The sequence below is a fragment of the Chenopodium album genome, chromosome 18 (assembly GCF_948465745.1).
Source record: "Chenopodium album chromosome 18, dcCheAlbu1.1, whole genome shotgun sequence".
Lineage (NCBI taxonomy): Eukaryota > Viridiplantae > Streptophyta > Magnoliopsida > Caryophyllales > Amaranthaceae > Chenopodium > Chenopodium album.
In genome coordinates this window covers 48210437-48282298 of record NC_137851.1, presented here as the reverse complement: position 1 = coordinate 48282298, position 71862 = coordinate 48210437, and the positions used below count along the sequence as shown (strand labels likewise).

The 71862-nt window shown below is 35.6% G+C and overlaps 5 protein-coding genes across 12 annotated transcripts in view; 4 read left to right on the top strand and 1 right to left on the bottom strand.

The window, feature by feature from the left end:
* Nucleotides 1–6706, top strand: part of LOC145592475 (uncharacterized) — an 11343-nt gene extending 4637 nt beyond the window's left edge. For 2 of the 8 annotated variants that reach the window (XM_081648937.1, XM_081648930.1), the window contains exons 3-11: nucleotides 1–2628; nucleotides 2746–2794; nucleotides 2871–2953; nucleotides 3044–3109; nucleotides 3372–3461; nucleotides 3930–4106; nucleotides 4715–4930; nucleotides 5211–5312; nucleotides 6487–6706. The exon at nucleotides 1–2628 is cut by the window's left edge. In XM_081648937.1, the coding sequence (XP_081505063.1) occupies nucleotides 1–2628; nucleotides 2746–2794; nucleotides 2871–2953; nucleotides 3044–3109; nucleotides 3372–3461; nucleotides 3930–4106; nucleotides 4715–4750 (3129 nt within the window). In that variant the 3' untranslated portion in view covers nucleotides 4751–4930; nucleotides 5211–5312; nucleotides 6487–6706. Of the gene's footprint in view, nucleotides 2629–2745; nucleotides 2795–2870; nucleotides 2954–3043; nucleotides 3110–3371; nucleotides 3462–3929; nucleotides 4107–4714; nucleotides 5121–5210; nucleotides 5313–6032; nucleotides 6303–6486 lie in introns of all 8 variants that reach the window. The other 6 variants (XM_081648934.1, XM_081648936.1, XM_081648933.1 and 3 more) reach the window with 6 other exon arrangements.
* A 9708-nt stretch (nucleotides 6707–16414) lies between these two features.
* On the bottom strand, nucleotides 16415–17703 carry LOC145592265 (protein FAR1-RELATED SEQUENCE 5-like). Its single transcript, XM_081648712.1, has 2 exons — nucleotides 17650–17703; nucleotides 16415–17257 (listed from the first exon to the last, which is right to left on the bottom strand). The coding sequence occupies exons 1-2, from the start codon at nucleotides 17701–17703 to the stop codon at nucleotides 16415–16417; spliced, it is 897 nt and encodes a 298-aa protein (XP_081504838.1).
* A 2934-nt stretch (nucleotides 17704–20637) lies between these two features.
* On the top strand, nucleotides 20638–43970 carry LOC145592474 (DNA-directed RNA polymerase III subunit 2-like). Its single transcript, XM_081648928.1, has 31 exons — nucleotides 20638–20717; nucleotides 21014–21089; nucleotides 21279–21400; nucleotides 21580–21672; nucleotides 22664–22736; nucleotides 22824–22914; nucleotides 22999–23051; nucleotides 24226–24290; nucleotides 25836–25941; nucleotides 26036–26146; nucleotides 27832–27891; nucleotides 28689–28727; nucleotides 28810–28860; nucleotides 28991–29089; nucleotides 29235–29294; nucleotides 29388–29480; nucleotides 29962–30093; nucleotides 30203–30247; nucleotides 31438–31515; nucleotides 31761–31900; nucleotides 32001–32091; nucleotides 34870–34991; nucleotides 35306–35441; nucleotides 35518–35648; nucleotides 38773–38898; nucleotides 38974–39029; nucleotides 39488–39558; nucleotides 40821–40905; nucleotides 40986–41089; nucleotides 42107–42235; nucleotides 43400–43970. The coding sequence occupies exons 2-31, from the start codon at nucleotides 21015–21017 to the stop codon at nucleotides 43448–43450; spliced, it is 2688 nt and encodes an 895-aa protein (XP_081505054.1). The 5' UTR covers nucleotides 20638–20717; nucleotide 21014; the 3' UTR covers nucleotides 43451–43970.
* Nucleotides 43971–54978: 11008 nt separating this feature from the next.
* Nucleotides 54979–61180, top strand: LOC145590990 (peroxisomal OPC-8:0-CoA ligase 1-like). Its single transcript, XM_081647378.1, has 6 exons — nucleotides 54979–55956; nucleotides 57323–57772; nucleotides 58504–58649; nucleotides 60110–60177; nucleotides 60290–60392; nucleotides 60664–61180. Exons 1-6 carry the CDS (start codon nucleotides 55176–55178, stop codon nucleotides 60781–60783), a joined length of 1668 nt encoding a protein of 555 aa, XP_081503504.1. The 5' UTR covers nucleotides 54979–55175; the 3' UTR covers nucleotides 60784–61180.
* Nucleotides 61181–65865: 4685 nt separating this feature from the next.
* LOC145590989 (lysine histidine transporter-like 8) lies at nucleotides 65866–70185 on the top strand. Its single transcript, XM_081647377.1, has 5 exons — nucleotides 65866–66287; nucleotides 67391–67524; nucleotides 68284–68714; nucleotides 68955–69086; nucleotides 69512–70185. The coding sequence occupies exons 1-5, from the start codon at nucleotides 65941–65943 to the stop codon at nucleotides 70001–70003; spliced, it is 1536 nt and encodes a 511-aa protein (XP_081503503.1). The 5' UTR covers nucleotides 65866–65940; the 3' UTR covers nucleotides 70004–70185.
* Nucleotides 70186–71862: the final 1677 nt, after the last annotated feature.

The window sequence follows — 71862 nt, the reverse complement described above, 5'->3', positions numbered from 1 at the left end:
CAGTTCTTTGCTTATAGGAATCAGATCTTATGCGATCCTCCTGATCCAAAAATAGAAGAGACGGGACCACTAGAAATTAGAGAGCGTGAGATGGAGAATGGACAGGAGCAAGTGATAAAGGAGGTGAAAATTGAACACAGAGCATGGCACGATGAAGAGCAACAGGATTCCGGTGATAAATTTGTGGCTCATGATACTAAGAGGCAAGATGATGTATATAAAATGAATGGCTTAGATTCTAGTGATGATGAAAATGACAAGACAGTGGACGAGCCTTGTTCTCTGATTGAGGATAATGAAATGGAAATCTCTCATGAAGAGGGAAGGGAAGGTTTGATGAATAGAAACAGCAATACTTGCTCCGTCAATGAAGAAAAAGTTGAGATGGTGGAAGAGCATTGTTCCATGGATGCACACGACGAAAAGGTACCCGCTCGTGAAGATGACTGGCAAGATGATACGATTAGTAAGGACTATGCAGGGTCTTGTGATGATGAATTTCATGAAATAGTGGAGGAACCTTGTACCATTGCTGAGCATGATGGCAAAGGACTCACTCATGACGTTGATGGGCAGGGTGATTTGTGTGAGATTCATTTAGGTGATATTAATGAAGAAAGTAATGACAGTGCGAAGGAACTTTGTACACAGGCTGGGCATGAAAGAAATAATGTAATTCGTGAAAAGGGCAATGATATTAGTCTGAATGAGGAATTCAGGGAGGTATCGACAGACAATTCTCATTGGTGTGAAAATATTTTTGAGAAAACTGACAATGATGGTGATTGTGAAGTGCTAAAGGAAAATAAAAAACAGCATGAGAATGTAGAGATTGTGGAAGAGTTTAATCTGGTAGGAGAAACCTGGAAGAATGATAGTGATCAACGAGAAAGCAATCACATTGAAGAAGTTTCTAGACAAAAATATGGTTGGGAAGATATTAAAGTTAAACAGAGTGGAACTGATCATATTGAGCCAATAGAGGAAACTGCAGAAGGAGTGACTCTGCAATCAAGTTTCGTTGTTTCAGCTGAAGGGGAACACAAGCAGAAAGAAAATGAATATTTAAGCAAAGGGGAAGCCTGTAGTTTTGTTATGGACAGTTCCAAGATTAGAGAAGCAGTATATGCTGATGAAGAAATTGAGAGGATGATGGAAATGTCTAATTCTTCTTCCGAACCTGAAATGGATTTAGAAAATCCAGTACCGGCTCAAACGGAAAGTGGGTTGATTGGAGAATGGCCTCCAGTATCAGCTCAAACAGCTAGGGAGTTGATTGTTGAAGAGCCTGTGCTTACATCTGTGTCAACTGAAATTAACATGGAACATGATAAATATGTGATTCAGAAGGATCTAAATGGTAACATCAGAATACTTCCGCATGAAATTCTTGTTTCATTTGACAGTGAATCTGACATGTCTCTTGAGCAAAAGGATGTTAATGTGAAAGTCGTGGAACCTGAATCACAGGATAATTTGGAAAATCAAAATGACTTGCTGCATGAACCTGGGGACAACCTGCATGTAGGGGAGTTTGATACAGGAAGTGATCAGGATGTGGAGAGGTCTGGTGCTGAAGCTGGCCACAGGAGAAGAAGATGGTTTGATAACAGCGGGATTATTGGGACAGCTGAGCGTCCTAGCATCCTGGAAGGTAACCGAACAGATCTGGAGATAGAGCAGGAGATATTGGATGAATCTGAGTTATCTGGAAGCGTAGAAATCCATGCTGATGAACTAGATTGCAGTGTTGCAGAGCTTAAAACTGGTAAAGATGCTGATATTCCTTGCAATCAGGATGGTGTCAAAAATACTGTTGAAACAACTCCTACCAGAAGAAAATGGTTCGTTAAAAGAGGGGAACAGGGAGCACCTGAGCCTCTGTCCCTTTTTGAAGGTATTAAAGTGAATTTGGAGGTGCCTCTTAACAATGTTAATGAGTCGGTAATGCATAACACCTCAGACGAATGCCTTGATATGAAAACCAAATGTGAAGAATCTATAAATGGAGTGAAGTCTGATGTAGCAATTAATGGGGAAAATAGCAAGCAGAATGGAGAAACAGCTCCGAGAAGGAGAAGATGGTTTGAGGGCGGAGAGAAAGTAGGAGCAGGTCAGCAATTAAGAATTAATGAAGATGTTGGGCTGACAGTAGAGATGGATCAAGAATCCAACGTGAAGGGTTGTGTAGAGAAGCATGGAAAACTTAATAGCATGTCTACTTCACAGGAGAAGGATGATGTACCCAACAAAGTAGAACCAGTAAAGGAACACCTCAGTGACCAGGATGATTTAAACAGGAAAGAAAAGGCGAGAGAAAAAGAAAAAATAGCAGTTGAAAGGGCAATTCGTGAAGCTAGGGAGCGAGCATTTGCTGAAGCCAGGGAAAGGGCGAGAAAAGATGCAGCAGAGAGACCAAATGTGGAGGCACGCCATAAAGTAGCAGCTGGAATTCAAGAGAAGCTGGGTAAGGTTTCTTCTGAGGCAACTTCCTCGATAGATAAGGCCTCAGTGGAAGCAAAACTAAAAGCAGAGCGTGCTGCTGTAGAAAGAGCTACATCAGAGGCTCGGGAGCGAGCACTGCAAAGGGCTTTATCAGAGAAAGCTTTTCACAGGTCAAGAGAACAGGTAGGAAGATATTCATCTGAGAAAAATTCATCATTGGTAAATGCTGTTTATGTGTTTTCATTCATATATGGTACTTGTCTCTATATAATGACTTGCTGACCTTTTAATCTGTCGCAGGAGCCAAAATATCAGAGCTCAAGAAGTTCAGATTCCTCAAATAACAGTGGTATGTGTTCTGAAACTGGTAATTCTTTCACGTACCTGAATTTAGCCATTCAACATCTGGAGTTGTTTATATGCAGAAAAAATTGATGGAGCTGATGTTGAATCAACTCAAAGGCGCAAAGCTAGATTGGAAAGGCAGAAACGAACAATGGAACGAGCAGTATGTTTTTGCCCATTTTTTATGATAAATTTCTGACACAGAGCTGTAAATATCCATTCATTTTAAGAATTTATAATCATTCATTGTCAGACTAATGCTCTTGAAGAGAAGAATAAGCGTGATATCCTAGCTCAGAAGGAGCAAGCTGCCAAAAATGTAAGGAATATTTTGGGTTAGAATGCTGGATGATTTAATGAGTTTTTTTTTTTTTTTTTTAATCATTTGTCGTTTGATTATATTGGTCTGAAAAATATCTCAGTAAACTGCCCTCTACTTTTTATTATTAGGTGGTAATCTCTTTAGAAGTACCATGGTATTGTTAGGTGGCGCTCTGTTTGGTTCTTTGGGAGTTTTTGATTAATTGCTTACTTTCTTATGAGCCTGCTATCAAAGTTTCATGGTCTACTTTTTATTGCAGATACTGGCAGATTCTCTGGATTCTGAGGTCAAACGGTGGTCCACTGGAAAGGAAGGAAACCTGCGTGCACTGCTTTCAACACTACAATATGTAAGATGAATAATTAACATTGCGCATGAATGTGTATCAAATCCGTATTGCTCTCTTTCTCTCTCTCATATCTCTGTTTACCTTGAATTAAATCCCTTGACCAGTTCTAAGTAAATACTCTGTTTTAATAAAACTTGTACCCATCTTTTGGTTTTTGTTAGATGAGTGAGTGGCGTTTGGTTAGGTATATATTTTTTTAGTTTACCAGAACATTTTTCCATTTTACAAAAGTGCACTACATGAAATTTGAATTCTAAAATGTTTGCTTTGTTTTAATTTTATCTTTTGAATTTCAATTCATTGGAGGCACATGTTGCACAATTATTTTCTTAGAGTTTTCCATTTCATAAAACAACTTTTTTTTTGGTTCAGGCCTTCTCTGAAATCTTGGCGTTTCTATTCTATTCTTATCTGCAACATCTTTTAGATATATTTGATGATAATTCAACTAAATATATTCATGTGCAGATATTGGGTCCTGATAGTGGATGGCAGCCTGTTTCCCTCACTGATTTGGTGGCTGCGACTGCTGTCAGAAAATCTTATAAGAAAGCTACACTTTGCGTTCATCCTGATAAATTGCAACAACGAGGTGCATCCATTCAGCAGAAGTACATATGCGAAAAAGTTTTTGATCTTTTGAAGGTGCGTCTTGATCTTATGATCTTCCTTGCTCTGTAATGCCTCACCATTCTTACTGTTTTAACTTGCTTAATATTTGTTAAAATTAGGAAGAGCATTTATTCCAAATTTTTTGCCTGATTTCACTATTAGTTTGATCATATGATCTTAATATTTGTTAAAATTAGGAAGAGCATTTATGTTTTATGAACTTATTTGAATTTTATTCTTGTTTCTCTTTTAAAACTCCCTTATTTTTTCTTAAATGCTCTTTCGTTTACTCACTTTAATCACCTTTTTTCTAACTCTTTTAATTGATGGTTTTGTTATGTCCGTTTCGTTATACCATATGATTCCTTACGACGATTCATGTTAGCTGACCCCAAATCATTTTGGGATTAAGGCTTTGTTGTTGTTTTTCCGTCCCAACTCTAGTGACTGTATATTAGGCAATGTAAATTGTACTGTGTGCAATCATGTTGGACTTGGAGGTCGCTCTTATGGACATGTTTTCAGTCATTTTACAGGACTCTTGAATGGCCTTTATCTTGCCTTTTTGATAGCCATATTTATCGAAAAGTTCAAAACAGTCAAAATCATCTGATATAATTTCTGTTTTTGGCTATGTGCAGGAAGCTTGGAGCAAGTTCAACCCTAATGAGCGTTAATGTAGATCTGCCAAGTGCCCGCTACACTTGTTGGCTTCACAATATCTTGGAGGGAATTAAGATTTGAGTTCCATCTCGGCATGTGACTGTTGGTAAACTGCAATGAGTACTGATCTTAATCTCTCTGGTTTCAAATGCTGCTTGCTGGGTGGTGGTGGATGCCAATTGAAGAAAATGCGGGTAGGGAATAAATGAATTTAAATAAAGATGCTATCCACTTTTTGCACTCAGCCCCTCCCCACTCCCCAAGTACAACAACAAAGCCTTAGTCCCAAAAAAAAAAAGCATTGCCACAATTCCACCCTTAAACTAAAGCCATAATCATCGAGCAGTCTTGCTTTGTCAAGGGTTGGATTTGCATGCTTGGAAAGTAAGCTTTATTTTTTCATGTTTTCTCTCAATGGTCTTCACTATTGTTGCATCTGGCTTGACTTTTTTTTTTTTCCCATCATTACTGCAGATTTGTCTGGTAAATGAATGATTCATCTGCTTTGACTTGGCCTGTATGCTACAACATTGATGTTTTTTCCTTGTCAAATCTTCTCGAGGCCTCAGTATTTTGGTATGTCTAGTATAATCCAATCTTGTATTTTTTTTTTTTTTTTTTTTTTGAGGGAGTAATCCAATCTTGTATGAAAAAAAATGAGATTCATAAATTATATATATGATTCTAAAAACTAGATATTTATCAACATAAGAATCCTTTATCTCTGTGTAATTGGTTTGTCCATGAAATCTATTGCTCAACACTTTCACTTTCAGTTCTTTTTTAATACTTCGTATGCATATTAATTTTATGGTTGCAATTTTGATTAGACATGTCATATCAGGGACTTCAGGGTTGGGTAACTTTAGGTTTGGGCCAGTTCGTGTTCAGAGTTGGAAAATGCATGTTTGTCAACTAAAAATTGAGTTTGGACCAGAATGTTCATTCAAACCAAGTACGCCTCCCTAGGCATGCTTTATACTCCCTCGATCCGTTACATAATGTTGTTCCCACTTTCCCTTTTAGGTCGTTTCTTAAATTTCTTCGTGATTTTGCTTTGTTTCAATTTTTTGTCAAAGAAATACTGTTATTTTACCTCAACCTGGTCCAGGTTATGGTAATAATTCATTTTTTTAAACTCACATAATGTAATCAAAAGCACTTGTATCTACTATGTTCAGATTCCTTTGTTTATGATAGGAAGTGGGAAGAGTTTTTTTTTGGAATGAAGGATATTGTTTATACTGGCATTTGTTCTCAGTCTGACATTCAGATCTTGCCATTGTCTTCTTGAAGGGTCCCTTGGTGTATCCAGGCTCACTCAGCTCTACAATGCTCCCTCTGGTTTGGAAACATGTAGATTTAAAATTGTAGTTGAATATTGAAAAGATGAAACATGAATATTTTGATGATAGCTAACCTTAATTTAAAATTTGATTATTAGGTTAAGGTTGGAACTTCGAAAAGTTAGGTAACTACTGCTAAACAACACTCGGACTTGAAAATGAGGATCCTAAACAACACTCCTTTCCGACCGGAGGGAAAACGTTGTTGAATGGCTTACATGTTAGTACATGTTTCTACAAGCTATAGTTAAAAATTTATGTTCTGTTGTAGCCAACCAACACTATTGTTGATAGGCGATTGCCAGAATTTCAATACTGCATAAAATCCTCATCTAAATGCGATTTTGTCACTTGTCTTTGTTGGTTGGACTTTTGGCTGGTCTTAACAGTGTCGTGTTTGGCAGGCTATGGCCTTTACTGGGAATGAAAACCAGTTCTCTGAAACACTTGGGATGTTATTAAAGCTGCTACCAGATGTTCACTGATTGCAATGCAGGTGCTCGTGCTTAATGGGATTATCCTCATCGATGCTGTATTGTAAAATTTTTTGTGTATACAACTATATGTGCATACAGCTTCACAATTTTATTGGAAATAAAATGGCTTCTACATGCATATATTTTACCTTCATGTCTACGGAAATTTAGTTTGGAGTATCATTTCTGAACAGCGAAAAAACAAAGCGTAGAACGCTACTAAGCTGCTTCCTCTTCAGCAGCCTTTCCTTTTACATCTCCATGATTGGAATTCGCATATATTTCCCCAAAGACATGGCTAAACAAATTCAGGGATTTATCTGTGTTTCGTAAAGAGAAGTAGAGAACCATCTCTCAATCATATATTTTTGCACTTTCCATTTATTTGCCAACTGGTAGGCTATTATGACAATTTTAGTTATAGTATTTATTTTGACAAATCTGTCTATTAAAAGGATCTTAACCAGCAGTATTTACTATTAATAGATTAGGAGAAAATTCATGTATCTCAAGTTCTCAAGAGGGGGTTAAAATTGTAAAATTGTCTGGAATATCATTGTATTCAAGCAAAATCAGAACACCATTGCATCAATGGAGGAACGAAAATCAGAACAGCATCAATGGAGGAACGAAGAGCTTCAACGGTGAAATGGAACTTGACAATTGGCTTCAATGGAGGAAATTAACACTCATATCTCCTTTGGGTTAACCATGCCCTTAATTTCTCTATTTTTCTTAGGGTCTTCGTTTAATTTGGCGGCGAAGCCACCGGAATTATGAGGGTGAACGTTGGTGGTTTACAAGATGAAGCAATATTATTGGGAAGGAGCAAGAAAGAGATGAAAATGGAGGGGAATGACATGGAGCAGATCTGCAACTATTTGTTGAAGAAGAAGACCAAACCCAAAAAAATATTTACATTAAAGGTTATAAAATATTCATAAAGTTCCTTATATTCACGAATTCACCTATTTGCCATTTTGAAATACAATTCTTGTATCTCATATTGAGATACTGGGGCTTCCTCATAGATTAGTCGGTTAAAGTAGTAATTAAATTCCTATTTATCATTTCGTCATTGTAAATATTTTTACATCCAATAATTTAACAAAGACTATTAGAATTCATCTTAAGAATATAAAATTTTCCAATCTGATGCAAACTAATCTAATTTGATATCTAACTAGGTTAATCCCGTGCGATGTACGGTTTTATAATAAGAATTGAATTATAACTTTTAACACATATTGAAAGAAAATAACTACTTCCTCCGTTTTCCTAATTAATTTTTGAATAAATATGAATATACAATTTCCAAAAGTGCATAATTTTCATATTTAATTAAGAAATTTCAATTAAATTATATTATTAACTATTGTTAACAAATCATAAATAACTAAATAACATAATATCTGTAGAAAACCCAAAATTTAAAAATTCAAATGGATTTTAATTTTCAAAACAATGTTAAATATGGTAGCTTGTAAAGGAAAAATATGACATCATCCATGCATTTTGGAGGGAAAAAATAAAATAAGAAAGTGTTTATATATATATATATATATAATCAAACATTGATTCTGAAAAAAAAAAGGGATCCAAAGCCCATTAAGGTGTAAATACGTATCAACGTATGTCTTATAGGTGTTTGGGTGTTTATGCAGCAGCTTCACTAATTGGTTTATGTAATAGAAGTGTATTCGAAATTTGTAGTAAACATTGGTAGCAATAAAGTGTCTAATCTCTAAATGGTTGTCAAAATCAAAACTATTGTTAGTAATAAAGTGTTTGTTTACTTGGTATTTGGTAAGGTGCTTATCTCAAGTCCTAGATGTCTAAATGGTTGTTTTCTTGGTTTTTAATGCTCAGTTAGTTCGGAAGGGATGGATTTTGAACTTGAGATCTTGGAATTGTCTAATTACTCACGTACCAACTAAACTATAGTATAAATAACTTGAAAAGTTGCAACAATTCATACAAAAATTATGGGAGTTGTTAAATAACGCCCACATTCTTATCAAAATCGCCCACAAATTAGGAATGAATTTACGTTCTTACCCATACTCAAAATCCTAAACTCTTTCTCTCTTTCACTCTCTAACATCACCTCTTTCTCTCTCTCACTTAAAACCTCTCAAGAAAACTTAAAATCACCACCACCACCAACCAACACCACCATTGCCGCCGCTACCGCCGCAAAACAACATTCACCACCTTAAATCACCACCACCACCGCACATTGCAACCACCACCACAAGGTCCACCACTTCAATATCACCACCACCACCGTCCACAACTGCCGAGAATGCCACGGTCGAGGAACGCAACACGCGCGAGGGAGGAGGACGCAGCCCAGGCGGAGCAGATATATTTTTTTTCGCCGGAAAAGTACTCAAACCGCCCTGTCTGTGCGATTCAACCGTGGTACAACCGCCCAAGTTAGACGATTTGACCATGGTCAAAACGCCCAGGATATACGATTTGACCATGGTTCAATCGTATAGTTTGGGCGGTTTGACCACGGTCAAACCGTATTTTCTGGGCGGTTTGTCTACGGTAAAACCGTATTGCCGGGCGGTTTGACCGTGGTTAAACCGTCTTACTTGGGCGGTTTACGTAAGTAAAAAAAAATAATTTAATTATATATTTATTTTTCATATTAATAAAATTATATATTTGTTTATTTTAAGTGCATATTAATTAGAAATATGTTTAGGAAATAAAATTATGTAATTGTTTATTTTAAGTGAATGTTAATTAGAAATATGTTTAAGAAATTAAGTAATATAATTGTTTATTTTAAGTGAATATTAATTAGATTTATGTGTAGGAAATAAAATTACGTAATTGTTTATTATTAGTGAATATTAATTAGATTTATGTTTAGGAAAATAAAATAATGCAATTGTTTATTGGTAGTGAATATTAATTAGATTTATGTTTAGGAAAATAAAATAATGTAATTGTTTATTTTAAGTGATTATAAATTAGATTTATGTTTAGGAAAATAAGATAATGTAATTGTTTATTTTAAGTGATTATAAATTAGATTTATGTTTAGGAAAATAAAATAATGTAATTTTTTTTATTAGTGAATATTAATTAGATTTATGCTTAGGAAAATAAAATTATGTAATTGTTTATTATTAGTGAATATTAATTAGATTAATGTTTAGGAAATCAAATAATGTAATTGTTTATTATTAGTGAATATTAATTATGTTTATGTTTAGGAAATCAAATAATGTAATTGTTTATTATTAGTGAATATTAATTAGATTTATGTTTAGGAAATCAAATAATGTAATTGTTTATTATTAGTGAATATTAATTATGTTTATGTTTAGGAAATCAAATAATGTAATTGTTTATTATTAGTGAATATTAATTTAGATTTATGTTTAGGAAATCAAATAATGTAATTGTTTATTATTAGTGAATATTAATTAGATTTATGTTTAGGAAAATAAAATAATGCAATTGTTTATTGGTAGTGAATATTAATTAGATTTATGTTTAGGAAAATAAAATAATGTAATTGTTTATTTTAAGTGATTATAAATTAGATTTATGTTTAGGAAAATAAAATAATGTAATTTTTTATTATTAGTGAATATTAATTAGATTTATAGAATTGAGTATTAATTATTTGTATTACATTTTTTATTAAATAATAGCCACAAACCGTTAGAAGGCTAAATATCGAGTTCACACGTGTCGAAGGATCGGGTCCTCGACATACTCGATCTCGTGGTGTTGATGCTTCTGTTAGGAGGGAGAGGGCAGCTTCTCGCACGGCGGATGATGTCCTGGGTTGGCCTTCGGATGCTCAGCACGAGCTAGATCAAGTCATGGATGATTATGATTCTGATCATCATGACACGGAGGATGCCACGACTTCCGAGAGTGGGCGAGGAGGATTCGAGCACGGGTAGTCGTCGTCTGGGATTTTCGTGAGGAAAGGTAGAGGAGGGAGGTTTGTGGGTTCTACGACTACGACTTCGAGCACCGGCCGTACTCGTAGGTCTCGTGGTTCTCGAGACTCAGATACGTCTTGGCTTGTTCACGAGGCGATGCCAGGTGGTCCAGCTGATGGCAGTCTTATCCCTAGCTATGCAGCTTACATTGCTTCTCGTGTTTGGGTCGGGGATGATCGTGATCCGTTGAGGTGCCACAGTAGGATTCAGTGGTGTAGGTCGTTGCAGGAATGGGAGACAGAGCTGAGTGCGGATTTACGTGCACGCCTTAGTGTCACTGGACTGCAGCACTTGCCGTCTATCATGCATTTCCACATTGATTGGCCTCTGATCTCTGCGTTCGTTGAACGGTGGCAGCCGAATACGAACACTTTTCATCTCCCCTTTGGTGAGATGACGATCATGCTACACGACGTCTCTTATATTCTGGGGATCCCCGTTGAGGGTGACTTGGTTGACATGGTTAGCGACAGTGCATCTCTCCAGGTTGACTTTCAGGAGTTGTTGGGGCTGAGTAGGGATGAGCTTTTGGTGAAGCCGAAAGCTATTTGGGAGAACGATGTTGTAGCGGTGACTAGCATCTATGAACGGTGCAAGTTGTTGGATCGGGTCCCAGACGTTGAGTTCATGGGTTTCTTTGTCACACTACTTGGTAGCACCTTGTTCGTTGACAAGAGTGGTCACCGCCTTCTTCCCTCCTGCATTTTAGAGGTGAAGAAGTCTTATGACGATCTTCACCGATATTCTTGGGGGTCAGCTACACTTGCTTTCCTGTATCGGCAGTTGGGTATCACCTCTCGTATTGAGTGTAAGGCTATCGGAGGTTGTCTCACGCTTCTGCAGGCGTGGATGTAACACCCCCGATTTACTAGCTAATAATAAACAATAAATAAAGGAAAATAAACAACCTTTAAATAAAATTGCGGAAGCATACACCTAAATCAGAGGTATTACCGCCACACTTGACAACCTGTCAAGTGTTAAGGCTTACAAAATCCCAATAATTACAACCCAATAATCTAGGTGAGCTATTTATACAGCTTTACAAACTTGTTATAACAGACTACTCGAAACACTTGAGCTCCTTTAGCTACGATCACTTGATTAACCTGCTTAGACAAACTTGAATTGACTGCTCACCATTAAGGACAAATTCCAAAATAGATCGTCGCAGGGCCACCATAAGAAAAAGACATGGCCGCAAACACAAGTAGCACAACAAACAAACACACACACGTCAGCAAAAAGCTGAGTAATCACCACCAATCAAAATACAAAGAGTAATAGAATAATTAATATAATCAACTCAATTAAACAATATAGTTCAAAACTACATTACACATATACACCTCAAGAGTGAAATAACTCCCTACTCTAAAAATAACCTTTATCAAACTCAACCTCGAATATTAATACGAACTTTTACTCAATTAATTCCTCTAACCAATAAGTGTGCCATGCTCGTTGTTCTATACCTAGCCTTGGACATGGGCAATTCGAATAACAAACCAACAAGTATAAAAACTTGAATACCCTCAATAACCAGAAAAACACCATAAACCAGACCACGTACGGGCCAATTCCCACTGTAGGGGACCATTAAAAAATAAATAAATAATAAAGATTGTACCTCATTCTTAACTCATGATTATCATCCTCTTACCAACATGCCAAGGACTAAGGTATATAACTCCGAGCCTCAAACCATGAACAAAATATAATTCTCAACCTTTGATCTCATACATCGATCAAATAATCATTCACAACTAATAGATAATATCTCAATAATGGCACATGTTCCCAAATTATATATGACGACATATTCGATTCATAAATATCTCAACTCTTAGGGAAATAATACTAATAACCCAAATATAATCAAATCTCAACCCAAAATAATACTTTGCACTAATAACCCTGAACCTCGATAAAGCAATACTCCCTATAGCAACAACATTAAAACCCTAGAAATTATCAATCATAAACAATTAAACTAATACGATACTCATATCCAATCAAATTATATAACACCAATAATCAATCACATCATATACAAATTTGATCACACGAATTACAATTATAAAATTTACCCATAAAAATAATACAGAGTACTAATAACAAATCATATCACACATAATAGTACGAAATATAATACAAACATCTCTAAAAGTTTCGTGTGATTACCTTTTGACAAATTACAATCGCATCCGACATTCAATTCAAAAGCAAGAGAAAGAAAGACTGAACTACGCTGCGGCCTTCCTTATAACAATATACTACGTATAAATTTGCAGCTTTCCTATAGATAAAGTACACAATATAACTATTAGATCATATAAATCAATAGACATATCACTAGATATTGGAGGATGAAACAAGATCTCACCAGAAGCAACAAATTTCACTTTCATTTACATGTATTACGCATGGGCAAAAAGGAAAACGACTGCTGCCCGTTTTTTTTAATAAAATAAGTATTTTAATATTTTTAGGGTTTAAAATAGTTTATATACGCTTTAAATTGTACAGTGCTATTTAAACAAAATAGGGTTTTAAAACTTTCCAAACTCTAAAATAAAAATATAAGATTAGGAAAGTGATATAATAAATAAAAATAACTATTTTTTTATAAAATATATAACATAAAACTATAAAATATTCGGGTATTACAATCTACCCTCCTTAAAATAAGTTTCGTCCCGAAACTTACAACAGAAAAATAACTTACTTGTAAATTTGAAAGGAAGTGAAAACTAAATCAAACTTTTCTTAATAAAATATATGGATAGAGTACTGAAATTTTAGAGGTATTACAGTGGATATACGAGTACTTCCCATGTTTTCGGCCTTGTCAGGGAGCTTTAGTGGTACAGCCAGGTGAGGCACGGGCCTCGATGTGGGATCCACGCTCAGAGTCGAGGGATCACCAGCGACTTATATCTTTCCATACCCGACTTGATCAGATGACTGATGCTGAGGTAGTATGTGAACTTAGCTTGCGTATATTATATTATTATTTAACGTCTTCACAACTAATGTAACATTCTTCTTATGATTGCGTGTGCAGGTTAACTGGCGGCCCTATACACTTACCCCCGCACAGGACGTCCCGAGAACCACATACATGGGATGTATACAGTTTTGGGACATCGTCGAGCCGTATAACCCAGACAGGGTTTTACGGCAACTTGGTCATGTGCAGGGGATACCGCGGCCCGGTTTTAGGCCTGACAGCGCGTACATACCTGCTAATGTCCGGTCGTATAGCGTTACTTTTCGAGGTCAGGGGTTATGGGATAAGTTTGGTCCTGGGAGCTGCTATTTCGGCCTGTCGTTCCATCCACCTCTATTGGATGGACAGCCCGCATGCACACCTGACTACTTGGCCTGGTTTTACACGTACTCCCATCCTCGGCTTATCAGTGATACCGCGGTACTTGCCCCCCCACCAATTCCAGGGAGGACGAACACTGATTACGTAAGTATTTGTTACTTGTTTTCCATAGATTACTGTGCAACTTAATATTGGTACTGATTATTTTTTGTATTTTTTACAGTGGATGGGTCGCTCCATGCATGTTATACGACGATTCATTGCTGATAGCGGCGGTGAGATTACCCAGACAGTGGTTGAGGCCTAGGAGCTTATTGCGGCGTGGGACGCAATGATGAGGATGTAGTTGATTTCATTTTCTTATTTAGAAACTAACTTCATTGTTTTAGGTTATGTTGTAAAATTTTTTAAATTTATTATTTGAATTTAAATTTGCATAATACATTGCTTAATTCTACAACTATGCAAAGTTCTACAACTAAACATTGCAAAGTTCTATTACTAATTTGTAGCTAAAGTATGCCATGTTGCTATCCGACCTACATATCATTGATCCCAGTCTTGCACACTAAAATCGCGCACGTCGTACCAAAAACCTGCTACAGGAGGGACTGGAAAATTAGATGACATGTCCAATCGAACATAGTGATAGTTTGCCACTGTGAGGAGTGCAAACTCCCTATATGGGCCCGTGACAATGGACGGGGCACTCCATGGTAGCACAGTGATGCATGGATACACACCTATTCCATCTACGCCAGCATCGAAAAGCATAATGGCAGTGTTGAATAGGTTAGCGATCGGAAACAAGTCCTGAAACACTACCATCCAATGTTCACTTGTGCATCTCCCACCAGTCCATCTGATACGACGAACCTCGTTCTCCAGTTGATTAGCATAAATTTGAGAGTAAAGGTTAGGATGCGCGGCAACCTCGTTTGCAACCATAGTCCTGGCCAACATCCACTGCTCCTGGTCACCCAAAAAGAAATCTGCAACACATCGAAATCCGCAATTTCCGTCACCTATCGGGTCAAGCCAACCTTCCAAAAACGACAACATGAATTTCGAAAAAATGATCGACGTATAAAAAATCATCGATGTTCATCTGACTACCTGTAATAATCACCAGGAAAGTATTTTAGCATTATAAAAACCCGACAACGTCCGCACTAATTAAATCCCAAAAGAATTAATTAAATGTAAAACATATTAACAACAACAACAACAACAACAACAACAACAATAATAATAGCAAGTAACAATAATAATAATAATAATAATAATAATAATAATAATAATAATAATAATAATAATAGCAAGTAACAACAACAACAACAATAATAATAATAATAAAGCATATACCAAAAGGCGTTTCTATGTTTACTGATGATTGTGATCGACCACGTCCGGAGCTAGATGTAGAAGTAGCATGACCCCTACTTCGGCCGCGACCTCGCCCACGACCACGACTACGACCGCCCGGAATATGCTTGAAGCCACTTGGATCACGCCTGGTAGATGAGGACCACTGTTGGCCTTGTGGTCGACCCCTGGTTGTCTCATGTATCTCGGGCTCTTCATAATCTACATCTTCAGGGTAAAGCTCCGCAAACAACACTCGGTTCACACTTTGCATAGAACTGGCATCACGAAGTAGTACCTCATCAACCAGGGATCTAAACTGCGTCGTGTCCTGTTCCAACTCATCCTCAAAGATAGGAATGTCAACACCGTCTCCAATGACTAGGGTTTTCCAAAAAGGATGGACCTGATCCAAATACAACCCCGTACCACCCTAAATCGAGGTGTGTATAGTACAAGCGCATGGGAGTCCGTGTGTCATCAACATCGCACAACCACAACGCTCGTACACATCATCAGATAACTCTCTCATCCTGTTCACCTCCTGCTTAAGAATTTTGAGAGCATGGAAGGAAACATAGCTACTGAGATTGTGCAAGGGCATTCTCCTGTACTCCACTCCAATTCGTCGTCTGGAGTCCTCCAAATGATGACGAATTTGAATAAGCAAACCCTCAGTGGCGCGGTGTACACGGTTGAAGATAGAATCCATTGACCCTTTGGAGCTTCCGAGCCACTGTTTAAGCACCGAATGTTGACTCTCCACCCTACACGTGTTCACGTTGCCAAAGTGCAGCACCTTATTTGTCCAAGCCGGAATAAACTTGTTCTTGTGCACAAGCCAAGTTTTTTTCACATAATCCACAATGGTATGCCTTGACCTTCCCCAAGTATCCTTCATTTATTGCAACTCAAATTCATATTCATCCTCAGTTGTCGCATTCATGATTTTTGACCACCTCCCATTCCTAAATTTCTCGGCAGTCACCATGTCTTTCTTACACAAATGTTATACCTTGGCCAACACATCTTTGTTGATGTGCCACCTACATAGCAAGTGAGCTGTGTTTGGGAATATCTTTTTCACCGCCTTCATAAGTCCCAACTCTTGATCAGTTAGTATCACCTTAGGAGTCACTTCAAAACCTATATACAACTTCAATTTCTCCAAGACCCACTTTTAACTCTCATAGGACTCTGTCTTCATTAAAGCATACGCGATCAAAAAGTTTTGATTTGTCGGTGTGATCCCAACAATCTCGAAAAATGACATGTTGTATCTGTTTTTCTTGTAAGTGGAATCCATCCCTATGACATGTGGATATGTTCGTAACATATTCGCCATCTCTGGATGTGCCATAAAGGCGTGGGTGACAACACGTGTGTCGGGGTCAGCAGCTACCCAACTAACGTATTTGCGCTCATTGGCCAAGTGAAGGAACTGGTTGACGACATCTCTCCCTTCACTAGCATCAACCCTAACACGACTTCTGAAATTGTAGATGTGTCTCATGTTAGAGTTCTCAGTGGGAAACGCATCTTTCACTGCCGCCATTATGTGACTAGGTTTAGCACATGCTGAACTCATTTGACTAACCAATTGCTTCGCAGCCGGACTTAGACCACTCACTTGCCGATGACCCTCTCGATATACCATCATTGGGTGGTTATGCAAGCCATGCATACCTGATGAAGGAATGATTTTCCACCCTTGATCGTCCACCATACATGTGACCTTGATACGAAATGGACACTTAACACCCTTTCTTTTCGTGTTTTTCCGTACAGCATTCTCCATATCTCTATCTTCGGCTGTGTTTCTATGGCCACGATCGCACTTAAGATACTTGACCGGTCGACCATCTCGTTGTTTCTTATACGAAGACTTTGTAAGGAAAAAGCCGTAACGTATGGAAATGTTTTGTGCCCATTCAAATGCTTCTTCAAAAGTCGGGAAGATCATTGACGTTATAAAATATGAACTGTAGTCGATGCCATCGCCACCATAATCCGGCAGTGATGCCTATTAAACATCCCAACAAAATATTTTTAAAATAATAATCAAAATAATAATAATCATAATCATAACAACAATAATAATCATAATCATAGTTATAGTAATAATAACAACAACAACAACAACAACAACAACAATAATAATAATAATAATAATAATAATAATAACAATGAAATAATAATAATAATAATAATAACAATTAAATAATAATAATAAAAACAATATTAATTAAAAAAAACAAACCGGGCAAATCGGGCGGTTAAACCATGGTAAAACCGTGCAATCCGGGCGGTCCAACCACGGTCAAACCGTGTAGTCCAGGCGGTTTGACCATACCTGGTTTGACCACAGTGGACCGTTTTTTTTGGGCGGTTTGAGTTTCTGCGAAAATAAATTACCTCGCGAAGTGGATCCGGCGGAGTACACGGCCTGTCGCTATCACTGTCCGTCATGTTGGCGGTGGTGGCGACGGTGCAATGGTGGTGACGGGCGGTGGTGGTTGTGTTAGGAGAGAGAGGAAGAAAAGGGTAATGTTGGAAGTTTACATAAAAATGTGGGCGATTTCGATAAAAATGTGGGCGTTGTTTAGCAGTTCACAATTTAAACCAAGGGGGAGACCATGGCCTACCCTAGCCCCTCTTGGTTCTGTCACTATGGAGTTGGAATTTACCGAATTATTGTAATTTACTTTGACTTAATGGAGTGAGAATTTTTTTTTTTCCGAAATAATCCACAAAGGAACATCATTATATTAATAAATCAGATGAAGTGACATAAAGACTCTTGTAAAAACAAAAAAAAGTGACATAAAGAATGCGAGTCGTGAGAGAGTGATGGATAACTAAAGTGGTTAGAGCTCCCCTCCTGATTCCAAGAGATATTGGGATCGATTTTCATCACCCGCCCTTGTGGCTCTCTAAACACCCAAAAAAAAAAAAAAGCGAGTCGTGATTATGTTATTCATGTAATTCAACACTTATTAGCCAACTTTCCATGGTTGAAAATGAGCCAATTCATGTGCTATCCTATTCCCACACGCTTCACAAAAAAACTACTTAAAACAATCAAAAGAAGAGCACATTTTTAAAATATCCTCTAAAATTAAGTGGAAGAAACTTGGTCATGTAGACTTGCCTCTTAGAGCTTGAATAACATTCTGACAATCACCTTCAATGATGACTGTCCTCACTCCCATCTCATGCGCATAATTCACACCCTAAGCAATAACCTTAGACCACTCTCATTCATTGGTGGGGAGGGGGGGGGGGAATTGGAAATAAATGACATTGTCTCTTTACCCACTTTCTCACTCCTCTTTTCACTTTTTCTCATGGACATTATATTTTGGATTTTTTGTAAATTACCACCCCAAAATGTACCATGTATTGAAATAACCACCCATTTTTTTGAAATTAAAAATAACCACCCATATTACCACCCAACCTATACTCCGACCAGTTTTCCGAGCATGGACCCCACATAACTACTTTTTTTTAATTTTTATAAAAGTTGTTTATCGATTTATTTCCTCCCTTGTTTCACAAAACTACTCCCAAACTTAAAATTCTGCATTTTTCCACAAATTCTACCAATTTTACACCAAATTTTGCAAATTGACAAGCGAATCCTTTGAAAAACGCACTTAAATTTTTTACACCAATTTGTACAACAAGGTAATTGAAGAACGCACTTAATTTTTTTTTTTTGGTTATTTGCAATGTTTTATGAAGTAGAATTCATGTTATACGATATTTGTTGTGTTGGAATGTGTTTTATTAGGAATTTAATGATGTAATCATTGTTTGATTCATTCAATTTGACTTGAATGGGAAATTAGGGTTTTTCATAATGAAATTGTGGGGCACATGCTCGGAAAACTTGCCGGAGTATAGGTTGGGGTGGTAAAACCTACAATTTTGTAAAATATGGGTGGTTATTTTTAATTTCAACAAAAATGAGTGGTTATTTCAACACGTGGTACATTTTAGGGTGGTAATTTAAAAAAAAATCCTTATATTTTTATAACTTCTCACACACTCGTGAACTAAAATAAAACCCCACACTATTCTTTCTCCTACTTTTTCTCTCTCCTACAGTAGGAGTCCTATCCACACACTCACAACTCTTTGTTTAAATTTTCAAGCTTTTTTTTTTTTTTTTTTTTTTTTTTTTTTTTTTTTTTTTAAAAAAAAATTTATCATGCATGTCCCACCATTAATGTAGCTTTTCCTTTTGCCATTGCTGTGGGCAACGTCCAATTCCTCATGGTCATTTTTTTTAATGTCCATGATTGTGAACCTAAAATACGTATTTTTTCACATAATTCTCCTCATGAGCAAAAATGAGACTGCTCTTAGGTTATGCTATATTCAAGTTAAAGGAGCTCAAGTGTTAGATAATAATTTATAATAAGGTTGCAAAGGTGTAATAAACACCACATTCTAAATAATTGAGTTGTACAGTTGGGATTTTATAAGCCTTAGCATTTAACAATGTTGTTAAGTGTAGCGGTGAAAACTCTGATTTACGTGTAAGTTTTCATAAGTTTACTTTAAGGTGAATTGTTTTCTTGTATTTCTCATCTTATTAGTTAGAAAATCAAAAGTGTTATAGATACGATTTTAGCCTCTTAGGTACATGAAAGAATAATCATTACAAAAATAAAATCATAGTCTTACCAAAATTCAAGTTAATAAAAAGATTTTTGGTTAAAAACTTTCGAGTTCAACGTACCACTTAACCTAACAACCCACTACAAAAGTTGATTTATTTAATCATTGTCCTGTCTCAGGTACTTAAAAAAAAGTATTTAAGTGCAAACCCCTACTAGTTTTTGGTTGAGAGAAGGTAGGCTATACCATTTAGCATATGCAACAATTACATACGATATTTTCTGGGTATATTTGGGTCACCGATAGTTTCAAGTTGGATCAAAACCAAAAAATTTAAAACTATATCCAATCGATCTCGGTGTAGTTTTCTATTTTCTGGTTACATAATATTTGTCATATAAAGAATGAAAAGGTGAAATTTATTAAAATATCCTCCCTATGATATTTGTATTATGGATTTTTGTCATTAAAAAGAAAAAAACGATCACGAACAAGCACATAGTGATAGCTCAAGTGATTAGAGGTTTAGTGCTTCTCTCCCAATTTCATGAGATCATGAAATTGATTCTGCCCTTTGAGAATTTTGAATTTTAGTTTAGTACTCCACCAAAAGCTTGCATACCGTATACGAGATCCATAATTAGATGACTCTATAAAGACCGCCCTATTTATAAGTTCGACGGATTTGACCCATTTATAGGTGGGTCGGGTCGGGGCTTTTAACGGGGCTCCAAGGCCTATTGTTTTCAATAAGAAAACAAACCTCCTCCTCCTCCTCCTCCTCTCTCTCAGTCTCTCTCTGTTCGTTCTCCACTGAAGCGCACTTGACGTTCTCCATTGAAGCAGCTTCTCAAGTAAGTTGCCACAATCTAGGGTTTAATTTAATTCAATTGTCAGTGTAGTAAGTTAGGGTTCGAATATCTCAACTATTGGTTCTAATCACTAAGCTTATAACCAGCGATTTTGTTGTTACAAGATACAATTATGAGCCTAATTGATTATTCAATCAAATATCCCTAATTATTTGATAATTTAATCAAACTTTGTTGCTAATGTATTGCAGAATCCTTTAATATTAGGATTGTACTATACTACTATGGAATTAGTTAAATATTGTGTTTTGTAATTGGTGGTGTAATGTGTAATTCAGGATGGACAAGCAATCTTTAGCAGCCCCTATAAAATCAAGTGTTGATAAATTTCAACTCATTCCTGAGTTTTTGAAGGTATGATTATTTCAATTTGTTTTTTTTTTTTTTTTTTTGATGATTAATTCGTTGTTTTGAACGAACGGTTTGAATGATTATGGTTTCTGGGTATTACTGGGTTTATTTCATGTAATTTCTACATTATATTTTTTTGGAGCATACTTAATAATTGGACTTTTGGGTATCGTTGTGTTGTTTTTTGTATAGATGAGAGGGTTAGTGAAGGAACATTTGGATTCTTACAATTATTTTATTAGTACTGGGATTAAGAAGATCGTCCGAGTTAACAATGAAATTCGATCCAATGTTGACCGCGGAATCTATCTCAAGTATTTATCTCTACCGCTTGAATCTCTTATTAATGTTATTATGCTATTTACTGCTTGAATCCATACCAGTTTGAAGTGAAACATCTTTATTCTTTCATGTATATATTTAATTTAATTGTTTTATCTTAATGAAATATGTGCTGTTTCTTTGTCAATGTTTTGGGTTTTATCTATTACAGGTTTTTAGATGTTAAGATTGGCGAACCATCTATTGTTTTGGACGGTGTTTTCGAGAAGATCAATCCTCAGATGTGCAGACTATCAAATATGACGTTCGTAACCGTACCCTTCTACCTTATTGGTTTTAGATTTTGTTCATCCTTATGGTTCTATTATGTAAATCCTCTGTTTTTTCATTGAATCATGTTGTCTTTTTACACTATTCATGTATTAAACTTTGAGCACATATTTTACTAACATGTAAAGATAAATTTATTGGAATTCCTTATTCTTGCTTTGAAGAGGGCCTTTGGAGTTAGTCATTAGGGAGCTGTGGAACGACGAGCCACATAGTCTTCTTTGTAGATCATTTTTGCTTCCCTTTTGTCTCATACCTATTCAAGTCGGTAAAAGTGGTAGCATTTTCATATGTTTTGGCAGTCATCAATCTCTACATGGCTTTTCACTTCCTCATTCTTGGCTGTTTCGTTTAGATGAGGTTGGAGCTCTATAAAGTTATGTGGAATTTTAGAAAGATTCTTGAACATTTAGGGGATAGGTCCATGAGGCTACAACCCTACAACACTAGACATTCACGTCCAAAACCACATTATTGGCAATATTTAAGTTGTTGATGCAGTACATTCTTAGAGTATTTTGCATATTGTAGGAGCTAGATTCATTTTTCTCTTTATCTTTCTTATTAACTCTACCATATTTGCGAAATTTTGTAGATATCATCAACCTAAAGAATAATTTGATGGGTAGAGAATGAGTTTTAAATTTTGGCCTTACTTTCTGATGTAGATTTATTGTACGTGGTACTTTGTTAATTGACTGGCGTTAGTGCTTAGATGAATGGCAGTTTTTAAATGAGGACTAAAAATGCCATTTTTTTTTTTTTTTTTTACTCCTTAAATATATTTTTTCTATTAAAGTGGTTTATCAATTTCAGCATCTGGGTCATCTATTCTTTTGACATATAAACCCTGGTTCCTATGTGGTGGTTGAATCAGAAGGTTGCATGGAAAAATCCAAAAAAGCATATTGTGATCATCCCAAAAATCGTTTTGAAACTAAGGCTTTATTGTTGTATTATGGCAGGTATGCGGCACCTATAGAAGCTCATATAGAGTATGTTACTGAAACTGGTGGTCAAAAGCAACTCTGTGAGAAGGTATGTCTGTGATATTGGGCATGAGTTTTGCATAATTAAACATTAGTTATTAATGCTTTTCACTTCAATATTTTTCATATTTGGCAGAAAGATGTAATAATAGGAAGAATGCCTATCATGTTACGAAGTCGTTACTGTGTGTTATATGGGAAGGATGAGACTGAGCTAGCCAAACTTGGTTTGTCACTGTCTTATCTGGTTGCATTTTCGTTCATTTGCTCTCTCGGTGACATTATAACATTGATTTTGTTTTTCTCATCAGGTGAATGCCCACTTGATCCAGGAGGGTATTTTGTTGTGAAAGGAAATGAGAAGGTGTTGTATTCTTTGCTCCTTTTTTCAGTATTCTTTCAGCTAATACATAAAACTTGGTGTTTCCTTTCGTTACTACTTTAGCTTATTTGACTCTAGGGAAATCCACATGCATGATGTGACATAGCTTTATAGTTGATTCATTTTCTTTTCGAGGATGATGGATGTTTGGAGCCCAGTGATGAAATTTATATTGAGTGCCAATCATCACTTGAATTTATGGATAACATCATAGATACCATTTTATTTTAATCTACTATTCTTTATTTATGTATTTAGTACAATATTATTGTGTATCCTATATCTTTTCTCAGGACCATAAGAACAATCTTTCCTATTACTATATACAATTTTACAACTACTATATACAATTTTACAACTACTATATACAATTTTACAAATCATACTTCTTTAAGACTTCTTGACCATTGATCTAAAGAATTTCTGGAACATCTTTTTGCTTAAAAGTCATTTTTGGTCGCAAATGATGAGATGGTTTATTAACATAGCAAGAGTTGCTCCTTTTTGTTTTATGTTTGAAAGGAACTTTCCAATGGTCTTCCCTGCTATTATTACTTTTCCCACTTGGACGACTTAAGATCCTAATTAAGGCTTTCTTTAAGAGAAGGAATGTTTGTTGCAAGGTGGTGTAGTTTGTGCTTTAAGGAGAAAGTGTCTTTTAGTCACCTTTAGTTCTTCTTTCCTTTTTTCCCCTCCCTCTTTAACACTTACAGTAGTTTTGTTCAGCCTAATTTAATAAAAGATGCTTTTGTAGCTTGAGAAAGATAAATGCAAAAAGGCTTGCTAAAATGTGGAATATGGTTTTGTTGGCAAATTGGTGGTGCATTGGAGAGAAAGAAATTGATGGATACTTGAGGTTGTTATATCCCCTTGCAAGGTTTCAAGTTCCCATTCAAGGCTTTTTTATTATTGGGGTCAAGTATTAGGTATCAAGAGATGCTTGATTTATCATGATTTTGTCTAAAAATTGATTCATGGTCGCTCAAGGGCGTGATATTTTTTTTATTTACTTTCCCTCCTTTATGTATGGGTGACATATCTTTGTTTTTTTTTTTGTAAATATAATTCTTTAGTACCATTATATAAAGTCATTGAATAGTTTTTCCCTTAAGTGAGTAAGGCAGGCTCATTGATATCATAATTTAATTATGTGCAGGTGATTATGATTCAAGAACAGCTTTCAAATAACAGAATAATTATTGAAGTTGATAAGAAGGGAAAGTGAGTTCAGCGTTTGATGTTGCTTCTTATTTATTTGCTAGTTTAACCTTTTCCTCTACGTTTTGTTTTTTTTTTTTTTTTTTAAAGGTTGCGAAAGATGGGTTATTAGTTATGGACCCCTTTTTTCCTCACATAAAAGAAATAATAATTTTAAAGGATTATCCTTTTCCCTGCCTTAATAGTAGACTAGACTAATAGCCTATCCTTTTCAACCTCAATACTCCCTCCGTTTTTAAATACTTGCTCCACTTTCCTTTTCCGTTCGTTTTTAAATACTTGCTCCATTTCCTTATTTGGAAACTTTTACAATATTTACTTCATTTCTCTCACCTAGTGGACCCAACATAAATCATATTTTATTAATTTCATGTTCTCTCTCCTTCAATTCTCTCAACTACTTTTGCTTTTTACAATTTTTTATTCTTCCCCTTACCCTATGACCTCTATATTTTATTACATTCTCCAATTTCTCCTAAAACTCCTCGCATGGAGAAATGGAGCAAGTATTTAAAAACGGAGGAGTATTAAATTTATGAATTTCATTTTACTTATATACGTGATTGATGCTGTTATTCATATATATATCTGGACATATACTGATCTTGAGCAATTTTTTGTAAACAATATTATCTTCAAAATTATACTAAATAAACTAAAGTTAATGGCTTGCCACTTGTGTGTTGTGTTGCTGATTAAAAATGGTATTTATTACTTTAATACTTCCTCCTTTCTTTAAATAATGCAGAAGTTCCGTTTTATGTAAGCTCCATATTCATTACAATGTCTCCTTGTTTGGTTAAGATGTTATATATCCTATCACATTGATCCCCCTTTTCATTTCTCTCTCTCTCTCCCCCCATCAATGTGATTTATGTTATTGCTCATATAATTAGATTTCCGTTTTATGACTATATCCACCTGGGATCATGAACCAAGTAAAGAATAGAGGTCAGCAACGTGCCCTGGGTCTGGGCAGGACCTTTGGGCCTGCTATTTCATCACTATTTGGATGTATAATTAATCTTGAGTGATTTTTTTGTAGATACTATTAGGCTTGACACTTGTTTTGCTGATTAAAAATGGTTTTTATAGTTTTAAACTTTTAATACTTCCTCGGTTTTTGAAAATATTGTAAATTTCCTTTTATTATGTGATCTTTTTATTTGTTTTATTATGTGATCTTCATATTTGTCTTAACATATTTTAGCTGTCTCAATTTGACTGTTGATGGTTTAGTTATACTCCGTATGACAGCTGGTGATTGCTAGGATTTAGCTGTTCACTGTATCCAAAAATTGTTTTGAAGTTAGATTACTAATCTTAGGTCATCACTGTTTGATAAATCACTTTTCTGAATCTGGACATGAACATTTTTACTTTTCACATTTCCCCTAAGTGCTCAATATAATTATTGTATTGGCATGACGCTTTTCCTTTCTCTTTGCATTTGTAAGATATTCTAATTATTTCACTATTCTATGATTGCCTGACAAACAAAAGATGGTCAGGTTGAGCACTCTTTCTAATTATAATTTTGTGTGTCAGTTTGGTTGCATCTGTTACTAGTCTGGGTGCAACATTAAGGAGTAAAACTGTTATAATGATGGAAAAAGAGAAGATATATCTACAACTCAATAGGTTTCAGAATAAGGTATTTCTTATATGTTATATTAGTCTTGCATTAAACATTTACGTTTCTCATTACTTGATGTTGGTTGTAAGTAAATTATGCCTGTTGCCTTTAGGTTCCCATTATGGTGGTGATGAAGGCTATGGGAATAGAGAGTGACCAAGAAGTTGTACAAATGATTGGACGAGATCCACGCTATAGTGCTTTACTATTGCCTTCTATTGAGGTAATTATTGTAGAACTCTAATTTGTTTTTTTTATCCCTCATTTTTTTTAATTACTAGGCATGTTTATCTACACAAAATAGCCAAATCGGATGCTTGGACACGTACTCGTGTCAGACATGGGTACTTGATATAGTGTAATAGGAAATGTAGCCCCATAAAGTGGACCAATTTTTTTTTTTTTTTGGGGGGGGGGGACTTCATGGAAAACAGGTAATAAATATTAGTGGGAGGAACTTCATGGAAGGACTCTAAATGGAAAGAGGGAAAAACTTTATAAAATGGAGGGAATAAATAGTCTTATTTTCGTAGCTACTGGCGACTTATATTCTATGTTCGTTGGGGTCTTAGGAGGCATGGTTAGTTTCTGTCAACTAGTTAGTAAGTACCGAAGCACTAATTACTTGTGCCAAAACGCTAACGTACTTGCAAGGTTCGAAGACTTCAAACTGATTAAAATTAAAGAGTTATGAAACTTGATTTGTAATTGAGTATAGAGTAGTTGTGTATATGGATAGGTAATAAGTCTTTACTCTATTTAGGCATCAAAGGGATATCATCTTTATATTTAGCTTCTCTTTGGTATAATGCTAGTGTAATTTTTGCCGGCAGGTCATGTCCCTCTTAGATGTAAATGTGGTTTGAGTTCTTTAGTTTTGCTAAGTTATGGCACACTTCTGGAATCCCTCTTGATTTTCATATTTTGTTAGTGAATGAAACTTTGTTATCTTATATATTCTTGGGTTATTTTTTTTTTTTATTTTTTTTTTATTTTTTATTTTCCTGGCATATGATTAGATTTTAGCACCGAACTGCTTGGTTGCTGATGATAGATATTGGTTTCCAATTGTTCACTTGTTTCTGGTGATTGATATCTGGCTAATTATTTGTTACGAAGGGAAATTTTTTATGGCTGGTGTAGTGGTGATTACTAGGGCTGATTGACGATGGCCAGTTGTTCCTGGACCCTAGTTAATGTCGTCAAAAAAGTGTCTAGCTGATGATCTAAGTTTTTAGGTCTTAAGATGGTGGGTGATGATTGTTCCTATTTAGGCCCTATCTAGTTCACTTTTAAAAAATAATATTCAGTAAAAATAATTTTAGTTCAGTAAAAATAAGTCCATTTCAGTAAAATTAATTTTGTTTGAGCAAAAATCAGTGACTCTAAAGAAAAAAATTATAATAGAGAATTTGTAAAAACACTTTCAGCTCAGCAAAATTAATTTCAGTTCAGTAAATATAATTTTAATCCAGTAAAAATAATTTAAGTTTAGCAAAAATAATTTCAGTTCTATAAAATTAATTTCAGTTCAGCAAAAATAGGGTGAAGTGTACAGGGCCTTAGTCATAGTTCATATCACTTTCAAGTTACTACTCCCTCCCCCCTTCTCCAGATTTAGGCGATCTGAAAGTTTTGGAGAAAAGGATGCTTCATTCTGACATGTATCTTCCCTTTAACCTTTTTCAGCAAACATGTTTAGAAGTTAGAAACTGGAAGGACTAAATCAATTCCACGTCTCTTAAAATAGGCCACATAAGTTATTATATTAACTATTAGAGACTTCTTTGTCCTCACGGTATATCATGTAAAGTTGCTGATTGTTTTATATTCTTTGTGCTTCTCTGTGTTTATGCTTAATCCTGTTTCATGTTTCAATATAAATTGTTGATTACGTTTGTGTTTTAGGAATGTGCAAGTTTTGGTGTAAAAACACAACGACAAGCTCTTGAATTTCTTGAGAAAAAGGTATGTATTGTTTGTACTAATTTAAATTGTCGGTTACACTTGTTTGTGCTGGTATTTATAATATCGGGGATAGTCTTCCCTAGAAGTTGCATAATCTTACACTGAATGGTTCATTTCCTTACAATATCTTGTATTTAATTCCAAAAGTGAATGATACTTTTAGCAGTCATATTGTGTGTTTCAATAAGTCTATACTCTATACTGCTTCAACTCCATTAATTGTTGGTGCTAGTTGAGGCAGCTTGTTTTTTCACCCATATTAGATTTTTGTCCTTTTTCAAATTGCTTTTTATGCGCAGCAATTGTGAAGGGCTTACTTTAATCCTATGAAATGTAAAGGCATGATGTCATGTGTGAAAATTTGTTTTTGAAGAAGTTGATTTTTTTTAGCTGCTTTCTTTATCTATTTGTACTGAATCTAGGCTACTCATTGGACTGTAAAGTGACTATATCCACACCTAAATTTAAATTGTTTTTAACTATCACTACTGTGTCTAGTAATATTATCTTAATATTCACCGTGTTTGAAACATGTTTTGGAACTTTTTTTTTATGTATTTGCTTGAGTCATTTGTAGTTGATATCATTAAGGGCTGGATGCTGGTAGTGCAGGCCTTATGCAAAAAGAATGTTATTGGTGCATTTCAAAATGTTCTTTATTTTCTACTGCATACTGGATTTATATTATCTGAATGATATATAAGGAATGGGTGTTGTTAGATAATTAAAATTATCTTTTTAAATCATCTATGACTGATTTATCCTGGTTGCTTAATTTATTTGATTACCTGTTTCAGGTCAAAAAACCACAATTTGTTAGTGCTCAATCTGAAAAGGTGATGTTGTGTCCCTCTTAACCTTTTCAATTATGGAATCTTTCTATGCTATTCCTGACAGAGAGTAGAAATTCAATTGCAGGAAGATAGAGCTTTGAAAATACTACAGGATATATTTATTGCACATGTTCCGGTTAGTTATGCTAACTCTTGTTTTCAACATATGCAGTTCCTCTCAGTTCCAATTTAGATTGGTGTTTCTGTTGAGAGGCTTAAAGGAAAACAAAGAACTTCATATTAATCTCATGTCCCGCCTCTTGCAGATGCATGGGAGCAGCTTTCGTGCCAAGTGTTTATACTCTGCTGTGATGATGAGGCGTATGTTAGAGGCATTTTTAAATAAAGCTGCAGTAGATGACAAGGTGCGTTTATTGTATGTGCAGTGCTGACGACTTGACGTCCACACTTTTGACTGCCGAAGTTTCAGCTTTTTGCTTGTTTTCTGGAAGAATATCAGATCTGAATCAACAAATCTGACCGACATACCAAATTTTTGTGATTTGCTAGGATTATGTGGGGAACAAGCGGTTTGAACTTTCTGGACAGTTACTCGCTACGCTTTTTGAGGTATTGTCTTATATGCACTGGACATTATTTCTATGTACATCATAGAGTTTTATCTCTTTTATATATTGAACTGAACTTTGATGATAAATTTAGGACTTGTTCAAAACGATGATTACCGAAGTTGGAAGAAAGGTGGATGCAATATTAACTAAAAAAAGTCGCTCTAGCAGATTTGATTTTTCTCAGGTAAAAGTTCATGGATGGTTCAGTTGGACATTATTTTTTGCATCTTTTCTGTTTAGCAAATTAACATTTGAGGGTTTTCACCATTTATCTGCATCTTTTCTGCTGAGTTTTCTATTTGATCTATTGGTATGTGCACCCACAGAAGACCACATTTCTAGCATGCTACTTCTGATGTTCTTTTTCAGTTGACATGTTTCTTTTATCACATTCCAACACACAAGTGATTAATATCTCTAACTATCAACATCTAAAAAATATTAAAAGTTGATATTAATAATATGTAAATAGAAAGGATTCAAACAAGTTCCACATGAATACCATAGCTATAAATCACAAAAGCTAGTCAAATTAAAGTTCGTGAATAATATCAAAAGTTAAAACTTGTCAGATAAAAATAATAAACTGAGGAGGTATTTTTTTTTGTTTTTACCATGCATTCAATGTGCAATGTAAAAATTATATATATGTGTGTTCTTGTTAGATCGCATTGTATGAAGACCAAGCCCAACTGGAGACAACTCATATCGAAATTGAGCCGTTCACAATCTTGGGTGTTATTTCTGGGTTGATCCCTTATCCCCATCACAATCAGTCGCCTAGAAATACGTATCAGGCATGTATCAGACATTATTAACTGGAAAATGAATAAGAACTTGAGAAGTACTTCTTTACTTCCTTTTCTATTCTTCTACTGAACTGTGGAATTTCTTTTTTCTCTCTAGTGTGCTATGGGAAAGCAAGCCATGGGAAATATTGCTTATAATCAGGCAAGTATCCATCTCATCATGCTCTTTCTATTGTCAAATCTTTTTTTTTTTTTTTTTTTTTTTTTTTTTTTTTTTTTTTTTACGATGCAGATTTATTCTTATACTTCTCCATGGTCATTAATTCTTTATTTTTTGGCTTTGTTATTGATCTGTAACTCTATTTGTGGAAGTTAAGATACAGAAATTTGTTGTCAGGACTGACCAAGATAGAGTAGGATAGGCTGAAGCGTTAACATATGTTTGTTTCAATGATTATATCTCCCACAACCTTAACAAGATGTCCATGACTTTTTGCTTGGTTTAAACAAGGTTCATCGAGTTGCCAATTTAAGTATCAGAGCAATAATCACTTTACATTTTTGTAAAATATGGTATTGAATGAATTCATGTGCGATGGGATTCTTAATAAAACTTTCATATAAAGCGTGATATTGACCTTACTGAATTACTAGTAGTTGGTGTTAGGGATTGCACTTAGTGTTTGAGAGAGAGTAATGCTACTCATCTTTGGATACCTGGTTGCTTTCTTGTCGCTTATTGGCTGAGTTCTGAATCAATTAAATTATGTGCTGTTGCAGCACTCTTTGTTAAGTAATACTACTCTCTAATGTCTGTAATAGACAGATTTCGTGATTTGTCAGATGTTTTGGTTTAACTGCATTAAATGCTCTTGTAACTGCCAAAGTGGGTTGAAGTGGTAAGATACTGGTCGATACTGGTTTCTGGCTCTTTGCATCATCCTGTTCTGACATGATTGATCATATATTTTTTATTTATTTATTTATTTTTTATAATTTTTTTTTTTTTATCTCCCTCTGAATTTTATTTAAATGTTTTTTTTTTTTTTTTTTTTTTTTTTTTTTTTTTTTTTTTCCAAAAGTTATATTGAAAATTAATCTCAAGGGAGTCAAGGCGCTTTTGGATGCCTTAGTTTCAATCTTTTTATGCATGATCTTCTTTGTAGCCATGTTTTTTTTGTTTACATATTATTGTGATCATGCTCTATGAACATCCTTTCTCTTTAGATACTTTTGGCTATCTAGATTTTTGTTGTACTCTTTTACAAGCGGGAGTGAAACATATTTCCCTGTATTCATTTTGTTATAATCTTGTCTTAATTACTGCCTCTTGCTTATATTGATTTATGATGAGCTAATTGCACATTATGTTATTGCTTGTCAATGATGTAGCTCTTCAGGATGGACACATTACTATATCTTTTAGTATATCCTCAAAGACCATTGTTGACGACAAAAACAATCGAATTGGTATGTTCACTAACTTGTTGTACTTGGCTACTTGCCGATCTATATTATTTTTTCTCAGAGGAGAATTTTTTATTGCGAGTGTTATGAATGAGCATGGATCCCCTTTTTAACCTTGTCTTTTTCCTTTGAATATGAGTTTGAGTCTATTTCACCAAATGGTGGTTATTGACTGGAAAAGCTAAATAGAAACAGCCTGTTAAAGCCAAAGACTTTTTCTGAGCATGTGGCTTTGTACTTATTTACAGGTGAAGTATGATAAGCTTGGTGCTGGACAGAATGCAACTGTTGCTGTAATGAGCTATACTGGATACGATATAGAGGATGCTATAGTTATGAATAAATCATCATTAGATCGTGGTTTTGGGCGTTGTATAGTGATGAAGAAGTATTATTTAAATTTAAGCAAGTGACCAATTTATTTTCTTCAATTTTGTACAATGACTGATTTCTTTTTGTCATCTTGTCTTGTGTCTGCCGTTTGATAGGAAGAGTGCAATTATGCAGAGGTACGAGAATAATGCATCTGAAAGAATACTTCCCCCTACAAGAGAAGGATATGCTGCAGAAAGAATGCAGGTAATACATCAATTCTTTGACAATCTGAATATCTTTTGTTCAGTGTGACATGCCACATTGTGAAAGGTCTGTGCGTTTTTTGCTCTTCTTTTTTCTTTTGGGTCGTGTGCATGCTTGTGTGTTGTTGATTATAAGTTGTGTGGGGAGGGGGGGTTAGGGATTGAAATTTTTTTAAGGCAATGAATTCATTAATATTCTGTTTCTAAAAGTCTAAAAGTTATCATTTGTCACTTATTAATTCTGATAAAATTACAACCTATGTACCATTGTTGTAGGGTGACAAAACATGTCTAATATGGAAAGCTGTTGAAACAACAAAAGATATGCTACTTTTACCCTTTAAATATTCTTAGGAGGTGTTGAGATTTTGTGAGCAACTATAATCAAATCTGCGTAGCCTTGATCTTTATTGTGTTGGAACTTGGAGTGTATAGACATTACTCTTATATGTGAATCCAATTTATGCTTTTTCCGGGATATGGTAATAATATTTTTCCATGACTATGATGTGTATCCTACAGAAATATTTTTGGTAGCTATAAATATAGATGACTTGAGAATGTTTGGGGCATCCCACATACATGTGGCTAGGCAACTAGTAGATTTACACAATGAAGCACGGGTACACCATTGATGTGCCATATCCCGTACCGGGGACGTATGGCGTTTCCTTGAAAAGTGGTACGGGAAGGGTTTTTGGGTATGGCAAGGATGAGAGATGGGGACGTTTCAAGGACATTTCGGCTATTTTTCGACGTCCCTAACCCAATCGAGCCAGTCCGTTCTTAAAAATCACTTTTACTTACTTGAAAACCGACCACCTGTAGAACCCAAAAAAATTGTTCAATATCTATGGTGGCAAATTACGACTACTTGGTCATATGTCGGTGTGTCCGTTTGTGTGAAAGAAAGAGTTGTGGTGGGTCAACTTCCAACGCCATGGTCATCGACATCTAGGGATGGCAATGGGTTAGGACACTTGCAGTCCTTATCGGACCCTACCCTAAAATACGAGTATGGGTCCAATTTTTATAGACCCTATGGGTACGGGTAGGGTATGGGTATAAGTATAGGTGGTACCGAGTAGGGTTTAGGGTCCGGGTACATTGTATTTGGACCCAGACCCTACTCGTGTACCCGTCAAACCCAGACCCGTACTTAGACCTGCCCAATTACTTAATTAAAAAAAAAAAAAATCAAAATCAAATAATACTTGTAAAACCCTAAGTATGTAAGGAGCTTATAGTCGGCTTGCCGCATATCCCACATTTTGCATCTGCAGTCCAGAGTTCCAACCAAACAGAGAAACCTCAAGTCCTCAACTTCATTACTTCACCGCTTGTTTTACGATTTGTCAAATTAATTGTTAATGCTCTCATGTATTAGTTTTTTAATTTTTTGCGTGATATATACAATCGTACACTAAAAAATACGATTAAAATTAGGGGAAAAAAAGGGTAAAGGACCCTGATTGGACCCTACCCAGACTTGCTAGTCATAAGTTTCAAAACTGACATGGGAGAGTAAAAGTTCTATGAGTTATTTTCACCCTTACATGTAAAATATTGGAATATTGCAAGAGTCATTGTAAGAAGGAATTTAGGGTATACTTCTTTCAGGTCCTATGAAAGTTTTGTGCTGTTGTATTAAATGGAGAGCTATATATTGGTAGAAATTGGTTTAATCATAAGTTTCAAAACTGAGATGGGAGAGTGGAAGTTGTCTTTTTCGTGTTGTATTCATCATTTGGAAGGCTAGGAATCTAGGATATCCTTCTTGTGTTGGTGGTAATGTGGGAAATATTGTTGTTTTTATTTATTTATATATTAAATCTTTACGCATCAAACCAATTTAGCCTACTCTTGGGAATTTGGGTTGGCATGACTTAACACATGATACATTGTGCTTTCATAGCCAACACATTAGACAGATGATGGCTAACACATATACATTTTGGGAGGAAGTTAGAGATGGGAGTAACCATTTTGTGTCTATTTCCCTCAATTATATAACTTATCCACTTTACTTTACACTCCTGTTTCCTTATTCCACTCTTGCAATGGTTGGGATCTTCATTTGTGGAGCCATCAATGTGATAGGGAAATGAATGAACACCTTGGTTTTCTCAATGGTAGAGGATTCTAGGAGGTGATTGAGGGATTTATTGGGCTGCTCAACTTCCAAGTCTTTGGTTTGCTACATCCCTAGTTATCCTCTCTTCCCAGTTGACAAATTTATTGGAAGGGGCAGGTTCCTCTTAAGGTAAGAGCTTTTGGATTTGGGTAGAATAAACATTATTGATATGCTCTTTTGCTGGACATGTGCATGTTGTGTGGTGCCAATAGTGAGTCGTGCTTGCCTGCCTTCTTTCATTGTGAGATGGTGAGTAATATTTTGAGGCAGCTGTTTGCTGTGTACAGGTAGTCCTGGATCCGTGGTACTTTTTTGTATTGTTGTAAATTTGTGTTTTGGTCTTTTAAAGGCAAAGCAGATGTTGTGGCTTTATGATGATGCTGTTGTGCCTGTAGTTAATAGTTAGAACGGAATGCACAAATAGTCTCTGGAATCATTCCAACTTGTGATCTACTTTCTGGGATAAACTAACTTGTTTAGCATCTTTGTGGACTAAAAATTTGTAATCTGTTTCTGCTGCTATGAGGACTAATTCTCCTATGTATTTTCTGCTTTCTATTCATATAGATTAAATAATCTTTTTTCCAAATAACAATTAAAACTTTTATAGCATTTTTCACTAAGCAACTTTTGTTACTTGTTTAGGCATTGGATGATGACGGTATTGCTGCTCCAGGACAAATCATTCGACAAGATGACTTCTTAGTTAACAAGTCCACACCAAAGATTACAAAGGGGCCAATCACCTCAGGAGTGATACCAGATAGGTTGTTTGATTTTTCATTTTATTCTGGTTGCTTATTTATGCCCTGTCCCAAAATATTGTGCTACTTTGGAGAACCATCTCAAGGAAGGCTCTTTAGGAAAGTAAAGATAAAGAATGGTTAAGGAGCACATGGTTTTAATGAATCACTTGTTCTTTTTACCTCTTCCTCTTGTCCATTCCTAAATCTTCTTATGTGAAATGTTTTACTGTATATACTATGTGGAACGTTATTATGGGACACCTAAAACTTTAAAAAGCTGACAGTAGTCTCTGCATATAGTAACATTTTGATGTAACTTGGTATGGCTTCTCCAGTGAGTATAGGCCAACACCTTTCAAACTTAGTGGTCTTGCTGGAGATAATTCAGTGATAGATAGAGTGGGACTCTTCGCAGACAAGAATAGCAACATGTGTATAAATTTCATAATTCGCCAAACTCGTCGTCCAGAGGTAACTGCAATTGTTTTCATTTTTCAATACAACATCCATTTGTCACATTAAAACACACACTCATTCTTTCTTGCAGGTTGGTGACAAGTTTAGCAGCAGACATGGGCAGAAAGGTGTATGTGGTACCATTGTTCAGCAAGAGGATTTTGTTTTCTCTGAGCGTGGCATTTGTCCAGATCTGATTATGAATCCCCATGGGTTTCCAAGGTATTCTTGTGCTGAACACCGCCACCACTAAGATTTGATGTAGACAAGATTTGATGTTATGAATGAGAACCACTTCCCTAGACTTTAGTCATCTAAGCTTTTCTTCTAAATTTTGATTTATTTTAGTTGATGTCACAGTAATTTTATTCTACTTTTGCAAAACAATATAGTATGAGTAGATGATAACAGAAGAAGTTGATGCTTATAACACCAAACTTACAAGTTTAATCTTTTTTGCTGAAATGTATTCATAGAAAGTTCAACTGTCAGAGGGGAATCATATTTATTACCAATTGTGTGTTTTGTGCATTGTTATTGGGGAATCCGGGGCATATGCTCTTACATGGAGGAATAGCTTTTTCATGTTAACTATATAGGAAACTATTGGGTTGGGAGTTTGGGACTGGCTAGGTTTGCTCTCAGACTCTGATAAACATTTGCAGTTGACTTCTTTGGGAGGCATAAGAGGAGAAGATCATCTTGGCTACCAACTTGCATGCCTATTCCTTGAGATTCTATTTCAAATTGCAAATAATTTCTTGCTTTTATTCGGTGTAATTGGCATGAGACATATTATTTTTTTCCCCAAAAAGTTCTTTGGTGGAAATCTATATTCTCTTTACAGTGTACGCTTCTTCATTATCTCTATGATGTTACTTCACTTCATCTTACAGTGTTTGGCCAAGATAAATCTTTAGGAGTCTATAATTTTCTTTTAGATGTTTAAATTATTTTTTTTCAATGAAAGTGAATGTGGTTTTGAAAAGGACTAAGAATCAATCACATAGCTTCATAAGGAGTAAGAAGCTAAGCGAGAAACTCTATTCTGAAATTATCCCTTGCAGGAACAGCCCTCTTAGATAGCCACACGTGTGGATTACAAATGATATTCTATCCCTTTGAGAAGTACTGAAAATAATAACAAAACTTTTAATACATAGCTGTAATAAGGCGTGTATAATTTTTTCACTAAACCTTCTGTGTTAATAATTTGGACTTAAGTCCACTTCCTTTTGTTCTTTACCTCTTAGCAATTTTTTACCTACTTCATTTTCCTACTTGTGATTATTGTTCACTAGTGATAAACAATGTTCCAAATAAAAATAAAAAATAAGGAAAAGTGTCATGTTGCTTAAGCTAGAAATCAGTGATTATAAATTAAATTGAATATTTGCTTATGTCAAAGGTAGAATGGAACTATTTGGTTGTTGTCATTGCATCTGTATAAAAGAATAGGAAACCAACACTTAATAGTAATAAATTTATGTGAATGCAAAACCCTGTGTTTTTTCTAGGGAATATCGTAATTGTTCTAATGCAACCATAAAGATTTTCTTTAAGGGATAAGAATTCCATTTTGTTACGATATTTGGGGCAGGCTGATGTTGGTTTACGTGAGTTTGGTATATATACTACAGAATTTGAAAAGGGAGATCTTTTTTTTTTTTTTTTTAATTTTTTTATTTATTTATTTTTTGGGGAGGGGGGTTGTGTAGGGTGTTAGGGGAGGGTGTATGATCAGTGATGGCTAAAATCCAACCTTAGTAAGCATTAGTGATGTTCGACACTTAGGCCTTGTTTGGTTGAACAAAAAATGTGGGGAATTGAAAAATCATGGGAATTTAAAAACGGGGGGTTTGTTTGGTTGACTATAAAAAGTGAAATATGTAGGAATTAAATTACCAAGCCCTCCCCGGGAATTTAACATTCCCGTGATTTGCAAATTCCTTCTCTACAACCAAACAACTTTATGCAATTCCTAGGAAATTGAAAGAGGAAATTTAATTCCAATGAAATTCAATTGCCTATGGGAATTAATTTCCTATATCAACCAACCTATACCTTAAATTTAACCTCCTTTTCATGTTAGGCTTTGGATGCAATTACTATGTTACTTATTATGTTTTTGTATTCAGTGGGGTAATTGTTAAACCAAAGCGAACCTCTTTAGAAATTGATGATCACTGGATGAAAATCAACGCCCCCTACACATTGTTGTCTTACTTTAAATACTTTTATTGTGTTGTAGGTCTCAATAGATATTTTCTAGCCACTCTTATTAGAGAACCTTAGATACCTAAGGGGTCCATGATTTCTTTTTTTTTTTTTTTAGTCTTTGACCTCATTTGTGCCTCCAAGACACACATACGATCAGTGTTGGACTTTTGATACCCTCCACAATGTATCTGTTATCAATTCCCTTGGCAGACTACCAGATTTAAAATAGAGAAGGCTGGTTTGTAGAGAAAGCTCGGTCAATCCTTTTTTCTATCTTATATCTTATGTACACATTACCTTACTTGTGGAATGACGATAGTTTGATTTCTTGTTGTAATTACATTTTAAAGAGAGCTCTTTTATTTAGGAGATGAATGAGTTAAAAGCTTTTGTTTTCTACTGCTAATCTTGAAGAAATTGCTAGAGTTCCGTAGTCCTTAGAACATCTTCCTTTTTTCTTATCTATTTTTCTCATAGGAAATCTTAAGTTAATAGTGTTTATTTAGATTGCTCTTGTTATAGTTGTGTATGGTTTTTGATTACATATAAACAGAAGGACATGTAATGTAGGATCTGAAGTGCAAAGTTTTGATTATGGAGGAAGTTAAAACGATATGTAGGAAATGGGTTTGTATAAGCACATAGCACAATTGTATTAGATTGAAGTGAATGCAAGAAAAGGTTTTTGATGGGGCAAGAGATAATTTCCTCATTCATGTAGTTGACCTTATTGGTGTAAATGACAGGGAAAATGTAACCTCTCCTCCGCACTCCCAGCACAACCAAATAATTATTAAAATAAAAGATCCTTCACTGCACCAACAAAGGCAATTGGTGCACTTGGCAAATAATGCTTTAGAAGTTTTTGTGGGAGAGCATGGAGAAAATTATTCGATGTTATGGTAATCATTATTGTTCAACAATCTATATAGTATACATCATGTGTTGTTGGACATGACTAGAATATGAACTGATATTGGACATGTTTACATGATTTATATCTTTGGTAGGGTAACATATCTTGCTTAATATGTGTGTATTGTAAACTGATCATATAGACGGGCATCTTATGCTTGATTGTAATCTATTTATATATAATGTGCTTGTGTGGCTTTGTTTTTTTCAGTCGAATGACTGTAGGGAAGATGATTGAGCTTCTGGGAGGTAAAGCTGGAGTTTCATGCGGCAGATATCACTATGGAAGTGCCTTTGGTGAACCAAGTGGCCATGCCGACAAAGTTGAAGATATAAGGTTTTGTATCACTTGTATGATAGAGTTTTGGTTTCCCCAAGATGTCTTCTGAATTTAGTTTGTGTATTTTCCCAGTGAGACCTTAGTGAAGCATGGATTCAGCTACAGCGGCAAAGATTTCCTCTATTCAGGTTATTATTGTCCTTCTAAACCTTTTTACATCATGAGATATGTATTTCTGACCTCTCTCTTGCATTTTTTCTTTTTTATATCCATTAGTTTTTCTGTCAAGTGTCAACATTCTACAGTATCTTGGATATTATGTATTTCGAATATGAAATCTGAAGCCATATTTCATGTACTATATAATATATTTTTACAAATTTTTTTGTGGCCGATTTTATTTTTCCCAAGTGTTGAGAAAATTTTCATTACCAAATTGTTAACTTCGAAATTGTCTTTGACTTGCTTATCAATTTTATTACCAATATACATTCAATGTCCACAGCTTTAAAGAGCTTTCATTTCATTGTTTACTGCTGTTATTCAGCTAAAAAACATGATATTGAAAAGTTACCCTCTATTTTCCCCCTTGTCTGCACATTATTATTGTATGAATGTAAGTTTAATTTTCTTACTTTTGCTTCAGGCATAACTGGAGAACCACTGCAAGCATATATATTCATGGGGCCAATTTACTATCAAAAATTAAAACACATGGTGAGATTATTTGAATCTTTTGACTACTATTTACTGTGCATGAAATCTACTTCATACAATGAAAATGTGCTGATTGCAGTAATTTTTTCTCCTATCTCCCCCCCCCCCCCCCCCACCCCCACCCCCGTCCCCAGATTTGTTTGTTAAGTTGATTCCCATGCTTCTATAGTGACTAATATAAATGCTCTGCACAGCTTAGTAGGAAGATAAATAACCTTCTACTAAGCCCCACTTCTATACCTTGATCATCTTTGTTTGGCTCGCAAGACAAGTTAGTTGACTTATTCATGGAGTTTCTTTACTTGTCAATTTATAGCCTCCTAGATAGAACTCCTAACTTAGGACCTTTCCCTATCACCACCTTTTTAGGAGACTGGGTTCTTAAGCAGGTCGCTGGTTTGGTGAAACTCAATACATTTTTGAACTTTCCTATATGAAGGATGTTGCATCCTCATGCATGGAATCTGTGGCTTTCTACTGGAGAGAAAGGGGACCTCTTCTTGTAATGGTAAAGTAGATTTTCCGTGGTTCCAGGATTCTAGGGTTTAGAAATACTACCTCTATTTCTATTTAGTTGCACCGTTTATTATTGGCACAATAAATTAGGAGAAAAAGTAGGGGTCTGTGAAGTGTATTTTAAGCAAAGAAGACTACATGAATTAAGGCAACTGGGAATTGGTCACCATGTGAAAAGTAGGGGCATATAGGTCCTGTAAAAAACCATGATAAGAAAAGGGTGCAATTTTTATGATATTTCCGTTTTAAATAAATGGTGCATCTAGAGAGAAACGGAGGAAGTATTTGGGTGTAGTACCTTAGATTTTAAGAGGTGTAAAGTTTTTGGGCATTTGACTTTTATGCTATTATGGGTGCTTTGGTTAGAGGGGAATAGGATTGATTATGATTAGTTGTCTTCTTCATACACTGATTTCCTTGATTTAGCCTTTTCTTCTCTCTAGTTTGATGGAATTCTGATCCCTCTCTTTGTAGTTTCCTCTATCATCTTCAGTTCTCTCTCCACCCCCATCCCCACCGCAGGAATAAAAATAGGAAAAAAAATAATCTCTTTTCGTTTTGTGTTCATGAATTGGATGTACATCTTTCTGTAATCTATTCGCGATCTTTTCTACTATCAAAGATTTTGGTTTTTAATACTGAGTACTATATCCCTGCTCTTGCTCTCATGAACAATTCTAGTTTCTTGTGGTGTGTTCTGGTACCGAAGTTTTGCTACTAATTGCTCCATTTTTTGGTGCAAACAGGTGTTGGATAAAATGCATGCGCGAGGCTTTGGTCCTCGTGCTATCTTAACTAGGCAACCAACTGAGGGGAAAGCTAGAAATGGAGGTACTAAAATTACTAATATAACTGTGCTCTTTATAAACTGCTAAAAGTTCTGTTTTCGTTGACACCAATTGTCTGTTCAGGATTAAGGGTTGGCGAAATGGAGCGTGATTGTTTGATAGCTTATGGTGCTAGCAATCTGATTTATGAACGCTTGATGCTCTCAAGTGATCCCTTTCAAGTTCAGGCAAGTGCATATGTTTGAAATTAGAACCTGTTGCTGTCTATTCTCATTCTACATGGATATCACTTATCCTAGTAAATGTGGGATGCTATCTAGTTGTTTTACTGAGTAATGATATTGTGGGACCATCTGGTTCCTCATTCTAGCTTGTTGCAAGGAGAAAGCTCTGCTATCTTCTTGTGTTTTCGTTAATGTTCCGTAACTAAAGGTGTTCAATGTACCGGACAATATTGGGATTTTATCCATGTAAATTTGAGAGATTGGTTTAGATTTATTCAGTTTAAAAGGGTTTCTGGAAATGGTATATTTAATGCAATGTGAGAGATGCACACAAAATTTTCTTCAGTTGATGTATTCCAGTAAGAGATGCATCAGCTCTTGAATAAGATGAAATAGTGGAGCTTTTGTCAGGGATAAATGGGAGGATAAGTGGGTTTTGATTTTTCACCTCCAGCGTCAATATAATGGGTTTTTCCTGTCTTCTCCAGTGCAGTTGAGTAAGCATTTGATTCCCCTTTGCTTTTGGGGCTATCTCATGTTAGCTATTCACCAAGTTCTCTTCTGGTTATCTCAGTCTACAAAGCTGGAATGTTATTTGTGTTGAGGGACTAAACAGCAAATGCTTTCAGTTGATCAGTGACATAAATCTTTAAAAGAATAATAGTCAGAAAACACAATAAGAAGAGTCATTTGTTTTAAGTTAGAATGAATACAGAATATTGAATATCCGTGTACATAGTGTAGAAATCTGCTGAATTTTCTATTGTTAAAAAGTATTTATGTTTTACTTCTCATGCTTAAAAAATTCCCTGTTCTGCTCAGGAGAGGGTGGGGGTGAGAGGCAGTTGGAATTTTTTTATGTTCTTCATATTGGATGGATGTTCTCCAGGACCAGCTATTACCAGTGTTTAATTAAAACATTTTTTTTCTGTAACTGTATAATTCATATGATCTGTCATTAGATTGCATGCTGGCATGCTGCAGTTTTGCTCAACTCCTATTCATCCTTAATCTGTGCAGGTTTGTAGATCATGCGGATTGTTGGGATATTACAACCATAAACTGAAAGCTGGTATTTGCAGTGCTTGTAAAAATGGGGAAAATATATCCACCATGAAATTGCCCTATGCTTGCAAGCTCCTGTTTCAGGTAAATTCCACTCCCCCATGCAATCCAGTGCCTAAAAAATTTACGAAGTACATAATGTAACAGTATTTATTTATGCGGAGGGTTGACAAAAGATTTCCCTATTACAATCGGATTGCATCAAGGGTCTGCATTAAGCCCTTTTCTTTTTGCAACGGTTCTAGATGAATTAACTAGACCAATTCAAGATGAGGTTCCATGGTGTATGCTGTTCGCAGATGATATCGTTTTGGTGGATGAGACTAAGGATGGGGTTAATGTCAAGTTGGAGCAATGGAGGCAAAGGTTGGAATCTAGAGGGTTTAAGCTAAGTCGGAGTAAGACTGAATATTTGGTATGTCGTTTTGGCACTCAGAGGGGGACAAGCAATGAAGTGGTGAGTTTGGATGGAAAGGATTTGACCATGAGTGAATGTTTTAAGTACCTAGGGTCGATCATCCAGAAGAATGGTGACATTGATCAAGACGTGACCCACAGGATTAAGTCAGGGTGGCTTAAATGGAGAGCGGCCACGGGAGTGTTATGCGACCGCAGCATTCCCTTAAAGTTGAAGGGAAAATTCTACAGGACTGCCATAAGACCAGTGTTGCTCTATGGTACAGAATGTTGGGCTTCTAAGAAAGAGCATATTAAAAAGATGGAGGTTACGGAAATGCGCATGTTAAGGTGGATGTGTGGAAACACTTTAAGAGATAGAATCAGAAATGAGGTTATTCGCAAGAAAGTAGGTGTGGCGGGCATTGTAGATAAATTAAGGGAAAATCGTCTGCGTTGGTTTGGACATGTAAGACGGAGACCCGAGGGTGCACCGGTGCGAAGAGTGGAAGAGTGGGACCATGGAGGGATTAAACGAGGAAGAGGGAGACCAAAGATGACTTGGTTGGAAGGAGTGAGGAAGGATATGAAGTGCATGGATTTACGTGAGGATGAAGTTTTGGATCGTAAGGGATGGAGGAGAAAGATTTATGTTGATGACTACACGGAATAATCAAATTTGGTTCATGTTAGCCGACCCCACTTTTGGGATTAAGGCTTTGATTGATTGATTGATTGATTTATTTATAAATGGTAAGATAAAAAAACATTAGGAAGCCCTTTTGTTGTTTGATTGTGACTAAACATGTTTCTAGTAAAGTATTTTTGACAAATTACTTCTCTTCTTTGCAGGAACTCCAATCGATGAACATAGTTCCTCGTTTGAAGTTGTCCGATGTTTGATTTGCTACTATCTCTTAAAACACTTGAGCTCTGAGATGCAATATTGCAATGATATCAATATGGCGTTGGCATGATCTCCATCAGCTAATGAGTGGAATATTGTGAATAAAATGACTGTAGCAACATAAGGAAAAATGGTGCATTTGACCAATTGACCTCGTGGGGGATGTGGTCTAGTGTCCACCAAATACATCAATCGCGGGAACCAGGATTTTCTCTATTGTGACCAAATGTTGCTTTATCATACGAGGGAGAATAGATTCAGGACACATGCAGCACGGTAAACCCCTGCAGCCCTGCATTCAACCAGGGACGACTCTTGGAGGGTGTGTTGCCGTATGCCCGTATTAGGAGTTTTGTAGACACTGATCTTAGAAATAGTCGTGTATATATATGATGTGTGCATCACTTACTATTCTCTTTAGCATTACGGGAAATGCCAGTTTTGTATGACTTTGATACTCAGTTAAAATTAAAAAAAATCAATAAAGAACGCATTCAGTTACTTTTTTCTTAATCAGTAGTTGGACTTGTGAGTTTGTGATACCATAGGGATGATAATGAGTAGTGAGCTTCACAAAGTTCGTGTCAATTAGTGCAATTTTGCCTTTAATATACTAATATAGATTGAATACTTTGGATGTTGGTTTGTATTAAGAATCTACCCTTCATTATTTATATTCAAGTAGGATTGTACGATCCTACCAACCTTAAAACCCAACCTATGATTTAGATTGTTGGATCAAATTATGATTTTAACAGCACACTTAACCCACAAGTGGTGATAATACTAACAATGTCGTGGAAGGAGGAGGGAAGCATGGGGCAACTTCTTCAGCGCTACAATGTGAAGCTTGGGCATGCTTTGAAGCGCTAAAATGGGCTAAAGCAAAAGGGGAACAAGGGGTTCTAATCCTTTCTGATTCGGTAGCACTCATCAACAACCTGCAAGACAGTCTAGGTAAGGATGTCTCGATAGCTTGGACAATTAAAGAAATAAAGAAAGTGGGAGAAACGTTCCAAAGATGTGCAATTATAAAAGTCCAAAGAGATCAAGTTCAAAGGGCACATGACATTTTATGTTGCAATGTCGAATTACTCTCACCGATTTTATGTTTAGGAGCTAGTGTATGGTTCGGTCTTTGCTTTTGTCACAAAAAAAAAAAAAAAAAAAAAAAAAAGAAAAGAAAATGTAATAGTTAATTTTTAAATATTTAATTAAATAATAGTATAGATTATTAAAAAAAATTGACTACCTCATTTTTCTAAAGTCTTACCCATTTTTTGTTTTCATTCGTTTTTTTGAGTTTTACTCATTTTTATGACAACTTTTATTCATATTTTTTTTTTATCATCTATAACCATAATCTCGTACTCACTATCTCTCCTCTTTTTAATACGGAGAACAAAAATACCTACATGTATGATCCCCATTTTTATTTGGATAAATACAATTTAATAAATCCAACTATTGGCAATCTACTTTCAATAATCTCAACTAAGTTTTATTATCTATTAATCCCAACTGTGGGGTTTGTTTGCCTCTAATGATCCCAACCAGTCAATACCAAGTCAACGACTTGTTGTAACAGATAACTAATACACGTGTCAGCATGTGATTGGTCTAAAATTAAATAAAATAAAAACAAAAAACTTAACAGCCATCACCCCACCCCTTCCGCCATCGCGAAACCCAAGGGCCAACCCCTTGCCCATCACAAAGTAGTCGGTTGTTTCCCCTAACCCCCGTAAATGGCCAGTCGACCTCTCCCAACCCTCGGAACCACCCTAGTCGGCCCACTTCCACCTGCCAAACCACCCACCTTCCCTCGATAACAACCTCCCAATAGTCAAAACTGACCCTCCTCCCTTCCCAACCCCCAAATTCGGCCCCATGGGCGGTTTCGAGGGTGTGGGAAGGGAATGGGAGCGCCGGAGTGACACAATACGATCAAACTCCAATATCTTTGTAGTGTCTCAATAAGCTCGGCAATTGTAATAATTCTGCAAATTCCTACGAAATAATATCAACTCTACAAAAACACTAGAAAACATATATTAGTTATAAAAATAGATCCGCAGAGCTCAAAGAAGCATAAATATGATCGTGGGACGGGGAATAAAAATATATATAAAATAGACTCATCAAGCGGGTAAACGCGTGGATGGACTTTACTATTTATGTGGTGTTCCTGAGGTTAAGGCATTGACTGTGAATGGACATGGTTCGTTCCTTGGAGTTATGACATTAAAGATTGGGACATCCTACAGAAAAAGTACTAAGTTCTCTTCCCATTGTGAGTAGTTCTAGTAGAAGAATAAAAAATAAATCTTGTGATGTATGCCTACGGGCAAAACAACATAGGATTAGTTTCCCAATCAGCAAAAATAAAGTTAGTTGTAGTTTTGAGCTAGTTCACTATTTTGACTATTATACCTTTGTCTTGTGGTGCTCACTATTTTTTGACTTTTATAGATGATTTTTCACGTGGTGTGTGGACCTATTTGATAAGTAATATAAATGAAGTTGAGTTTATGTTTCTTAGTTTTGTTTCTATGGTCAAACGTCAATTTAATCAAGTCCTAAAAATAGTTCGTAGTGACAACTGTACAGAGTTCAATTCCTTGAAAGATTATTTTTTTGCTAATGGGATAATTTTTGAGACATCATGTGTTGGGACACCCCAACAGAATAGGCAGGTTGAGAGGAAACACCAACATAATTTGAATGTGGCTAGGGCATTGCGCTTCCAAGTAAATTTGCCTTTGAAATTTTGGAGGGAATGTGTTCAAGGTGCTTGTCATTTAATTAATAGAACACCCTCAAGATTGCCTGACTATATTTTTTTTACTTTTTTTGGTGTTTAGAGAGCCACAAGGGCGGAGGTGAGAATCGATCCTAGGATCTCTTGAAACCGGGAAGGAAGCTCTAAAAACTTGAGCTATCCTTCACTCTCAAGATTGCTTGACTATAAAACACCTTTCGAAGTTTTATTTGATAAATTACCCTCATATGAGTACATTCGGGTTTTTGGTTGTTTGTTCTATGCCCATAATCAACGGAGTAAAGGTGACAAATTTGCTAGTCATAGTAGAAAATGTGTCTTCTTAGACTATCCCATCGGGAAGAAAGGATGGAGAGTCTATGATTTGGAGACAAAGCAAATGTTTATTTCATGAGATGTGCAGTTTTTTGAGAGTGATTTTCCTTATCTCCAACCCGATATTGAAAGCTCACCTAAGCCTTGGGTTGTGCCTAGATGGAAGAGTATTTTAATGATAATAAATGGGGGGATGGAGGTGCATGCTCAGAGTGAGACAAGGGAAGAGAATGCTGGCAGCGAGTAGTCCCCCACGCAACCCAGGTCACGCACATGATGAAGGGGGGCCTGCGGGCGTTGGTAACACAATGCTCTCCTCCTGCCAGCGTTTGATCAGCCTAATGGATTTCCTTCAGGCGCTGGTGCAGGGGGTGAGGCTGAACAACAGCAGCAAGTGCATACCGAGGCCGAACAGCCACAAGAGGGAAGTACAAGTACTGGCACAATGGCACATGATGATCACATGGGAAAAAGAAAGCGGACAAAGTTCCCTTCAATTAAGTTTTGTGATTTTGTGACTCACACCATACGGAATATAAGTCCATCCACATCTCAGAGTTCACTCGCGCCAACTTCCTCAGGTATTGTCTATCCTATAACACATTTTGTTGATTCTCACCGATTTTTTGCGAAATACAGAAAATACATTATAGCAATTTCAGGTGGAAATGAGCCGAATTATTTTAAAGAATCTATGAAGCATGAAGGATGCATAGAGAAAGGAGATGGCCAGTGAAATTCGAAAACTTGATGAATAGGCTCAAAGATTTACCTCCCGGTAAAAAGGCACTTGGGAGCAAATGGGTGTACCAAGGGAAGTATGATGAGCATGGAAATTTGCAGAGATTGAAGGCTAGACTAGTCATCTTTGGCCATCATCAGGTTGAAGGACTAGACTATAATGAACATTTGCTCCGGTGGCGAAGATGATGACAGTTTGAACTTTTCTTGCAGTTGCATCAGTAAAGAAGTGGGATGTTCATCAAATGGACATTCACAATGCCTTTTTACACGATGACTTGGAGGAAGAGGTATACATGAAAATCCCCCCGGTTTTGAAAAAAATAATTCTGGGAAAGTGTGTAGGATGAAGAAGTCATTGTATGGCTTGAAGCAAGGTCCTCGTTGTTGGTTTTCAAAATTGGCAACAGCTTTGAAAAATTATGGCTTTAAACATGCATATTATGATTATTCCCTCTTTACTCTCACGAGAGGGAAAATGCAACTTAATGTGCTAGTTTATGTTGATGATTTAATTGTTGTAGGAATGATAAATCTGCTATGTTGAATTTCAAAACATATTTAGGGAATTGTTTCAAGATGAAAGAATTGGGAGTATTATAATATTTTTTGGGGCTAGAGGTAGCCCAAAACAAGCAGGGAATTTTCATGTGTCAGAAAAAGTATGTCTTGGATATTATTACAGAAACAGGTTTGCTTGATGCAAACCCCGTAGATTTTCCCATGGAGCAAATATACAGGCTTGCTCTGGCAAATGGTGATTTTTTACATGATGTGGAAAGGTATAAACGTCTTATAGGACGTTTAATTTCTTTGTCGGTCACTAGGCCAGACTTGGTCTATTCGGTGCATATTTTATCCCAATTTATGAGAGTCTGAGAGTTGAGCATTGGGAGGCTACATCGCGTGTCGTGAGATATTTGAAAAAGAATCCGGGTCAAGGTATTTTGTTGAGATCTGATAGTGCTCTGCAGAGTAAAGGTTGGTGTGATTCAGATTGGGCGAGCTGTCCATCATCTCGACGATCATTGACTGATTGGTTTGTCTTACTTGGTCTATCTCCTGTGTCATGGAAGACCAAAAAGCAACCCATGGTGGCTAAGAGCTCGGTAGAAGCAGAATATCGTTCGATGTCAACAGTGACTTATGAGTTAAAGTGGCTAAAACAGCTTCTTAAGGAATTGGGCATGCGACATGAAAATGGGATGCATCTTTATTGTGACAGTCAGTTTGCTTTGTACATTGCTCGAAATCCTATTTTTCATGAACAAACTAAACATATTGAAGTAGATTGTCACTTCGTATGAGACGCAATAACAGACGGCACTAGAGGGTGGGGTTCATATAAACCCAACAATCACAGAGGATGAACAGGTTGGTGGAGGCTTCAATGAAAATGAAAACACTTAGGGAGGTGGGATCGGAGAAGATCCGTATAGCGCTGCGGCAGCGGCTGCTCCGACCCAATATGATAATGCTGGGAATTTGGACTTAGATATGGTACCTAGGTACGACCCGGAAATTGAAAATCTCCGGTTTGATCTGCTCATGAACTCGGCGAGTTAATCGAGAGTGGAAATTAATGAAGAAATTGCTGGGAGAAGAGTGGATAATGCAGGATATAATCAGAGATTTTTCATTTAATTTGACTGTCAAAACTACCCCAGGGCTGTCGAAATCAGAGAGCCGGACTCGCCAATTGGTGACCCAATGGATTGCCAAGGAGAAGAGGAGGAAGAGGCTTTTCCGGTGGGGCAAATTCCGGAGGAACCGATGAGTCCTTGGGTAGGAGAACAGCAATTTGGCACTGACGAGGAAGATCAGTTGGAACAGAGGAGTGTCGAAACGCAACCAGGGCTTCAAGCAAATCCACAACCCAGAATTGAGCAGTTAGAAGTTGAAATCACGGGGAATAGAGAACTCCAATCAGCCACACCAACCGAAACTATGTCAGATGGTGTGATCTTCTTCACAAAATTGGGGGAAAAAGACAGGAGAGGAAGGCTAGTGAAAAACAGGAGGTTCATGAAGAGAAAAGACGCTTCAAGCAGGAGAATTTCCCTTTGAAGAGGAAGGCAATTTCTGACCTAGATCTTGCTTCCATCCAATTTATAGATGAAGAGGAGGACGATGCTGATTCGTTGATGACAAGAAAAAAGAAAAAGGGGAAGAGCATAATCTACAGTACAACTAATGGAGCAGGGTCGTCTACTTCCAACTCTGGGCTTGGGCCAACAAGTAATTTCAAATTCGAAACTAACATTGTTTTGCAATTTGCAGGTGATGGGCTTGCGATGGTTGACCCAAATCAACCACCTCTAGCCCAGTGATTGGCCTCTTTTGGAATTGTCGGGGAATTAAATGCCCAACAACCCCGATAATTCCTAAAATTAAAAGACTTGTTGGGTCTTTTGATCCGGAATTTATTTTCCGTTCAGAAACGAAAAGCAATCCGGAACTAGTTTTTAATCCACTTAGGTCTCTAGGTTTTAATTTTTTTAAGGGTGTTAACCCAAAAGGCTTAAGTGGTGGCCTTTGGTTAGGATGGAAGACTAAAAACTTGTTAGAAGTAATTTTTGCTTGTATCAATTTCCTTGTAGTGGATGTAAACGACATTATGAATGGAAAATGGAGATTGATTTTGGTGTACGGGGAACCTTGCAACTCCCTAAGGAAGGATGTTTGGGATTGTCTTAATCAATGGACAAGCCCAAGTCTTAACTTGCCGATTACTATTGTTGGTGATTTTAACCAAGTAGATTCAGACTTAGACAAAACAGGTACTAACTCTTCCAATATTAAGGGCTATCATATTTTTAACGAGTGGAAGGAGTCGAATGATCTACACGATCTAGTCTATGAAGGGCCTAGATTTACTTGGTCGAATGGTAGGGAGGGCGAAAACTTAGTACTAGAAAGGCTAGACAAAGGTTATGCAAATACTTTTTGGCCTACAAAGTTCCCGCATGCTTTTATCGTGCACCAACCAATTCAAATTTCAGATCATGCGCCAATCTTATTTCACACTACTCAAAACATCAAGAAGAAGATGAGTGTATATAAAATAGAGAAATGGAGTCTAAATTACAACGATTGCATCCAAGCCGCTCAAGATAGTTAGAATTTACATCAAAACAGCTCCCCTATGTTTAGACTTGTCAAAAAAACTCAAAAGGCTAAGAAAGAAATTAAGAGATGGTCACTAGATAAAAGAGAGGAGTGGAATGGAGAGTGGGATAAGTTCGAAAAGGACATATTGGAAGCCCAACTTTTGCTGGAGAATGAAGGGAAAGAGGAGGATTTTATACGAATTAGCACGCAATTAGAGGAGTATTCTAGGAATATGGCAATATACTGGAGGCAAAGAGCTAAGATAAATTAGGATTATGCAGCATGCTCAAGATACTTCTTTAATTTTGTTAAGGGAAGGAAGGCTCGAAACAGGCTGGAAGCAATTAGGGATGAGCAGGGAGATTGGGTTACAGAAGAAAAGGACATAGCCAAAATTGTTAGAAATTACTTCAAGGAATTATATGGATGTAATGCCTCGGACCCCACGCAATGCACGCAATACAGGGATTTGGAAACCAAGCAAGTACTGAGTGGTATCAAGGCCACACTAACAGAGGATCAAAAGGATTTACTTTCCAAACCCTATACCAGAAGAGAGGTGAAGAATGCGCTTTTTGCTATGAAGCCGTGGAAAGCACCTGGGCCTGATGGTGTACCTGCTGGGTTTTATCAGAAAAATTGGAATTGGATGCAAGATGACGTTACAGAGGCTGTTTTATCAAGTCTCAAATCTAGTAACATCCTTCGAGAATTAAATTGCACAAACATTGACTTAATTCCTAAATGTGAAAACCCGGAGGCCATGGATAAATTAAGACCAATCGGGCTTTGCAATGTTGTATACAAGATAATCTCTAAATGTATCACTAATAGACTTAGGAAAGTTATTAATGGGTTAGTGAGCCAATTTCAAAATGCCTTCATCCCGGGGAGGGCTATTTCAGATAATATTCTCTTAGCTCATGAATTGCTAGAAAATATCAGAAAAACAAAAAAAGGAGGGAAGAGGAAATTAGCAATCAAGACAGACATGAGCAAAGCGTATGATAGGATTAATTGGGATTTTCTAGAACTTGTGCTTCTTAAGTTTGGATTGCCAGAACTTATGATCAAAACTATTATGAGTTGTGTTAGGACGGTGTCTTCCTTTGTAATTATCAATGGTTCACCCCAGGAGAAGTTCAAACCAAAATGTGGGCTTCGGCAAGGGGATCTCCTTTCCCCGCACCTCTTTATTTTATGCATGGAATGTCTCTCAGGGCTAATTAGAGAAGAAGAATCAAGAGGTAACATCACCGGAATTAATATTGCACGAAGAGCTCCTAAAATTAGTCACCTTTTTTTCGCGGATGACTCGGCCTTTTTCCTCCAAGGAGAGGAAAGTAATGTTTTAAACCTGAAGAAAGTTCTAGACATCTACTGCAAGGCCTCTGGTCAGGTGATAAACAAAGATAAGTCGGTTCTTTTGGCTAGCCTCAACTCGAATGAAGAAGAAATCAATAAGTACAGTGAGATACTTGGTATTACTAGAAGTAACAGTTTTGGTATATATTTGGGAATACCTTCTGATTTTGGGGCCTCGAAACAGCAGATTTTCTGCAAATTAGTGGACAAGGTTAAAGAGAGACTGAATGCTTGGAACTCGCTGTTCCTTTCTCATGCTGACAGATTAACATTGATTAAGTCAGTGCTCTCGAATTTAGGAACCTATGTTCTCTCAGTTTTTCAAGTGTCCTGCCACAACATTGAAAAAAATTAATAGTATTGTAGCAAGGTTTTGGTGGCTTGGCAACAAGAACGGTAAGGGTGTATATTGGAAAAATTGGTCTCACCTTACTCAGACAAGGGAGAAAGGGGGTTTAGGCATTCTTGATGCCCGTTTCTTTAACCAAGCTCTCCTTGCTAAACAAGGTTGGCGTATTATTCATGATAAGGAATCACTTATCAGCAAAATTTACAGTGCCAAATATGGTATTGATAGGCATTCTCTTTTTGAAGATTCTTGGTGTAGGAAAAGTTTAGGCTCGTGGGGTTGGAATGGTATCAAATGGGGTATGCAGATGCTGAAGAAAGGATATGCTTGGTCCATAGGTGATGGGTGCTATGCTAAGATTCACCATCCCTGGGTCTATGGTGCTCCCCCAATCTGGAGGTATCAAGGCTGCTCAAACAATGACTGTGTTGCCAAACTAAGGAAAGAAAATAGGGACTGGGATCTAGATGTTTGTAAAGATTGGTTCAGTGATGAATCAGTTAAAAAAATATCTACAATCAAAGCTATGGATGCAAGCTATGATGATCTGATTGTATGGAAGAAAGACAGAGGTGGAATCTACTCTGTTAGAAGTGGATATAAAACTCTTCTTGAGGATAATCAGAGGCTGGATAAGAAGCTAGGAATACATGTGAAGCACAACATTGACTGGAAGCAATTCTGGAGAAAAAAAAGGTAGCCCCAAACAAAAGATTTTTCTATGGAAAATCTTGAAAGGAGCTCTCTCAGTTGGTAGTGAAAGGAAGAAAAGAGGATTGGGGGTGCATCATCATTGTAGTTTGTGCTGTATAGATGATGATCCTAGCAGCTGCAAACTGGAAACTTTGGAACATTTATTTAGAGACTGCAACTTTGCTAGTCATATATGGAAGGGTTGCAAATTGGGGATTAATGTGAGCAATCAAGATAGCATTCCACTCGCAGAATGGATCTTTAACTGGATGAGAATTCTAAGTGATAAGGGTAGAGACTTAGGTGAGAGCTATCAGCTTTTCTTAGCTGGTCTTGATTGCATTTGGGAAGCAAGGAATAATAAAATTTTTAAGTATTTAAATCCATGCCCTGGAGCTGCTATCTCAAGTATGGAACGAAGAGTGAGCAACACACACAAGAAGATGGAAGATGCAGAAAGGGTGATGCTGCAGAGCTCTGATGATAGTTAATCCGAACCACCTGGTTTTGAAAGGCAAAAGGGGACTAATACAAGGCAGGACAAGCACCACCTAAAGAGATCAGACTTAGTGTCAGGGCAAGGAATTTGCAACACTGCAACCTTAGGGATCTATCACACCAAGAGCAAAGGAAGAGAATTTAAATGGCACTGGGTTGTAAATCAGGCTGGTTCTATTCTCGAGCAAGGGGAGTTACAGCAGACTAGGCTGAATAGAGAAGCTGACATTCTCCACACTGTATTAGATGGACTGCAAGGAGCAATCAGGCTGAAGCTGTGGCACCTGCAGCTTGAGTCTACTGATCAGAACATCCTAAAATGGATGCAAACTGATTACACAAGCATTCAAGGAGATAGGATGATAAAAGAAAAAATTAATGAGCTACTGCCTTTTTTTCATTGTGTTACTGTAATCTTTAAAAACCTTAGGGGTTAAGATCCCTTTTCTTCTGCTGTCAAAAAAAAATAAAAAAACAGACGGCACTATAAAACCTTCGTATGAGTATACGACGGTTCAACTAACTGACATCTCCATCAAGGCTTTAAGGAAGTCCAAGTTTGAGTACCTCATTCGCAAGTTGGGCATTTGTGACCCGTATGCTCCAACTTGGGGAGTATTGGAGATAATTATGTGATATGATAATATTGTGAAAAGATATGCTTAGATATTATTGTGATATTTAGGTAGTTGTGATCTTTAGAGAATATTAGGGCTTTCCTCCCAAGTATTCCATCTATGTATATAACGTTATATTGGTTGTCCTTTATTGTGAATGAATATACAGTGAGAGTTATTGACCATAACTTAACAAAAAGCAAAAATTCATTTGCTACAATGTCTAACCATTGTCATCATCTATCTAATGGAAATAAACCCATCACATGGTATTACTACTTCTTCCATCTATACTAAAAGGAAGTACTGTAGTAAATTAAGAACTAAGAAGCTAAGCTCATTTTCATAGTTTCCGGCGGCAAATCGTATGCGACTTAATCTGATTTAGTGGATAAGTTTGAAGGTTAATGTTACCACAAATGTTGATGTTTGACAACAATGGTGGGGCGTCTACGGGAAGAGAGTTTACGCAATTAGAAAGTGCGAAGTATCCGATAAGTGTTATCATTAAATCAATTATCTAATTTTTTTTAAAACTTATACTTCCTCCGTTTTATTAATATTGCAATAATGAACTTTTTGTACTATTCATTACTATTGTTTGACCATATAATATGATTTATACGTTACGTAAAATATAATCACGTGGGATCTTGTTGGATTCATTTCAAAAAATACTTTCACAATATCAACTTTTTATAATTTTTACTCTTACACAATTATAGATACTTAGCTTATAAATATATTTTGGGATGCGTAATTCATCCTTGTTGCAATATTAATCGAACGGAGGAAGTATTTAGTTTACTATGTATTTTTGTTGTTTGTAGAGAAAACTATCAAATTTTCAAATTGGAAATTGATGTTATTAAAACATCAATAATTGAAACTGATGATGAAATTGGGGGAAATTGTTAGAGAAAAAGAATATTAAACATGTTTTTTTTTTTTTTTCTTTTTTCAAAATAATGAATTATATTGTTAATTAGGTATAATGCACATGTTGCTTGTCTCGTAGCACTCATCTCCAGTCTCCACTAGAATTTCTTACACCTGAGTTTCCACCAACATCTTTTTCGAACAGAGTCAACTTTCTTCCTCCACTCCACTTTGGCAACTCCCTTTTACTACTCGTAGTATATAATATGTCTTCATCTTCCCTCCCTAACAAACATCAAAACTCGAGAAAGAATTATTAAGTTTACAAACGAATTTAGAGCTGTCAAAAACTGACTCGACTCGACTTGAACATGTCGCAAGATAACAAAAACATGGACAAAAAAAGCGGGTTTTGCATTAGCAACTCCACCTTTTACAGCAAACGTCCAGCAATTCCACTCCCACCAAACACATCCTTAGACATCACCACCTTCATCTCCTCCCGACCCCACCGTACCACCACCGCCTTCATCGACGCCACCAATGACCGCCACGTGTCCTACTCCGAGCTCTGGTCCACCGTTGATTCCCTCTCTTTTTCTCTCTCCTCCACGTGGGGTGTCCGCAAAGGCCACGTCATCCTCATTCTCTCTCCCAACTCTCTCTCCTTCCCCCTCGTCTGCCTCTCCGTCATGTCCCTCGGCGCGTTGATCACCACCACCAATCCTTTAAACACCACGCGCGAGATTTCCAAACAAATCGCGGACTCGAAGCCGTTCCTCGCCTTCACTACCCCTGAACTCGCCCCCAAGCTCGCCGGCTCCGGTATCCCGGTGATTCTACTCGGCGGTGAAAAGGGTAGTTTCGGGAACTTGAAAATATTGACGACGTTGGAGGAGATGGTCAAAGGAGAGAGAAAAGAGGTGAGAGTGAAGGAGAGAGTTTGCCAAAACGACGCCGCAGCGTTGCTGTATTCGTCGGGAACTACTGGGGAGAGTAAAGGGGTAGTTTCGTCTCATCGGAATATGATCGCAATGGTACAGACGATCATCGGACGGTTTAGATTAAATGATGAAGATCAGAGGAATGGTAATACATTTATATGTACTGTTCCAATGTTTCATATCTATGGCCTTGTTGCCTTTGCTACAGGTAACTTTACTAACCTCATATTTTATTTTTTACTGTTTTAATGGATAATATTTAGTTATTTACTACGAGTAATAGTATTTACTTTACTTGACGTTGTGATTATTACTTTATTCCTTTCGTCTTGTAATATACTGTCTATTTCATTTTAACTACGCACTTACGAAGATATAATGGTGACTTATTACTCAATTCATGATTACGTTTTTTTTTTGTTTTAAAGTAATGGAAATACTTTACTTTTGGGAGTAGTTAAAGTAAGTCAATGTGGGTAATTGTGGTCCAAGTGTATAATATATTCATTTTTATATCAGTCGTTATAATTACAGTTCATTAAAGATATTAATTGTTAATGTCTGTTATAATGATGATTGATACTAATACTAGTATATAACTTCTTTTTTAGCAATGAGGGGTAATTTTAGATTTTATGTTAAGACGTGTTATATTGTTGAGAGGTGCTCTGTTACGAGTATATATATATATATATATATATATATATATAGAGGCACTTATGCATCAATGCATGTGATATTTTCCTGGCTTTGAGAAGTCATAAAGTAGCTTTGTGTTGTTTGAATCTACTTAAGTCTTAATGAAGCGTGCTATAATGCTAGTGGTAGCTTTTAACCTTATTGTTGTGACTAGTGGATGCAATATTATTGATCATAGTGTCTTCATTCCAAGTGATTTGTCGAGAAATAAATTGATTATTGCAATATCAATAAAAGGGTCAATGGATATCCTCATATCATTAATTTAATCTCATAGAAGTAGCTTACAGAATTCTATACCAGTATGTGAATTAATTTCGAAAAAGCATCAAGGAACAAGTTTTAACTTAGAACTTTTTATGTATGAGTTGCAAGGTGTTTTTATAGAGTTTTCTTTTTTATTTAATGTCCTTTCCCAGTATCAAAAACTGAGAAGAGCCCGAAGCTGGCTAGTCTTAGTAAATCACATGTCAAATTCTAATGTTAGATGTTCGGAATATGGTCATTGACTCCTTGTGCTGTGGAGGATGATCTATGAAATGACACCAATCATCATGCTGTATTGTATCAAAATCGAACTGAGTCTGATTTTTTTTTTCCAAATTTGTTAGGATATCCTGGAGAATACTTTTCTTGGTATTGTAAATTTGTATGAAACCTTACTTGAGCTTGGGACATGTAGTATTAACTTACTAATCTTTCACTTTTAGACTCCAAATTCAATAGGAATTTCAAAAAAAATGGTTATTACTTGATAAAATAAAAAATTTAATAAGTAATAAGCTTTTGGTTTGATTCTTAGAAGTTAAAACAGTTGCACTGGATAAATGTTGTAGCTAATGTTGATGTTTTATCCCTTGGGCTCTTGGCCACAGGATTACTAGCAGCTGGAGCTACCATTGTTGTCTTGCCCAAATTTGAAATGAATGATTTGCTCCTAGCAATATCAAAGTACAAGGTCAGTTACTTTCCGTTGGTCCCACCAATTCTGGTAGCAATGGCAAATCATGCGGATCATATCAAGAAGAACTATGATCTGAGTTCATTGAAGCATGTTTTGTCTGGAGGTGCCCCATTAGGAAAGGAAGTGATCGAAGGATTCTTGGAGAAGTTCCCAAATGTTGTGATCATGCAGGGTTATGGGCTTACAGAGTCTACAGGCATTGGGGCTACAACAGACTGTTTGGAGGAGAGTCGGAGGTACGGGACAGCTGGGTTGCTCTCACCAAGTACGGAGGCAAAGATTGTTGACCCTGAGAGTGGAAAAGCCTTGGGGGTTAATCAGACTGGTGAACTTTGGCTTCGCAGCCATACTGTTATGAAAGGTTGTTTGCTCTTATACTTAAATTCTTAAGTGCTTAGTGTCATTGTTTTCTTTGAAATTGTTTTCCCTCTGTAACCTTTTACAAAAATAGGAAAAAGGAGGAAGTTTTAACATGTTGATTTATGAGTTTTATGGATGGCTTGGTTGAAATTAAAAACAGCAATTATTGTTTTTTTGTTAAATTTATACTCCAACTAGTAAGGTTTATTTTAACAGGAGACTAGTAAGTTCTAACATTTTGCTTTATGAAATTATGAATTTTATGGATGCCTTCATCTTTATTAAAATCAGCAGTTTTTATCCTTACCTAACTTCAAGCCCAAAAGGCGAATGTTCATACTCTGTATTTATCCAAGGCATCAAATCATAAATTCTTACTTGGAACTTGGACCTCGTAGCTCTGACACTGTCAAAACATCATGTATGCATATTAGATTTGGTCCCTGATAAGACTCCTGTACGCTGCTTTATACGATTAGTTTTATTTTACTGCTTCTACTTTGAACCTATTGCTGAGATGTATATTAAAAAAGTGGAGCCATGAATATGATGCTGTTGTGCAGTTGTTTACTATGACATTCTGTTTTAAGACTGAAAATACTCAAAATGTACCAGAACTGGCAGAACATGATCTGACTATGACCTGAAATTAATGAGTCTGATCATTCTCCTTGACAAGCACAATTTATTTTCAGATGCTATGTTGTCTAAAGTCTTACATTATTGTTGCAGGCTACTTTAACAACCATGAGGCGACTGTTTCAACTCTCACTTCAGATGGTTGGCTAAAAACAGGGGATGTGTGCTATTTTGATGAAGATGGCTTCCTCTTTGTGGTCGATAGACTGAAGGAATTGATCAAGTATAAGGGATATCAGGTACTTCTTAACCCAAATAATTCCATTCCAAGTTAAATCTATAATTTTAGAAGTGGATATGTAATTTCTTTTCCCTTTTTTGGGTGGGTGTGGGTTGGGGAGTAGTAACTCTAATGTTTTTTTGGAAATGTTACTTATTGATGCATCAGGCTAAGATACCTTATACAACTTTCTTCCTATTATACTCTGTATCTTATAAAAACACTAGTGCATTCATTTGATCAACAAGGTTGTCCGCTGTTCTGGATGCTAAGCTGACTAGTAATCTAGTATATGCTCATTTCCTCAATAACTTGGCTACTTTCATCTCAAATTAACTGCAAATAGTGAAGCAATCAAACAAGTTTTACAGACTATACAGGTATGTGTATCAACGTACCATCGACCATCAAGTTCTCTTTTGTTACAAGGGAAATGCATTTCACCTTGAGTATCACGTTTTGGGTACTAAAAACTCCTACATGTGAACGGATGCTTTTAACTTTTTCTGTTTAGGTAACAACACGATATTTCTAGAAAAAAGTAGTCATACAGTAGACTTGAATAAGTTCCCATGTTAATGAAATGTGAAGTGGACTCTAGTGGAGCTTGGGTAATATAGAAAGCTCCTGCATTCCACATATGTGGCTAACAGGAGTAGACATCAAAAAAATGTAAACAAGTAATTGCAATGGAATAATGAATCTAAATCGATATCTTGAGCTTTTGGCTCTTTGAGAGCCTTGATGAATACGGAACATCTACTTCATTACATAGACTCACTCTCTTTTATCTAGTACAATTTTTCAAAAAGATCGTCTAACCATCATAAGAACACCTTGTATGTGGGTTATGTTAAGGGGAGAGTGAAATTCGGATAGGGGAAAGTGGTCTTATAATGGTAAGGTGGTCTTACACAAATATTTTAGGGAAATAGAATATGCAAACTCTCTAGTCATAAGTCTCATAACTCATGAAACTATGAGCTAGGAGCATCCATTAACATCTAGGTCTATCGAAATTGTTTCTGTAATGCCCATCTGGAATCAATGTTCATGTACTCATGCTACTCATGTATGCCACGTCCTGATAAAGCCATCATATATGCAAAACTAAATTTATGACTTAAATTTCGAACATGCATGTACCCTGAGTAGTGGTGGAAAGAGGATTGAAAAAAGACAACAATTATCTTATTTATCTAGGTAATGTTAGTAAAATCCTAATGAATCCCTTAATTATGGAGGGTCGTACAATATAACTGCTGATTTAATTGAGGTATCTTAAAGTGACTCTTAACTTGGGTTAATATTTCTCTGATTGTTGATCTTCTGTCTTAATATGAAGATTGGTTTTAATTTAACACCACAAGGTTGATAGGATGTCCACAGAACATTAACATTATACTGAATTTTAGACACGAAAATAATATCTTTAGTTCCTGCCCCTGAAAAATTCATATTGATGTATTTGATATTTAGGTTCCACCTGCTGAATTAGAAGCATTGCTGCTTACTCATCCGGAAATTGCAGATGCTGCTGTTATTCCGTAAGATTTAACTCTAAACATACACACATTCTTCTCTATGATTTCATTTCTTTGTCTGTACGTAAACCATTCTGAAATACCTGATATAGTAATGCTCTTTTTTACACAACAGGTTCCCAGATAAGAATGTTGGTCAGTTTCCAATGGCATATGTAGTGAGGAAAGCTGGTAGTAACTTATCTGAGAATGAAATCATGGATTTTGTAGCAAAACAGGTGAGCATGACACAGTTATTAGGCATTTTTAAACTTAACCATGTTTATGAACTTATCTGAAGTTACTAACCCTTATTTGACTTATAAAAAGTTGATATTTTAACTTGGTTAGTCCTTTGATCTTATTTTTACTTAACTGTTGAAGCAATTGGATGGGAAACATAGAGTAGAGCACAAGTTGGGATGTATAAGGAGACACACGATGTCAAATTTGTGTTTCCGCTTGTTCATTCAAAGTTAGTATGAACTAAGTTAACTTTTCATGGTGCAGGTCGCTCCTTACAAAAGAATCCGGAGGGTGGCATTCATAGATTCTGTGCCCAAGAATGCATCTGGGAAGATTCTGCGGAAAGACCTCATCAAAATGGCTACTTCTGGCTCGAAACTGTGAGCCAGTTGTATTGTAGGAAAATGGATCTGTTTGAACCCATTGGTGACCAGCTTGTATCAAGAGCTTGGTCGCGTATATAGATTCATTGTTATTTGATATATATATGAGATTGCTGAGGAATTAATAACCTCCCCGGCTAATGTAATATGACATTGTCGCTGTTGTATGAATAACGTGCTGGAAATCTTGAATAAGCTTGCGTATAGTTTGTTTGAGCTACAAAATTAATGGTAGTTTAACATGTACTTGTATATGACATGATCCTTTTTATCAATTGCAATAGTTCATAAGGTATTCCAGTGTTTAACATTTAGTATTGAGTGGAAATGTAATGTAGGCTTCTAGAAAAGTAGAGAGAAAATAGGAATGTGGAGTTGTCTTTTAGGGGGCACATGGAGTAATTTGTATATTGTCGATTGCCATAGTACATGTTGCAATAAGAGTTGCAATCAAATTATCAAACTACGCGATTTTTGGTCTCCTGACTTCTCTGTTGTATAGTTATGGAGGTAATTTGAAGATCTAGCTTAGACGGTTGGCATTAGATCCATCCAATGCCTTAGGTTGTCACCTTCTCAATTCTAATTACATTGTTAGCATAACTATTAAATTTGAACGAGGGTATATATAATTATATTATTATATCATCAAAAGTGAAGAAGAAAAATGCTTTAATAGCCAAAAACACAAAGCCTAAAAATTCAAATGGACCCCTTGATTGTGGTTGGGATGCATAGTACGGATGAATTATTAAAATATTGTTACAGGGGATATTCTAAGGTGATCTACTAAGGTTAAGGGTATATCCTTTTTTCTTATAAGGGCTTGTTTAGTTCATCGTATTTGTGCTTATCTGATTTAATCTGATATGGTTTGATCTGATTTAATTTGTCCAAACTTTGGTTTTAAGTGTACGATAATGTATGAAAAATATGGATCTTATTAGATTTGTAATAATGTGTATTTTACTAATATGTAATTTTCATAATTTTTTCATTTATAAAGATATTTAACAATAAAAAAATACTGCATATAAAAATAAGTTGAACCAAACCAGGTCTAATTGTAACTTTTTACAATCCCAACAACAGCCCTGTCATAATAATAATAATCGTTATTAATAAAAAAAATATAAAAAAGAGATTGTCTTAGGTTGTGAATTGAACTAAGGAATTCATTATGTACTTTTTTTTTTTTTCTTTGCCAAGAATGTATATTTTCCCTGTTAATTGATTTTTCTTAATTAATAGACTTATCAAATCAAACTTATGTTTGTTGGCATTGATTTCCAAAAAGATAAAACCGAAAACAACCAAATATTAGTCTAGATTTATCGACAAGAAGCAACAAGATGTGTAGCACCTTAAAAAGTTGGTCAATTTTAATTTCCACATGAAAATGTGGATTTCCTTCAAACATCATCTAACTTCAAACAAAGTACAAGAAATTAAGCAAAAAGAAAAAGAGGTATGGAAAGAATATTAGACAGCCATGGAATTAATAGAGGAAGAAGGTACCAAGAACGAGCTCCTTTTTTATGGCTATTTGCAATTTCAATTATTCATAGTCTGGTTTTTGCAACTTTACGCTTGCATCACTTCCATTGACGGCTATGACATCATCTTAACTACATAACTTGTTAAAAATTAATATTATTATATAAGTACGTACCATTTTAATTTATTTGCTCATTTTATCACTTTATTTTCTTTGTCCTACTTTATTTTCTTTGTCCTTTTCCCCAAGTATCTTAATCAAAGAAAACTCACTTAACTTGAAAGAATGCTATACCAAACTAAGATAAAAACATAAGAATTCAGTAACATACGAATCATTGAGCAATAACTAGGTGACAATAATTGGTAAGTTTAATTTGATACTGTGATCCTACGCTGTCCTTTTAACTACGGAGTAGTTCATGTAACTTATAGCTGATGGATGAAGTTTTTTTTTTTTTTTTTTATTGGTATTTATACTTTATCACGCACTCTCTTTCACAATGAGAGTCCTCAAGAGCGAAATGTGCGTGCGTAAATTTAGCATAAGTTTTCTCATACTCAGCGTTAGATATTTCATTTGAAGGGAGATATAAATTAATAAGATTTGAACTTGTGACATTGTCATGCATGATAGCTCCGACACTATATTGTCATATAAACTCGAATATCATATTATAGTGAAAGATTAAGTTGGTGGGTGAAGTCACAAATGAATTTTTTCATAGTATCACTATCAAGTTACTAGCTACTCCATAAACGAACTATTACACTTGGTTTTTTACAATCTTCTATATAGACTTTTTCGGTTCCAATTTCAATAGATTTTTGAGTTTACCGTTAATAACTTTACTAAAATTTTAGTAGGAATTATTATAAATTAGATATTTGTTAAGTACTCACCTTAAGAAATTAAACAAACACCCTCAAATGATAATAATTAATTGATATTTGTATGAGTGATAGTAAAACTTTGACCTAAAAGGCTAAAATAATAAAAGAATGTAACCCTTTTTTTACAAAGGAATTACATTTTCATATTCACATCATTCATACTTCAGATCAACTTTATTTTGTCAAAATGGTTTTTAACGAAATAATTTTAATTAGTTTGATTTTTATAGTTATTGGAAGAGCTGAAGCCTCTTTCAACCATCTAATCCTAGCATGGCTTTGAAAAAAAAAATCTTAGCTTTTCACGAATTCTTGAATAAAGCAGATTTTCATAAACTTATTGTAAAAAGGATTAAAGTTACCCTGAAAATATTTAAATTAAAGTTACCATTATATACTATAAAAATTATCATTTTTTAACATAAATGATATCCCTTAAAAAGCACTCATTATGTATTCGATCAATCCTATCAGCCTTTATATCATGCATCCATTATAATATACAATAATACACATTACAATACAATCAAACTCAATACAAATTGAAAGTTACTCTTAAATGAGTTGTTACCATAAAATTGTTATAGCTACTTTTAGATTGATAGTCTTTCAATTATATTAATTGAAGAAAGTCCACGTTATAAAAAGAATTATTAGTAATTTTTTTTTCTTAAAAAAAAATTAAAGAAGACTTATTAGTAATTTTTTCCTGAAAAAATGAAATAAAGAAGATATAATATCCAACCCATTTGAATAATAAATTGTCCTTCTCCCAACAAACAAAAATAATTTCCACCCAAATTAAAATTTTTACGTGTATTATAATAATTAAATGGACTCATCAAACCCACTTTTTAAAAAGAAAATTATACACAAATTACATTTGTTACACATGGTATTATTTTGATGATAACTTGTACTGTGTTCATTGTATAGTATGTGAACTTATATTATGTTCTTGAATTGGCTTAAAGCAAATTGACTGGAAAAGCATTTATAGAGGTGACCAAAACTATACCACAAATATAAATCATGCACTTACAAAAAACAGACATTTGTGGTCGGATAACGTCGCAATCTAAAGGTAGATGCAAGCAACATCCATGCAAGTTCCCTATACAATAATAAGGGGCCTAGCTACAATAACCTTACCTTACACAAGCCACATGATTGGATCCATCTTTTATGAACTTTTCTAATCCTTTTTTCAATAAAATAAAAAAAAAATAGAGGAAAAAAAAAACATTTTCTCACTTTAATTCTTATATGTGTGTGGCGAGCCACTATGGGGTTATTTCGTTAGTGTTATAAGGATTATTCGATAAGGATTATTCGGTTAGTATTATAAGGGTTATTAAGTCAGTGTTATAAAGGTTATTTCGTCTATGTTACTCGGTTACTCGGTCAGTGTTACATGAGTAATTCGATCAGTGTGATAGAAATTACTTTGTTCTTTTATAAATGGTCACACGGTGTGACCAACTCCAACCGCATACAACACGCGTTGTACGGAGAATTATTATATTGATATTGTGTATTTTCCCACCTCTAAAAAGCAACCTTTTTAATTTAACCACTACTTTTGTTCTATTTTGTTATTTATTTATGTACTTCAACCACCTCAAAAAAAAATGTCATTTAAAAAAAAAAAATTAGACCTCTGTTGAGGTTTTGGGTGTCATATAGTTCTTAAGACATCAATTTGTGTTCAAAATTGTCAAAAAATAAATTATCAAAAATGTCTCATTTTACGTGCCAAAACATATATCGGTTTTCTCAGTACAAAACATATTTCTTAGCTTGCAAAACGAGATAGTTTTGATAATTTTTTTTTGGCCTTAAATTAATTCCTAAAGAGTCAATGCAGAATGATGCGTAAAACCTTTTTTTTTTTTTTTTTTTGACGGAATGATTTGTAAAACATTAACTTAGCAAATTTTTAGAAATCGAGTAATGTTTTTTACAAAAATGAAATTGGACGGTGGTTGTAAAATTTTTTGATTAATTTTTTTTTAAAATAAAAAAAAAATAATAAAAAAATCTTTATTATTGTTGTTGGTTGAATGAATTGACCATATAACTGGGCCGAATAGATATCAAAACTTAAAACCCTATAAACTTATAATCTCGACTTTGATCCTTTAAGATGATTAGAATCTAAATTAAAGCACCTATAAAGGAGTATAGATAAAAATAAATATGGTGTACGCACTACATATCATGAATGTAAAAGCAACTTAATCTATTTAGCTAAGTTAACTAATTAAATTATCTAATGTACGTAGAGCTGTTTAAAATGGTTGTATACTTGTATTATAAGATTGTACGTTTTGGACTATTGAATAACATTTCAATACATGAAATATGTAAAGTGACAAACTTTTAAAGTGTAATAATCTTCTTCACAGATTTGGATAGCTTTCAATAGGGTTTTAACTAGTATTATATACAATTTAGTAATAGGATTTAAAAAATAAATGAATAAATAAACATAATTACATATTTTTTTAAAAAAATAATTAGAAATACTCCACCAAATGAAAGGCTCAAGAACCTCACTCTATACTTGTAAAATGTCTACACCCATAAGTCTTAGTCAGCTTCCACTTTTGACCCTCACATTAAACCTTTAATAGCCTATATATACTCTTCTAGCAGTCTAGCTCCAACAAAACCCTCAAAAAATATTTATGCATGCATGTTTAATTAGTTATTATAGTTTTAGCTAGAGATTTTTTTTTTTCTTTTTTTAAATTTATAACTAACCATGACTTCAAGTGATCAAGTAACGTCGGCTCCTCAAGAGCTCCGATGGTTCTTTTCCCAATCGCCGTTGCTCGGCCAATCAGTCGGGTTATGGTCCGATGACACCCCCATAACCATTCACGTAATGACACCTATATCCAGCCCCATGAAAACGGGTGTTGCAACAACCATGCATGATAACAATTACATTGAACAAGTTACAAATAATGTTGTTGATCCACAAGAAGAGTGGCTTCCTATCACTGAATCTAGAAATGGTAACGCCTTCTATGCCGCCTTTCATACCATTTCTTCTGGCATCGGTTTTCAAGCTCTTATGCTTCCCTTAGCCTTCGTTTCCCTAGGATGGTAAGTTTAATTTTTTTTTTTTTTTACTTCTTAATCAATCTATACATCTTCAATTTGTTTGTTCAAGATGTTTTATCTTTTTTTTTTTCTTTTTTTTTTTTAAAGCATTCAAAACATGTATTACTACTTTCTTCAAAAAAAAAAAAAAAAAAAAAAAAAAAAAAAAAAAAAAGTATTCATACGAGTACATAGTTTTGTTCTCATGTTCGGATGGTAGGTAGCACAGTGGCAAGATGGGTTTATACTCGTGTATGCGAAAAATTTGCTAGATGAGTCCGTTTTCCCAAAGTCTGTTATATTTAGGGGAATCTAATCAACAATAAAATGTCTACCTAACATTTTCCTTACAAAAATAATTTTGGACCTTTGTTTTGGTACAATTTGTTACAATTTGTCATATGTATGTTACCATAGTTTACAACACTTGATTCCATGGCCTATGAGAACTTCTTAGACGTTATGATGTAAATATAAAACACAAAATATTAGAATATTCACGCACTTCTCCTTTATATGCGTAGGATTAATTGATATTAAATAGATTATTGTATCAAACATTAGCACTACTATTAAGCAACTATATGCATAGTGTTTGAAATTAATTGTGAAAAAACCCAAATAAATAAATAAATAAAATCACAAATTAAAAAAAAAAAAAAGGATCTTAAATTTGACACATGGCAGCAACGAATTAAAATGATTGGTACGTATAGTAACATGTCGTGCCTTAAATAGTAAGAAAGATATTATCCATATGTGGAGAAGCCTCCTATAACCCCTTTTTTAAAGGGTGTTAATTTATATGGATATTAATAGTAACAAAAGTGCTAATGTACTCAGGTAAGTCGAGTAACTTATCAATTTATCATAAACCAATCTTTATTTACGCACATAAAGTGTAAAGCTTCGATCAGTATGGTTTCGTTTCATATTTACATGTTATCATACGACAATTTCTTACCATCTCATATAAGAATGTGCCGTATAGTAGCCAAATCTGATATACCTCTTTTTTTTTTTTTCTTTTTTTTTTTTTTTTTTTTTAACAAAGGTGTGTACATGTAAGTTTACCGAATAATATTTTTTGTCTGTTTACTTAACAGGATATGGGGCATTACATGTCTTTCATTAGGTTTCATATGGCAGTTGTATACGACATGGTTGCTAATCCAATTGCATGAATCAGAGAACGGCACACGCTACAGTAGATACCTCCGGCTATCTATAGCAGCCTTTGGTGAGCTTAGATTCACTCTACTAGATACACATTCGATGGAAATTTCTTAATGTATATTTGTTATCACTTTTATTATCTACTCCCTCCGTTTCATAATGTTAGTCTCATATGAAATCAATCACATAAAATAAGAAAAGAAATATATTTGGAATCTAACATCAAAGTACAACATAATTCATAATTAGTTTACCTTATTTAACTTTTTTGATTTTTTTATTAGGAAAGCACAAGTAATAATTGCATAATTTTAGGTAAAAATTTCCTTACTTGGAGTCATGTCATCAATTCACAACTTATCAAAATAAAAAAAATCAAATTATAAATGAAATATATTTAATATGGATAGATCTTTTTAAAACGTCCAAAATAGTATATGGAACTAATATTATGAAACGGAGGGAGTATCAAAGAAGACGTACAAGTAATAAATTATAAGGAGTACTTCATATGTTGTAGTAATCGCGAGTACTAGAATTAAAGCATCTTACAAAAAAAGTTTGTTTCCTTTGCGTACAAGATAAACATAAAAATATTACTCCTAATATAATTGCATTAAAAAGACCATGTGTGTCCTGTGTCAAAAAAAAAAAAAAAAAAAAAAAGACCATGTGACTTTTCTATTGAACATCTTTGAAATATTTTTCAACGTATTACTATACTCCAAATGTGCTCTTATATTTTGTTGCTTTTCATACTTTATTAGTCAAAAGAACACTATTAAAGATGTAATTAAACAAAGTAACTTTCTTTATAATGTAGGAGAAAAGCTTGGGAAACTTCTATCCTTGTTTCCAATCATGTACTTATCAGGTGGCACGTGTGTGGCTCTGATCATGTTTGGAAGTGGGACCATCAAGATTTTCTACCAAACAGTTTGTGGGCCCAATTGCAAGGAGGCTAACCCATTAACCACTGTTGAATGGTACATGGTCTTCACTTCTTGTGCTGTGATACTAGCTCAGCTCCCCAACTTGAACTCAATTGCCAAAGTATCATTCATTGGATCCTTAACCTCAGTAGGGTATTGTACCCTAATATGGATCATATCCGTATGCAAAGACCGACCCATGAGTGTATCATATGGGCCGACCCATGTCGAGTCCTACGCCGATAGGGTTTGTGGAGTAGTCAATGCAATTGGGATGATTGCTTTTGCTTTTAGAGGGCACAACTTAGTGTTGGAAATTCAGGTAAATATGACATTCATGCATAGAAGAATATGGTATAAGAGAGTTTTTACATTCTTATTAATATGGTATGTATGGAGAAGGCCAATCCTAGGAGGAAGGGCTTTAGGAATATCCCTTCTTGAATGAGATTGGTGAGTCCTCATGCCTGAAAGTCGAAGAGCTAGTCAACTTCGAGCCTTGCTCCTATCTTAGGGGTCAGTAAATAATGAGCATTTGGTAAAATGTGTGTGTTTGGTGCAGGGAACCATGCCAAGTAGTGTAAAGCAACCATCAAGAATAGCAATGTGGCGAGGGGTGAAATTTGCTTATTTGATCATTGGATTGTGCTTATTTCCTATCGCAATTGGTGGATATTGGGCCTATGGAAACTTGGTTAGTTCAAACCTCAAATTTTATTTCTTAAATTTTAACTTGCATTGAGATTTGTTAGGATTAGAGTAAAACATTTTCCAATTAATATTGTCCTTCGCACGAAAACTACATTTCAATTTGCCTAAAACAAGAAAGAAAAGAAAGTCTTAATTTATAAACCCAAATAAAAAAATAAAATAAATAAAAAAACTCTTCCCTTTCAAAGGACTTATTTTTGTACTATATTTAAATTTCATAAACACGAAGAAGAAAATGACAATTTCTAAATTGCTTTGTACACCTTGGAATTTTTGTTTACAAATTTAAGGCGGTAAGAAATGAAATGATCGTCACTTTGGAACCAGATGAAATTTAACTTAGCCATTACAAGAACCTGCTTGAAGTCAACTTTCCCTTTTTGCTAATTTGGTTTTCTATTGCTATAGATTATACCTACAAATGAAGGGCTAATAAAAGTCATGTATGAATACCATGGGCACGACACTTCCAAGTTTCTACTGTGTCTCACAAGCCTGCTCACCATGATTCATTGTCTCAGCTCGTTCCAAATATATGCAATGCCGGTGTTTGACAACTTGGAGTTCCGGTTCACAAGCAGCAAGAAGAAACCATGCCCTCGTTGGTTGAGATCAGGAATCAGGGCCTTCTTCGGATGCTTAACAGTCTTCATAGCATTTACAGTACCATTCTTGCCGAGTTTGGCAGGTCTTCTAGAAGGCCTAACTCTGCCTCTCGCCCTAGCATATCCCTGTTTCATGTGGATAAAGATCAAGAAACCCCAAGAGTTCAGCTTTATGTGGCACCTTAACTGGGGGCTAGGATGTTTTGGGATACTTCTGAGCATTCTGCTAGTAACTGGAGCCATATGGAGTATAGCGATCAAAGGGATGCCAGTCCACTTTTTTCAAGCCAGATGAGCGATAGTAAGATGTCCAAATTAGGCAGCAGAATACAGCTTGGCATAACCAGAAATAACTGAGCATTGTAAATTTTAACACACCAAACTTGCCCCCTGGCTTATGTAATGTGCAGTGATGTCTACGAGTTCCACAATCTTACAGCCCTTTGTATGCAAAGTTCATGGACCATATTAGCCACCCATAGTGTGTGTTGTATGCAAAGTTCATGGACCATATTAGCCACCCATAGTGTGTGTAAATGCCTCAATACCGACTGTCCAGATTTAATGCGACAATACTAGACCGCAGCACAGTACAACATCCCTCTAGGTTAGAAAGAGCTCTACTGTGACACATTGCTTCATATAGCAGGCTTGAGATCTCTTGGCGGTCATCAGATTGGATCAAATCACAACTATCATCTAATTTAGCTGCTTTAAATGAACTCCAATGCCAATCAAAAAAAATAAAAGAGCAAAATTGAACAATAAAATTGGGTAAAATCTCACATTTTTACAGATGGAATATTCCTATAGGACGTTACATTGATAATGGTAGAAGCATCCTTCGTTTCTTCTTACGTGCCAAACGTATTTGCTTTGTGACTTTCATGCACAGAAGTAGCAACAATGTGACACATAACAAAACAAACGCAAGTTGCACACGTCTGAAATACAGTGAGACTCCTGAGAAAACCAGGAATGCAAGAATGACGAGCTCCCAAATCACGAAGATCACTATATCCACCCTGCTAAAGAGAACCAAAGCCGTCTAAACAATCAGAAATTTCACAACAATTTGCAGGGCGGTTGGGCAGAGGAGTAGTAACAGTTGAGAAAGTACAAATGCATAATAAATAGATAAATAGCAATGAAACCTACAAAGCAAGTGGCAGTATAGTCATCAATGACAATGAGGACTTTGACCTAAAGTAAAGAGAGAATGCATTTTAAAACATGATAGGAAATAACTAAATAAAAATTTGGCATAGGCAAGATTCCAAGATGCCCTTCATAACAAAGAATGTGCATACAGTAAAGAGCACAATGCAAACATCCCATCCCACACAAAACTGAAAATAAACTTCTCCCTATGTTGTGTGTGTGTGTGTGTGTGTGTGTGTGTGAGAGAGTGAGTTAGACTTTCTGCAATAAATTTTTTTTTATTAGTTACACTTTCACTCCAACTCCGCCACTGAGTTCCCCCCCCCCCCCCCCCCCCAGCCAGTCCCAAGCTTGGATAAAGGAGGGTTACAGTAGGCCAGTGGCAGCCATTGTCAAACTTTGTCACATCACATGACATGACCCATAACGATTGAGAATAATACCTGGGAAGTATTCGTGTTGGTTCATGTAGCTGACCACACTTATGGGATTAAGGCGTTCAAGCAAGCAAGCACACTTTCACTCCATAGTCAGCTTCTTTTTTTTTTTTTTTTTTTTTTTTTTGGGGGGGGGGGCTACACTGTTACATAATTAATATCCCATACAAACCCCTTCTCCTACTTACTTCTTACACAAACCTAATTAGTTTCAAACTTTTTCCTACATTTTCTAACACGAACCTCACTTGCTATCCTCTCTATTAAGTATTAAATCCCACCTTCCTTGTGTTCTGTAGCCTACAGTTACTATAGCCAACAGAAAAAATCAAGGGAATATAAGCAGTATACTTCTTGCAAACCATAGTTATTTCCTATCATGTTTTAAAATGGAAACATGTTGAAGACATTCTATAAAAAATAAAATAAAAACATGAACCTACTTTGAAGATGTTAATTTCACAAATCAATCAATCAAAGCCTTAATCTCATAAGTGGGGTCGTGAACCAAAATTCACCAATCATTAGCAAGATAAATATAGAAGAGGTAGCTACT

Bases quoted from the DNA above. Each gene is read 5' to 3' on its own strand.
- LOC145590990 (XM_081647378.1), top strand. From the start codon at position 55,176: ATGTCGCAAGATAACAAAAACATGGACAAAAAAAGCGGGTTTTGCATT. The intron at 58,650-60,109 runs GTACTTCTTAAC...TTTGATATTTAG, and splicing joins TCAAGTATAAGGGATATCAG to GTTCCACCTGCTGAATTAGA. The intron at 60,393-60,663 runs GTGAGCATGACA...TTCATGGTGCAG, and splicing joins TGGATTTTGTAGCAAAACAG to GTCGCTCCTTACAAAAGAAT.
- LOC145590989 (XM_081647377.1), top strand. From the start codon at position 65,941: ATGACTTCAAGTGATCAAGTAACGTCGGCTCCTCAAGAGCTCCGATGG. The intron at 68,715-68,954 runs GTAAATATGACA...TGTTTGGTGCAG, and splicing joins ACTTAGTGTTGGAAATTCAG to GGAACCATGCCAAGTAGTGT. The intron at 69,087-69,511 runs GTTAGTTCAAAC...CTATTGCTATAG, and splicing joins ATTGGGCCTATGGAAACTTG to ATTATACCTACAAATGAAGG.
- LOC145592265 (XM_081648712.1), bottom strand. From the start codon at position 17,703: ATGACGGACAGTGATAGCGACAGGCCGTGTACTCCGCCGGATCCACTT. The intron at 17,258-17,649 runs GTAATTTATTTT...GATGTTTAATAG, and splicing joins CGCCGGATCCACTTCGCGAG to GCATCACTGCCGGATTATGG.
- LOC145592474 (XM_081648928.1), top strand. From the start codon at position 21,015: ATGGACAAGCAATCTTTAGCAGCCCCTATAAAATCAAGTGTTGATAAA. The intron at 29,481-29,961 runs GTAAAAGTTCAT...TGTTCTTGTTAG, and splicing joins GCAGATTTGATTTTTCTCAG to ATCGCATTGTATGAAGACCA. The intron at 39,559-40,820 runs GTGAGATTATTT...TGGTGCAAACAG, and splicing joins ATCAAAAATTAAAACACATG to GTGTTGGATAAAATGCATGC.